Source organism: Hypanus sabinus, chromosome X2, assembly GCF_030144855.1.
Source record: "Hypanus sabinus isolate sHypSab1 chromosome X2, sHypSab1.hap1, whole genome shotgun sequence".
NCBI classification, from domain to species: Eukaryota; Metazoa; Chordata; class Chondrichthyes; order Myliobatiformes; family Dasyatidae; genus Hypanus; species Hypanus sabinus.
The window spans coordinates 40,381,555-40,453,643 of record NC_082739.1 but is presented as its reverse complement, the minus strand read 5'-3'; the positions used below and the strand labels follow the sequence as shown (position 1 = coordinate 40,453,643).

The 72,089-nt window shown below is 39.8% G+C and overlaps 1 protein-coding gene and 1 long non-coding RNA gene across 2 annotated transcripts; both read right to left on the bottom strand.

Annotated features, from left to right (window-relative positions):
- Positions 1 to 24,260: 24,260 nt before the first annotated feature.
- On the bottom strand, positions 24,261 to 50,639 carry LOC132385264 (uncharacterized). Its single transcript, XR_009509127.1, has 4 exons — positions 45,026 to 50,639; positions 43,531 to 43,579; positions 27,638 to 27,768; positions 24,261 to 25,956 (listed from the first exon to the last, which is right to left on the bottom strand). It is a non-coding gene; the product is annotated as an uncharacterized LOC132385264 (long non-coding RNA).
- On the bottom strand, positions 40,250 to 41,811 carry LOC132385314 (general transcription factor II-I repeat domain-containing protein 2-like). Its single transcript, XM_059957334.1, has 2 exons — positions 40,630 to 41,811; positions 40,250 to 40,544 (listed from the first exon to the last, which is right to left on the bottom strand). The coding sequence occupies exon 1, from the start codon at positions 41,234 to 41,236 to the stop codon at positions 40,634 to 40,636; it is 603 nt and encodes a 200-aa protein (XP_059813317.1). The 5' UTR covers positions 41,237 to 41,811; the 3' UTR covers positions 40,250 to 40,544; positions 40,630 to 40,633.
- Positions 50,640 to 72,089: the final 21,450 nt, after the last annotated feature.

Below are 72,089 nucleotides of genomic sequence, written 5' to 3'. Positions count from 1 at the left end.
TTCAGCTGAAAAACATAGGAGTAACATTATGCCCTTCCAGAGTTAAAACAAGTTCATTGATCCATACTTTCGTATGTGATAGGTTTACATACCTACTCTGCAGAGTGCCAATGGGTTACTGCCAATTCACATGCGACAACTAATTGGGGCTCCTCTGTGAGATTGGAACATTGAGACATAATTAACACAGATTGTGAGCCACAGGAATAAAAGGAAGTCTTGATACCAGGATCCTAGTCTGGCAGCACAGTTAAATGGGCCATTAATTGGGTGTGGTAACAAAGCTGAACAAAGGTTCATTTTATTCCTTGCAGCTGAAGAGTGCAAGGCAAAACTATGGTACAAGTCCTGTGAACTTCTGATGTTCAGAAGCCTTTAAATTGCTTTTTATTGCAGCTGTTTTAATAACGCGGAACACGCTTCATCCCTGCTCTCCACCCAGTTCTCACACTAACATGGTCCATTTCTGACTCTTCCCTTCTTTTTTTGTAGATTTCTCTGTTGATAACCGAAGTGATTCGTAGTGAAAAATGTGCTTTACAAGCCCACAGACTCTCAATGATGCCTTCAGCCATTATGCTATCTGTTTCTGACACTCCATACTATTCTCCCACCTCCTCCATCTCCATCATTCTGCACTAATAATGAGACTTTCCAAAAAAGTTTTCTTTTATCCTTATATGTAAAATTCCCCTCAATTTCACTCCCACTCCTTCCTCTCAGGCAAGGTTCCCTCTAGTCCTTACATCCACCTCATCATCCTTCACATTCAATAGGTCATCCTTCACGATATCTTCTGTCTTCAATTCTACCACCAGCCTTTCCTCCTCCACCGTCCGGCATTCTGAAGGGACCATTCCCTTCATGATTCCCTCACCCACTCTTCCATTTTCACTCTTTTACCTTTGTCAACACCTCCCTTTTCAAGCCACTTTCCCATGAAACTGCAAAAGATGCAATATTTCTTCTTTCATCTCACTCCCTCCTGCCATCAAAGCTGTCCTCCCAGTGAAGCAGTGATCCACTTTCCCTTCTTCCAGTCTAATTTATTGCATTTGGTGCTCACAGTGTGTTTTCCTACACACTGGAGAAACCAACCCAGATTGGATGATGGCATTGTGGAACATTTTCCTTCAGTACACTGGAGCATTGCTGCGCTTCTGGGTGTCTGTCACTTTGATTCTCTATTATGAGTCTGAATTATGAGTCCATCATATAAGCTTAGAGAACACCATCTGGGCATGCTGCACCCTTTGAGAATCAATTCTGAAACTAACAGTTTCAACTAACTCACTTTTCTATTGGTTGACTAGTAGCACTGAAAGGTTACATATCTTTAATATTAACTGAGTTTTTCTTGCCTTTGAAATGATTTAGACCTGTGGTCCTTGAGCTCTGGACTCACCAACCTCTGGGCTTCACCCACAACTTGTCAATCTGGCCTCAGGATCTGCTAACCAAACTCGAGTCCCCAATCTTGGAACTTGCTGACATTGGATCTCTAACCCCTGGATTCATTAACTTCGTGGATCACTGGTCTTCGTTCTTGGGGCCCTGCTGACCTCAGACCTCTGTCATTGATGATCACTGGCCTCTGACCTTGGAGAGCTCCAACCTGAATTCTGACTTCCAGTTCCTTAATTTACTGCCCCTGACCTCTCACTTCACTAATCCCTATACCTACTTCTAATCTGGCCCTTAACTTCTCCCTTAAAACCATTCCTATGAATCTATAAAATTAAATCTAAGCTACAAACCTGATGGACATCATAACTCAGTGCCATATTGAAATGTAGAATTGGTAGGTCTCACTCTCTCCTTTAAGAAATAGTTCTAAGGAAACTAAAAAGGATGAAGACTGATCAATCTCCAGAGCTTGGTCATCTACAACACAGAATACTAAAGGCACTGTACTTATAAATAGTGCATATGTTGGTGGTTATTTTCCAAAATTCCTTAATATCTTCAAGGTGGCAAGTGGACCTCCACTAAATAAAAGTGAGGAAATACAGGGAATCACAGACATGTTAATTCAACATCAGAGGTGGAGAAATGTGAGGATCTATAGAAAAAAAAGACCATAAGACAGAGGAGCAAATTAGGCCATTCAGCCCATTACATCTGCTACACCATTTCATCATGGTTTAGTTATTATCCCTCTCAAACTCATTCTCCTATGTTCTCTCTGTAACCTTTGACCCCCTTACTAATCAACTTCCACTTTAAAGATACCTAGTGACTCGGCTTTCACAGCCATTTGTGGTAATAAATTCCACAGATTCCCCACCCTCTAGGTTATTCTGAGCTGTACCCTCTGGTCCTGGACTCTCCCACTCTGCAGTAAGAGACAATTGGAAATTCTTAATAGATTCTTAATACATGGCTGAGAGGATGATGCAGGAGGGAGGGCTTCAGGTTTGTAGATAATTGGGCTTTGTTCCAGGGAAGGTGGGATCTGTTCCGAAGGGACGGTTTACACCTGAACTGGAGCGGTACTAACATTCTTGCAGGAAGTTTGCTAGTGCTTCTTGGGGGGGTTTAAACTAAATTTGCAGGGGGCGGGGATCCAGAATGTGAGGGAGGATAGCGAGAGGAAGAATAAAGGACAGGTGGGGACTACACGGTTCCGGAATATTAAGTGTGTAGTAGAGAAAGGTGAGGCGGAACAATTGATAAGGAGGACTCATGTACAGAGGGATGGTCTGACGGAACATGGAGTTAAATGTGTTGAAAGAATAAGTAAATTTAGGAAGGACAACAAAATTCTAGGGGCGTATAGCCCGATGGGAGTTCGGGGAGCTGGGCAATAGGCAGCGATTCAAACAGAGAGAGGAGAAATGGGCTAAAAATCCTATATCTGAATGCACGAAGTGTCAGAAATAAGGCGGATGAGCTTGAAGCCCAGGTGCGAATGGGTAACTATGATGTTGTTGGGATTATGGAGACATGGCTGCAGGGAGATCAGACCTGGGAAATGAATGTACAAGGGTATACGTGCTATCGTAGGGACAGAAATGTGGGCAGAGGGGGTGGGGTGGCCCTGTTGGTGAGGAATGAGATTCAGTCCTTTGCAAGGGGGGACATAGGGTCAGGAGAAGTAGAGTCTGTGTGAATAGAACTGAGGAACAGTAAGGGCAAAAGGACCCAAATGGGTATTGTCTACAGGCCACCAAACGGTAGCATGGATATTGGGTGCAAGTTGAATAGGGAGTTAACGTTGGCATGTGGCAAAGGTAATGTCGCAGGAGTTATGGGGGATTTCAACATGCAGGTGAACTGGGAGAATCAGGTTGGTGCTGGACCACAGGATAGGGAGCTTGTAGAGTGCCTACAGGATGCATTCTTGGAACAGCTTATACGAGAGCCGACCAGGGACAAGACTATTCTGGATTTAGTGTTATGTAATAAACCGGATTTGGTAAGCGATCTTGCAGTAAAGGAGCCATTTGGAGGTAGTGATCATAATATGATAAGTTTTTATCTTCAATTTGAGAAGGATAAGGGCAGCTTGGAGGTGTCAGTGTTGCAGTTGAACAGGGGAAACTATGGAGCCATGAGGGAGGAGCTGGCCAAAGTTGACTGGACGGATAGCCTAGCAGAAAAGACAGTGGAACAGCAATGGCAGATATTCTTGGGAATAATGCACAAAGTGCAAAATCAGTTCATCCCCCAGAGAAGGAAGGATTCAAAGGGGGGAAAGGGGACACAGTGGTTGACAAAGGAAGTCAGAGACTGCATAGCATTAAAAAAAAGGAAATATGACAGAGCTAAGGTGAGTGGGAGGACAGATGATTGGGAAGTTTTTAAAGAACAACAGAACTTAACTAAAAAGACAATACGGGGAGAAAAAATGAGGTACGAATGCAAGCTAGCCAGGAATATAAAGGAAGATAGCAAAAGCTTTTTTAGGTATGTGAAGAGAAAGAAGATATCTAAGAACAATGTTGGGCCCTTGAAGAATGAATTGGGTGAAATTGTTATGGGAAACAGAGAAATGGCAGAAGAATTTAATGAGTACTTTAGATCTGTTTTCACTAAGGAAGACACAAGCAATCTCCCAAGTGTATGGACGGGCCAAAGACATAGGGTAACAGAGGAAATGAAACAGATTGACATTAGGAAGGAAACGGCAATGAGAAGACTGATGGGACTGAAGGCTGACAAATCCCCAGGTCCAGATGGTCTGCATCCTAGGGTACTAAAGGAGGTGGCCCTGGAAATTGCGGATGCATTGGTAATCATTTTCCAATGTTCCTTAGATTCAGGATCAGTTCCTGAGGATTGGAGAATGGCTAATATTATCCCACTTTTTAAGAAAGGAGGGAGGGACAAAACAATCGACCTGTCAGCCTGACATTGGTGGTGGGGAAGATGCTGGAGTCCATTATTAAAGATGAAATAGTGGCACATCTAGATAGCAGTGATAGGATTAGGCCGAGCCAGCATGGATTTACCAAGGGTAAATCATGCTTGACTAATCTGTTGGAGTTTTTCGAGGATGTAAACAGGAAGTTAGATGGGGGAGATCCAGTGGATGTAGTGTACCTCGATTTTCAGAAGGCATTTGATAAGGTCCCACATAGGAGATTGGTGGGTAAAATCAAAGCTCAGGGCATCGGGGGGAAGACATTGACATGGATAGAAAACTGGTTGGCAGATAAAAAGCAAAGGGTAGCGGTGAATGGATGTTTCTCGGAATGGCATGTGGTGACTAGTGGGGTGCCAGAGGGCTCGGTATTGGGACCACAGCTGTTTACAATTTACGTCAACGATTTGGATGAAGGCATTGAGAATAACATCAGCAAATTTGCTGATGATACTAAGCTGGATGGCTGTGTGACATGTGATGAGGATGTTAGGAGAATTCAGGGTGACTTGGATAGGCTGGGTGAGTGGGCAGATACATGGCAGATGATGTTTAATGTGAATAAGTGTGAGGTTGTCCACTTTGGGAATAAGAACAGGAAGGCAGATTATTATCTGAACGGTGTAGAGTTAGGTAAGGGAGAAATACAAGAGATCTAGGAGTCCTTGTTCATCAGTCATTGAAGGTGAATGAGCAAGTGCAGCAGGCAGTGAAGAAGGCTAATGGAATGTTGGCCTTTATTACAAAGGGAATTGAGTACAAGAGCAAGGAAATCCTTTTGCATTTGTACAGGGCCCTGGTGAGACCACACCTGGAGTATTGTGTACAGTTTTAGTCTCCAGGGTTAAGGAAGGATATTCTGGCTGTAGAGGAAGTGCAGCGTAGATTCACGAGGTTAATTCCTGGGATGTCCGGACTGTCTTACGCAGAGAGGTTAGAGAGAATTAAGGAGATTGAGAGGGGATCTGATTGAAACATATAAGATTATTAAAGGATTGGACAAAGAGGCAGGAAATATGTTCCAGATGCTGGGAGAGTCCAGTACCAGAGGGCATGGTTTGAGAATAAGGGGTAGGTCATTTAGGATAGAGTTAAGGAAAAACTTCTTCTCCCAGATAGTTGTGGGGGTCCGGAATGCGCTGCCTGGGAAGGTAGTGGAGGCCAATTCTCTGGATGTTTTCAAGAAGGAACTAGATAGGTATCTTATGGATAAGGGCATCAAGGGACATGGAGACAAGGCAGGAACCAGGTATTGATAGTAGTTGATCAGCCATGATCTCAAAATGGCGGTGCAGGCTCGAAGGGCCGAATGGTCTACATCTGCACCTATTGTCTGTTGTCTATTAATAGATTAGTGTGGATTAAACAAAGAAATCTTTCACTGGACTTTTGATGAGTTTGAACTGAAGAAGTTATAGGGAAATGTTAAATTGGTGAGGATTTTGCCAAGTGGTTAAGGCATTGGTCTAGTGATCTGAAGGTTGCTAGTTTGAGCCTCAGCTAAGGCAGTGTGTTGTGTCCTTGAGTAAGGCACTTAACCACACATTGCTCTGCGACAACACCGGTGCCAATCTGTATCAGCCCTTGCCCTTCCCTTGGACAACATCGGTGGTGTGGAGAGGGGAGACTTGCAGCATGGGCAACTGCCAGTCTCCCATACAACCTGCCTGGAAACTTTCCAAGGCGTAAATCCATGGTCTCTTGAGATTAACGGATGCCTATATATATTGTCTGCTGGATCGTAGGAGAATGAGTTCAAACTTCAAAGAAAGTTTATCAACAAAGTACATATATGTCACCATATACTACCTGGAGATTCATTTATTGCAGGCATTCACAGTAAATACAAAGAAACAGAATAGAATCAATGAAAATCTGCGTATATGAAGAAAGATGGACAAACAATAACTGTGCAAAAGACAACAAATAGAGCATATATAAAAATGAAAATAAACAAAATAACAATAAATAAGTTATAAATATTCAGAACCTGAGTTGTAGAATCCTTGAAAGTGAGTCCACAGGTTCTGGAATCAGTTCAGTGTTAGGGTGAGTGATGTTATCCACTTTGGTTCAAGTTCCTGATAGTTGAGCAGTAACAGCTGTTTCTGAACCCGGCTGTGTGGGACCTAAGGCTCCTATAACTCCTTCCTGATGGTGGCAGCAAGAAGAAAGTATGTCACAAAGTATACTGCAGATGCTGTGGTCAAATCAAGACGTACAAACAAGCTGGATAAACTCATCAGGTCTGGCAGCATCCGTTGAAATGAGCAGTCAATGTTTCGGGCCAAGACCTTTTGTCAGGACCTGACAAAGGTTCTCGGCCCGAAACGTTGACTGCTCATTTCAACAGATGCTGCCCGACCTGCTGAGTTCATCCAGCTTGTTTGTATGTTTTGAGAAGAGAGTAAGGCTTGGATGGTGGGGTCTTGTAGATAGATGCTGCTTCCTGTGACAGCACTCCCTGTAGATGTGCTCAAAGTTTTGGAGAGCTTTACCTGTGATGGACTGGGCTGTATCCGCTACTTTTTTGTAGGATCTTCCATTCAAGGGCAGTGGTGTTCCACACCAGGCTGTGATGCAACCAGTCAGTATCCCCTCCATTGTACATCGATAGAAGTTTGTTAAAATTTTAGATGTCATGCCAAATCTTTGGAAACTTATAAGAAAGTGGAGGCACTGCCGTGCCTTTTTTGTAATGACACTTGTGTGTTAGACCCAGGGCAGATCCTCTGAAATGGTAATGCCGTGCAATTTATGGTTACTGACCCTCTCCACCTCTGCTCCCCTGATGAGGACTGGCTCATGGACCTCCATTTTCCTCCTCCTGTAGTTAGTAATCAGCTCTTTGGTTTTGCTGACATTAAGAGGTTGTTGTTATGGTACCACTCAGACAGGTTTTAAGTCCCCCTCTTATATGCTGATTTGTCTTCACCTTTGATTAGGCCAATGTCAATGGTGCCATCAGCAAACTTGATTATAGCATCAGAGCTGTGTTTAGCCTCAGTCATAAGCGTAAAATGAATAAAGCAGGGGCCTAAGCACACAGCCTTTTGGTGCACCTACCTATGCTAATAAAGATTGTGGAGGAGACGTTATTGCCAGTCCAAACTGAATAGGGTCTGCAAGTGAGGAAATTGAGGATCCAGTTGCACAAGGAGGTATTGAGGTCTCTATGCAGGTTAGTTGATTGAGGAAAATAAAATGATTAGTGATATAGATAGGGCAAATGCAAGCAGAGGTCTGGTGAGACTAGAACTAGAGGTCATAGGTTAAGGGTAAAAACTGAAATGTTTAATGTAAACATGAGAAGGAACTTCTTCATTCAGGGGTAGTGAAGAAGCTCCCAGCTCCCAGCAAAAATGGTGGATGAGAGTTTGATTTTAACCTTTAAGAGACATTTGGTTAAATACATGGTTAGGGAGGCTATGGTCCAGGTGTAGCTTGATGGGACTAGGCAGAATAATAGTTTGGCATAGATTAGATGGGCTGAAAGGCCTGTTTCTGTGCTGTAGTGCTTTAAAACTCTATGACTCTGTGAAGGTGTAAAATGAAAGTACTTAAGATTGGGGGTATATAGGACTGAAAACTCTTTGGTGATGAGGTAGAGAGTTGGTGACTAGTTGGAAGTAGTCCAGATTGATGTTTGGAGGGTACCAGCTATCACAACATATGCAGGGTATATCAATGATATGAATTGGGGGAGGGCAAAGTGTTTTATCTCTGAGTTTGCAGACAACACAAAGCTTGAAAGAGGATTGAGGAATGTGTGTTGTGAAGACAACGTTGGTGTTCCAATGTGACTTACTGGAGAAAAATTAAATGGGCAAATGCTTGGCAGATGAATTACAATTTGGATAAATGTGAGATTAACTATCTTGATTCTATGAATAACAAAGAAAGGTTATTATCTGAGTGGTGATGGAAAAGGAAATAAGTAGGTGCAATAAGAGCTGGGGTCCTCCACCAGTTATGAAAAGCAAGCACTTAGTTGCAGCATGAATGCAGTTAGGAAAGCTAATGATATGATTTCTGCTACTTAATCTATCTCTGTATCTCTTCCTTCGGTCTGATGGAGGATCTTCAACTGAAAATATTAACTCTGCTTTTCTTTCAACAGACCTGGAGGCACACAGACTGCAGGTGTTTGGATCTGGAGCGAAAATAAGATGCTGAAGGACTGAGAGAGTCAGGCTGTATCTGCGAAGGCTAAGGAAGAGTTGAGTTTACAGTCCTGATGCAGGGTCTTGACCCGAAAGGTTGATTATCCCTTTGCCTCCACAGATACTGCCTGACCCACTGAACTTCTCCAGCAGCTTTTTCTTTGACCTACTGACCTCCAGTCTATTTTGTTTTATTTTGCCTTTATTTCAGACTTTGAGTATCTACACTCCTATCTGGTTTTCTTATTTATTCTTCATTTATCTATTTATTTTATTTCTTATTTCGAGATACAGTGTGGAACAGGCCCTTCTGGTCCCATTGCGCTGCCCGGCAACCCATTTAACCCTAGACTAATCACAGGACAATTTACAATGACCAACTAACTTACTGACAGGTACATCTGTGGATTGTGGTAGGAAATCAGAGTAGTTTAGAAAGTAGAAAATCTGAGCCCCTCAATAACTTTTACACTAACAGTATCCCAGTTAATATTCAGGGGGTTGAAATGCTGGTACTTTTGTGCATGACAAAAATTTATCTACAAGTCTGGTTTTGTCTCTCTCGAAATCTATGGAGATCATACTTTTAACAATGTAATAACTTTTTTCTTAACCCATGTTGCCTTATTTTTCTCATCTTCTGTTGAATTTGAGGTGACTCAATGTTTGGAATTCTCTATTATCAAGGCAAACTGGAGGTCAGTCATAGAGTCATCGAGCAATGCAGCATGGAAACATAGCCTTCAGCCCTAGCAACCATGGTGCCCATCCACCTATCCTCAATTTCCTGTGTTTGGCCCATATCTCATCAAGAACTGCTTCTTCATGTACCTATCCATGTTCAAAGATTCAAAGGTTCATTTATTATCAAAGTATACAAATTCCAGACAGCCACGAAACCAAGAAAGAAAAAGAACGGCAGCATGATCATCAACCCCCAAATCTATCCACCTCGCGCAAAAAAAAACAAGCAAAAAGAGAACAGATGCATCAACCCCCAAAGTCCCCTCCCCTACAGACAAATAAAAAGAGAAAGATCAGGCAAAAAAAACACAGAAAACAAAAAAAACATAAGACTGAAAAAAGTCCACAGTCCAAGTTACCATCTGCCTTTTCTTTGCCTCCCATAATACTAAATATCTCCACAAGGTTGCCCCATGTTCCAGAGAATAACCCCCTGCTATAACTAATAACCTGACAACATCCTCATAAATCTTTCCAAGTTCATGTTCAAGTTTATTGTTATCTGGCTGTAAATGGAATGAATTTCCTCCAGACCACAGTGGACGCACAATACATATCACACACACACGCACGCACGCACGCACGCACACACACACACACACACACCGCATAAAACAAAGTATTACCACAAATACATTACTAAAATATATTTCAAAATGCATGTGAAGTACTCAGCACAGGTAAACAGTAAACAATAAATAATGCAGTAAACAGTAAACAGCTCGCTGTCCTGGTGATGAGACCTCAGTGCTGGCAGGGTAGTTATTAGTCTCACAGTCTGAGGGAAGAAGCTGTTACCCAGTCTGATAGTTCTAGTCCTGATGTTTCTGTACTTCCTTCGTGACAGTAGTGTGTTCAAGAGATTGTGGGATAGGTGATAAGGATCCTCAGCAAAGTTTTGGGCCCTTTGTATATAATGCTCCAGGTAAATGTCACAAATAGCAGGGGTAGGGTGGGGGACCATGGTGATCCTTTAAGTGGTTTTTACCATCCTCAGAAGGGTCTTGTGGTTTGATGCCTAGCAGCTTCCGTATGAGTCCTCCTCAGGGGAGACAGGTCTTTCCTTGAATTCACATCACTCATTGCGTCAAATCGTGCATAGTAGGCATTCAGCTTATCTGGAAGGGAGGCATCACTGTCATTGATGCACAGGGTGGGCTGGTAATCTGTTCTGGTTTGTATACCTTGCCTCGTGTGTCCCTGATGTCACAACGTGGCTGTGAATGTCCTGTGAGCACTTTTGCTTTTCATGCACTCTCTCCAGTTTAATTGCATCTTTACTTCGACAGGGTGACCAAAACTGTCCACAGCACCTGAAGTGCAGCCTCCACAACAATACCTGGATATTAATACAGATATCTGCATATCGGGGTGGCATAGCAGCACAGTGGGTAATGTAACACTATTACAGCACCAGCAACCAGGGTTCAATTCCCGCTGCTGTCTATAAGGAATTTGTATGTTCTCCCTGTGACTGCGTGGCTTTCCTCCAAGTGCTCCAGTTTCCTCCCACAGTTCAAAGACATTGGGGTTAGTAGTTTAATTGGTCAAATAGATGTAATTGGATGGCACAATCTCTTTGGGCTGGAAGGCCTGTATCTCTAAGATGAGATTTAGGAAATGAAGGTATTTGGAGACAGTGCAGGAAAATGGTACTGAGCTGGAGTACATTGGTACATTGGTACAAACAGTACTAGCTATGAACTTGATGATTGATAGAACAGGTTCTGAGTGTCACAGAGCCTCCTGCTGTTCCTATCCCTGATGCATTTTTGTTCTTATACTATCCCTTCTCAGAGATGTGTACACTTGATTAAACAATTCTGCCACAACTTTTATTCTCCCTGTTGTGGGCACACTCTTTAAACAGGAATGTTAAGCTCTTGATCCTCCTCTCAGAACTGCTTTACCTCATTGCTGAGTTTCATGTTCCAGAAGTTTTCCAGTGACATTGTATTATAAATACAAGAGAATCATTAACCCCCAATCCATTAAACAAAAAAAGCATTTAATAATATAGGCACTACAACTGGTGCTTAAAAGCCATCAGGCAAAATAAAAGCAAGTACTTAATTAATTTTACACTGTTGAACTATGTTCTTTGCTATTACTGTAAAGAGTACTCAATAGGCTCAGTCAATGTTTTGCTAAGTAAAAAGGAAGAATTTCAGTCATTTTTGATTCAGTCTAGCTAGACAGAAATTATTATTTAATGGCCTCAAGGCACCACCTAACAGGTTAAAGTCTTAGTTCATTTTTGGTGCTCCCCATCGGGATAGCTTAGAGTTTCACACATCCTTCTGCAGACACTCGATGCAATGTTACGCCAGCTGGTCGGTTAATGCTGCCAAGAAAATTAGCACAAATTTCTCCCTCAATATTGAAGGCAGCACTTGAGCAAATACCATGAGTACCATTAGTATAAATATATGTCAGCTGAGGCATTTATGCTGAGGTGCCAGATAATACCTGAATCTGAACAGGTTGCAATGGGAATATTCGAATTAATCCACTTCATCATTAGAATATTTTCATATTTGTCTCAAGGCCAAATGTAATTTAGGCTCAATTTTACTGTAAAAGAATGATCGGTGACATGATTGGCACAGATTTTATTTTTTCCCTGTTTTGCGAGTTTTCTTTCTTGGCAGACACATGATTGAACCTGACATTATATGATCAGCACATTCTGCATTGAATTATTTCACCAGGATGGACTATATTTAACTATGAATGCATCTGCTCTGAGAGGCTGGTCATGGCACGCATTAACTCCAGACTTCCAGACAACCTCCATCCACTACAATTCACCTACTGCCAAAACAGTAGCGTCTACAGTGGATGCCATCTCCCAACACTCATTTTTGAAGCATCTGGACAGTGAAAAGATCTCCATCAGATCTTTGACTTCTGAATCAACAGACGACAATGAGTAACGACAGGCAGCAACACCTACCATGATTATTCTAAGCACTCGTGATCCAAAAGGATGTGTCCTTAGCCCTCTACTCTACTCTCTAAACACTCCTGACTGTGTGGTCAGATTCTACTCTAACTGAATTTTCAACCTTGCAGATGATACCATGGTAGTGGGCCATATCTCAAATAATGATGAGTCAGTACAAGAAGGAGATAGAAAGTTGAGTAACATTGTATCATAACAGTAAATTTTCCCTCAATATCAGAAAAACAAAAGAGCTGGTTATTGATTTTAGAAAAGGGGCCAGTGCACATGCTCCTGACTACCCTAGTGGCGCAGAGATTGCGAGGGTTCACAGCTTCAAGTTCCTTGGAGTAAACATTACCTTTTGCCTGTACTGGTCCAAACACAAGCCAGCGTGGCAAATGAACCTCACCAGCACCTCTACTTTCTTAGGGAGCGATACAAATTTGGTGTGTTCCTGTCAACCCTTACCAATTTTTATCAATGCACCACAGAAAACATTCTGTCAGGATACATAACTTTGTAATATAGCATCTACTCTGCATGTGACTGCAAGAAACTGCAGAATTGTGGACACAGCTCAGAATATCATAGAAATCAGCCTCCCACCATGGATGAACAAGAGGAAATCTCTAGATGCTGGAAATCCAAACACCACACACACACAATTCAGGAGTAACTCAGCAGACCAGGCAGCATCTATGGAAAAAAGTACAGTTGATGATCCGGGCGAAGACCCTTCAGCATTTTGCTTGGATTTCCATAGACGCTGCCTGGTCTGTTGACTTCCTGCAGCATTTTGTGTGTGTTGCTCCCTCCACGGACTCTGTCTATAGTTTATGCAGTCTCAGTAAAGCGGCTTGCAAAATCAAAAGCTTCACCTAGCACAGGTCTTCTCTCTTCTGGTCCTTTCATTCGGTACAAGACATCTTGTACCACCAAGCTCAAGGCAGCTTCTTCTCTGCTCTAATATGTTATTAAATGGTTTTCTAGTATGATAAAATGGATTATTGACTCCACAATCAACCTTGTTATGATCTTGTGCCTTATTGTTTCCCTACACTGCACTTTTTCTGTAGTTGTTATACTTTATTCTGCATTTTTTGTTTTACCTTGTTCTACCTCAATACACTGTATTTGATCTGCATGTATGCAAGTGATCTTTTTCACTCTTTTTTCACATGACATTAACAAACCAACTCCAATCCTAATCTGGAATATTAACCCATTTTAGGCATAGCCAAGGCTAACTATATTGTTCTTTAGTTATGGCACAACAAATTGCAGAGGGCTGTTGACACAGATCAAAACATCACAGAAACAAGCCTCCGATCCATAGACTTCATCTACTCTCCTTGTTGCCTCAGTAACTCAGCATCAGACTGAGAATCAGGTGTATTATTACTACCTTAAATGGCATGAAATATGTTGTTTTGTGGCAGCAGTACAGGGCAGCAACAGCTCAATCAGAGACCTCCCCACCCCGGACATTCTCTCTTCTCCATCACCCAAAAGTCTAATCATTTGTACCATCTAACTTAAGAACCAACTTCTATCCTGCTGTTATAAGGCTATTGAATGGACATTGGCTTCTACCTAGTTGCTATAAGATAGTTGAACAGATATCTTGTACAAGGAGATGGATTTGTGACCTTGAATTCTATACTTTATGGCCTTGTACCTTATTGTCTGCCTGCACTGCATCTTATAAAAGAAATACTATATTCTGAATTCCATTATTTTTCCCTTGTACTACCTTGACATGCCATTGTGATTAAGTGATCTATATAGATAGGATATCAAACAAAATTTTGCACTGTCACTTGGTACAGCAACTTCTCCCTCTCTGCTACTCAAGAAAAAGACAAGTCAAAAAGTTTTCCATAATCCTGCTGGGTACACATACCATGGTAAAGGGACCAATAATTAATGGTAACAACATAATAAATTGTTCAGCACTGATAAAATTTCAGAGCTGATTTCATTTAAATTAATAAGGCCAGTAGTTTGAATTTGTAGAAGAATAAAACATTGTTTACAACAAGCATGCTGCTTCTGTACTGAGACTGCTGTCAGGCAAACAAGATCCAACCATTGATCTCTCCCCTTCAGGAGATGAAAGGCCAATTCAAATAATATCTGAAGAGAACCAGGATTTGGTTTCCTGTTGAGATGTTCTTCACGATCGCAATAGGGCATTAAGAGCTTAAAAGTTAATCAACAAGTAAAATTCTAACATGGTTCTTTACCTGGTGAAGTTTAAGTGATGATTCATTCAAATTCAGACTGCTTCTTCTTAAGTTGTAAAAAAAAACTATATAAAGGAAAAAAGCACACAATTTGAGATGCTGTCTCATGCTGCTTGGTGCATCACTTACTCATCCATCTTGTTTACTGGTTCACAATACTCAATGCTTCTTTTCTCAATGACGAGAGACATATTAAACATATTCCCTGCATATATAACGCTCCATGTGTTGGCGCATGGCCAAGTGGTTAAGGCATTCGTAGAGTTATCTGAAGGTCACTAGTTCAAGCCTTGGCTAAGGCTGTATGTGTGTCCTTGAGCAAGACACTTAACCACACATTGCTCTGCAACGACACCGATGCCAAGCTGTATGGGTCCTAATGCCTTTCCCTTGGACAACATTGGTGGTGTGGAGAGGAGAGACTTCCAGTTTGGGCAACTGCTAGTCTTCCATAAAAAAACAAACATTGCCCAGGCTTGCACCCTGGAAACTTTTCAAGGTGCAAATCCATGGTCTATTGAGACTAACAGAGGTCTTCCTACCTACCTAAAGCTCCATGCACTTCTGGAAAGTTGAATACAAAGTAAAATAATAAATTATAATGTCATCTATAAGACAGAATGTAAAAATTTCCAAATATTATGGATATTGTTTCACTTCCTTTGCTTAACAGTGAGTTCAAACCTTCCCTCATCAGACAACTGCTCATACTCATAGAATTGTAGAGTTATACAGCATGCAAAAAGGTCTTTCAGCCCAACTTGCCAAAGTCAACCAAAATGTATGTCCAAGCTAGTCCTATTTACATGTGTTTGGTTCATATCCCCTCCAGCACATAAGTCATGATGTGATTCAGGAAGAACCTTCCACTTATCTACACTGAGTGACTTATACCCATTATATTGTTAGTCATGGATGTCTTTCCTATAATGGTGAAGCTCAAGTTTATGTAGACTTAGTTGAATGCTTTATTTTGCATCAGCATTACTTGTTTAAGAAAAGTGTCATGAAGCAAAGTTTTGATTGAATTAGGTGCAAGATATCTGATCCCATTAGATGCTGATTCAGGAGCTAAGTGCACATATTTTTAAAAACATATGTCAAAAAAAAAACAAAAAGACAAGTGTTATATCTCTTACAGAAAATGCAATGATTGGGATTGGGAATTTATTATAGACGTGGCCTAAACAGGATAAATCAACAAAATTAGATAGAGATTTGAGAGAGATTAATTTACATATCTCTGGAGAAAGACTGGAGCAATGGGATTGATGGGGTTGCTGAAGTTTAGCTGTTGGATCCTGTTACTTTTATAATCTAGTGTTTGGAAGTCAACTATGAGGCATAAAACTTGTAGCTCTTATTAAGTGTTACAAGAACAAAAGCAAGAAATAATAGCAGAGAACAAAGAAATCATGTTGTCTTGTACAAAACAAAAACAACTCCAACTGAAAAGACAACATTCCAGTGATAACAATTAACTGATAAAATAGCCTCCATGCGGACAATCAACACTGGTGTTCCTCATTGATGCATGCTTAGCCCACTACTCTACTCTGTCTACACCCATGACTGTGTACTAGGCATAGCTCAAACACCTTCTACAAATTCACAGGTGGCATAACTGTTGCTGTCCAAATTGCAGATAGTGATGAGGAGGTGTACAGGAGTGAGGTAGATCAGCTAGTTGAGTGGTGTCGCAACAACAACCTTGCACTCAAAGTCAGTAAGACCAAATAATTGATTGTGGACTTCAGGAAAGGGAAGTCAATGGAACACACTCCTTATCGAGGGGTCAGCAGTAGAAAGGGTGAGGAGTTTCAAGCTCCTGGGTATCAGCACCTCTGATGATCTATCCTGGGCCTAACATATTAATGCAATTCTGAAGAGGGCATGGCAGCAGCTATACGTTACCAAAGACTCTTGCAAATTTCTACAGATGTATCGTGGAGAGCATTCTAACTGGTTGGATCACCGTCTGGTATGAAGGGGCCACTGAACAGGATCAGAAAAAGATGCAAAGAGTTATAAACTCAGGCACTCCATCACAGACACTAGTATCCCCACCAATGAGGACACCTTCAAAAGGCGATACTTCAATTCTCATTACTACCATCAAGGAGGAGGTGCAGGAACCTGAAGGCACACACACATCATTTTAGGAACAATTTCTTCAGCTCTGCCATCATATTTCTGAATAGGCTGAATCACTACCTCACTATTGTATATTTTATGTATTGCACTGTGCTAGTGCAGCAAAACAACAAATTTCATGACATATGTTAGTGAAAATAAACCTGATTCTGATTCTGAGCCAGATTCAAGTGACGTGACATCTGCTACAAAAAAAAAACTAAGATGCTTCTTAAAAAACACAGAATCAGCTGTACTACAATTACTGGAAAATTCACTGATATAGGTAATTATAGGGGTATATAGGTAATTGCATAAAAATAGAAGCAATCATCAGGAAGTTATACACAAGAAAAATAAGAATTCTACACTCTGATCCAACACAGCCATCTTAGACTTGGTAGCCATCGTAGACTGAATAACCTTTTCATGTGCTGCAATATATCATTGACTTCTAACTGGATCTACTTTGTCATTGGAACTAATGCTTTTGTAAATCATAAGCAGTCACTTCCACTATTGAAACAAGGACATCACATCCTCACCCATCAAGCTGCAATGCACAGAAGGTATTTGCATATACACAGCTTCAGAGGCTGAGATTCAAGTCCATCATTAACTTGTTCACTGAAGCTTTTGAGAGATTAAGGCTCATTATTACATTGCAGCCACAAGAAAGGCTGTCTGTCAATTTTTTATCAATCTATCTCTGCTGTACATCAAACACCAGCAAAGAAGACTCCTGCAGTATATGTCTACCATCATAATCTTGCTTGCAAAGTGCACGTCAATCTCAGCTGAGGTTGAGCTGTAAAGGTAGCTGGTAGCATGCAGGAGGACTAAGTGTAGAGAAGTTGTGAGGTGGATTGCAAAGGTATCAACAAAACAGAGCAACAAACACACGACAGGCTCATAGAGTGCAAACAGGAATGAGTGAGGAGTCTCAAACACAAAATACGTATGCAAGTTCTGTAATTCGACTCAGAATATATCATAAAATATATTGAGAATAGATAATTTAATCCAACAAATTTTCATAAACTATTTTTCCCCCTGGACGCATGATCAAAACTCTTCCAGATTTTAAAAGGAGTGTTTATTTAAACTCCACAGCCATCACTTTTTCATTCAAAATAGAAGAGCAAGGATGTGATGCTGAGGGTTTATAAGGCATTGGTCAGACCGCACTGGAGCATTGTGAGCAGTTTTAGGTCTTACCTAAACAAAGATATGCTGGCATTGGAAAGAGTCCAGAGGAAGTTCATAAGACTGATTCTGAGAATGAAAGGGTTAACATATGAGGAGCATTTGATAGCTCTAGGCCTGTACTCACTGGAGCTTAGGAGAATGAGGGGGGGATTTCATTGAAACCTATCAAATATTGAAAAACTTAGAGTGGATGTGGAGAGGATATTTCCTACAGCGACTGAGTCTTGGACCAGAGGGCACAGTCTCAGAATAGAGGTAAATCCATTTCAAATAGAGCTGAGAAGGAATTTTTTTAGCCAGAGGGTGGTGAACCTGTGGAATTGATTGTCACACATAGCTGTGGAGGCCAAGTCATTGAGTATATTTAAAGCAGAGATTCTTGGTTAGTCAGGACATCAAAGTTTACCAGGAGAATAAGGTTGAGAGGGATAATAAGTAAGTAATGATGGAATAGGAGCAGACTCAAAGGGTTGAGTGGCCTAATTTTGCTCCTATGTCTTATAATCAAAAGCATACAGCCGTCAGCCCCAACTGTTCACACATGCGTTTATGTTCCACAATATTTAAATATCAGCTTTTGACAATCCTCATAGCTATAATTCTCCATCCTTACAGTAAGCCTGATCAAACAGCATGTTGTGCTTTGAATTCAATATTCTCCTTATAACATGTTTGAAACTGCACATAATGGACTGGTTAATGTTTTCCACAAACTTTTATAAATGCATTTGCAAAATGAAAGTAAAAAAAGGCCATAATATGCAATAAAAATCGCAAACTCTGAGTTTGTATAGGTTGTATGGGGGGTGCGGGGGTGACTCTCTGGCTAATATGCAGAAGCTTGGTTGATCAGTTTAATGAACCATTCTAGTAGCCTGTTACAGAAAGGATATGGAAGAACTGGTGAGGGTGGAAAAGTACTGAGTATGACACTAAAAGTATCAGGAACTAAAAATTGTTTTCAGGCTTTTCTTCAGCAATTAACAAAAAGTTGAGTGCTGATGTAACATGGGACTATAGAACAATGAAGGGCATTCTTTTGGGAAATATTTCACTTCATTCAGGTTTGGCAAGGTAGATGTGAAGAAAATATTTTACATTTGCTGGGAGCCAATTGGTAGTGCGTCGTAAGTGTTAGAAAAAAATGTTTTTTTCCCCAATTTTCTTTGCTGAAATCCAAGTTCAGTTATTTATCAAACTTGTTTTTGAAAATTACTATTTAATTCTTTTCCATCTAAAATTTAAGCTGATGATCAGGGCACATGCTGCTTTACATAATTTCTGAAATTCCATAGAGTATGTCAAAACACAATTTGGAAATGGGTTTGCAAAGCATCAAAGAACCTGCCAGAGATAGTGTACAACTGAAGCACTGGATCCCCACATTAAGGGGCCACTCTATTTCCACCAACCATCTTTCAAGATATAAGAGAGTCTTCAAAAAGATGGCATTGATTGCCCAGCTCTTGATGCCAGGTGAATTTGTCAGTAACCTATCACAGACAGACAAACATACTTTATTGATCACGAGGGAAATTGGGTTGTGTTACAGTAGCACCAACCAAGAATAGTGAAGAAATATAGCAATATAAAACCATAAGTAATTAAATAATAATAAGTTAATCATGCCAAGTGGAAATAAGTCCAGGACCAGCCTATTGGCTCAGGGTGTCTGACACTCCGAGGGAGGAGTTGTAAAGTTTGATGGCCACAGGTAGGAATGACTTCCTATGACGCTCAGTGTTATATCTCGGTGGAATGAGTCTCTGGCTGAACGCACTCATGTGCCTAACCAGTACATTATGGAGTGGATGGGAGTCACCACCGTCAGAGAGTTCAGTTCCACCCCCACAACATCACTGGCCTTACTAATGAGTTTGTTGATTCTGTTGGTGTCTGCTACCCTCAGCCTGCTGCCCCAGCACACAACAGCAAACATGATAGCACTGGCCACCACAGACTCGTAGAACATCCTCAGCACTGTCCGGCAGATGTTAAAGGACCTTATTCTCCTCAGGAAATAGAGATGGCTCTGACCCTTCTTGTGTTGTGTTGTTCACCTTGTGTATTGTTCAAGTGATCAATGCCCTTGCATCATTTTAGTACAGGCATGGGCAAACTACGGCCCGCGGGCCATATGCGGCCCGTTAAGCTTTTTAATCCGGCCTGCAGAACTTGATGAAATTATATTAATAAACCTTGTTAACGTTTTTTCCCCGCAATTCTGGCGTTTTCCCAATAGATGACGCACTCTATATACATTTGTGGCGACCCATTTCCTGGCACATCCGAACCGGCTCACAATTAGCCAGTGTTCCGACGAAGGGAGATAGCCTGCGGGGATTTGCAAGCACAGAGCTTTGGAGCCTGTGCGCAGGGGGGCAGGTTGAGGGAGGCTTAAAAGTGAGGCTGGGGATTTCGAATAAAGTTTTTTTTCTTCGACTGCAGTTACCAATTCCGTGTCGTAATTTTAGCGCTGCATGTAGCACACCACTACACATTGACCTTTGTTGAGGTGCAGCGTATTACTCCACATTTGCGCTTTACTCTTTGTTCGGCTCGACCTATTTGTGTGAACAGGCGTTCAGCGTCATGAACATCAACAAAGCCAGCCACAGATCCAAGTTAACTGACCAACACCTCAGATCCATCCTGAGAATCGCCACAACAAAACTAAATCCAGACTTTGATGCGCTGGCTAAAAAGGGAGACCAACAACACTGTTCTCACTGAAATTAAAAATAAGTTTCTTCCTTGTGTTATGTAAAAAATGCATTAGAAAATATTTTTTTTCAATAAGCCTTACATGTTACATGTCATTTCTGTTAAGTGATGGACATGAGTAGTGCGCAGGTACACGTACGTTCTCAAAATAAAAAATGCGCTCCAAATCAAATAACGCGCTCCGCAAACTGGCGCGCTCTCACTGTTCTGTCATTGTGCGGGTCGTTGTTGAGTTTTGGCACAGGGGACAATTGAATAAGAAGGAGCAGGACAAGTAGACCTGCATCTCCTACCGTTTTTGAAATAAAGACAGTCAGGAGGAGAGTGATGATGATAATATATTGAAGGATAACAGAATTTTCAGTGCTTTAAAATAATAACTGTTACTATTTAAAAAAGCTGTATTTTATTCATTTAATTTTCAGTGTTTTAAAAGTCATTTCAATAAATAGCTAAATACCATGGGACTTCAAAGACAGATATTTTGTTGTAATGCGTTTGTTCATTTTCAATTGAAATTAAAGCACATGTTTTCTACATATCCCATGATATTTTATTTTCTCTTATGAGGTGTATTACCAAAACACTCCGTCCATCTGCTCCTGGTCCGGCCCCCCTGTCAAATTTTAGAACCCTTTGTGGCCCTCAAGTCAAAAAGTTTGCCCACCCCTGTTTTAGTACGTAGCAAATGCTAAGAGTTTCATCCATTAGTGATGATGGAATTGTAATATACTTGCAAGATAAGTTGGTGTACAATTGGTATTTGAAGGAAATTTGTGGTGATGGTGCTCTTATGCATCTGCTTTTTTTTAATGTAGAGGAGACATAGGCTTGGGAACGGTTGTGAAAGCCTCTTCTCATTTTAGCTTGTTCACGATGGACTGCTGGGAAAATATTCTGTATGTGCAAACCAAACAACTCTTTCACAGCAATCTGTACTTCATGAGATGCCTTCACCAGTCATTGTCACCAGTCAAGAGAGGAGCAGGAGACTCAAAAGTCCGCAGAAGTTGGAATCTGGAGCAACAAACAGTCTGCTAGAAGAACTCATTGGATCAAGCAGCATCTGTGGCCCTAATGCAAGGTTTTGTCCTGATTCATCAATATTTTCTTTCCTCCCATAGATGCTGCTTGACCTATTGAGTTCTTCAGGAGAGGGAGTATCCTGCTATTTACCTGAAATGTCTCGTTCCCTTCTTTAACCTTGGTGAATTGTTTTAATTGGTTAAGATACTTTTTCAAACATTTCTAAAAATGCCTTGGTGGCACATACATGGATATAGTGACAACTCTTTTATCTTTAGCCAAGACATTGTCTTCTATTCTTCTTCTTCAGCTACTTTCAGACACATGATTCAAGCTTCATAAAGACATCAGGGATTTGCTAAATTCTGCCGTCAGACACCTGCAGGCAAGTAGTTCACAACAATAAAGCTCATCTGTACTTCTTACTAGAAGTTAAGCATGCTGCATTTTGGAAAATAAGTGGTTTCCTGCCTTGGTGTAAAATAATACTGATCTAAAATAATCATTGTCAACAAAGCCTGGTCATGCAGGGTTCAACCACTGAGATTACTGAGTCTGGACTATAATCTCCTCTTCAAGGTTTTATGTGGAAACCTCTGTTCATGACAACAGCTGTCCATTTGAATATCTTGATGACGATATGAAGAAATTTGCAGGTATACTCTTCACCAGATCTCTCGCTCTGAGGAACTAATACTAGAGGTCTGAAAGAGCAAAGTAGACATACTCTCTGCAAAATGAACAAGAACTTATTTTTTCTGTTGGAAATTCTTACTAGCCACATTCCTTGCTCTCAATTTGGAACACTTTGAAAGTAGGGTTATTTAGAATCCTATATTGAATGGGATCATATGGAAATTTTGCTACAGTGCATGATAATCAGTTTGAATTTTCTCCCGGATCTTGTTTTTAATTTGGTCACCCAACTAATAATATAAAAGTCACAAAGTTGCATACTTTGGGATAGTATCATTCTGTAGACCCGTTGGCACAGAATTTTGCATTATGGATTGCTGCTGAGCTCCGCAGTAAACTCATGCTTGCCACATATTAATCTTTCAAGTCCAAATCTTTGGGACAGGGGTTCCCAACCTGTGACCCATTGACCCCTCGGTTAATGGTAGGTGTCTATGGCATAAGCAAAGTTTGGGAAACCCTGCTCTAGGATTGCTGAGCAGAACCCTTCAAGGTGAGGAAGAAAAAGCCTGACCCTGCAAAGACCATAGTGTATAATTTCATACCCAATGCCAGCTACTGACTGATAACAATTATAATAACGAGCTAAGAATATTATCCCATACGTGAATTGCAATATGACTTAGAAAGGATGATAGACCAGTTTTTCAGCTGTTTCCTGTGATTCCTCTATCGCTTTCTCACTGGCTCCAGATGTTAAGTATTATTTGCAGTCTACCAAGAGGATGATTTGTTTTTCTGACCACTATAAGAAATGACCATAAGACCATAAGGTATAGGAGCAGAATTAGGTCTTTTGACCCACCAAGTCTGCCCCAACATTTCATCATTGCTGATTCCCTTTCAGCCTCAATCTCCTGGCTTCTCCCTGTATCCTTTCATGCCCTGACTAATCAAGAACCTACCAAGCTCCATCTGAAACATACGTAAAGATTTGGTCTCCACAGCCACTTGTGGCAACAAATTCCACAGATCCACCACCTTCTGGCTAAAGAAATTCCTCCTCACCTCTGTTCTAAACTGTATCAGCAATATAAAATTTCTTCAGTTTGGTAGGTCCAATAAGATTGTAATTGTGATTATTTAGAACCTACTTTTCAGACTGTGCTAGAGAAGCCACCTGGATGAAATATTCTCCGGTGCACTTTACCAGCAGAAGCAGAATGGACTGAATGATACAAATTTTCTTCAGTTCTGAGAGCTTACTTGGAAACATTTCCCTTGGTATAACTGAAAAACAAGCCAAAGTGAAAATGGAAGAAGTCATTTAAGTACACATATCTGCATGCAAAAGATCCATGAACAAACACATGCATGGGCACATCCATATAGTCATTTGCAATTGCATGTATAAATCTCCAGACATACAAATAAATGTAACATATATGCAAACACACACACAAACCCAAGAAAATACAGCAGGAGTAGGCCACTAGCTCCCTCCCAGCCTATCCAACCAGTCAATATGATCATGGCTGACATGGCTGGTACATGCTGCCCTCAACTCCTCTACCTTGCAATTGTCCGTAACTCTCAATTCCTCAATCTTTCAAACATTTATCCATCTCCAACATAAAGGTGGATACACACACACACACACACACACACACACACACACACACACACACAATAAAACTGTCAACTTACAAATTAGGTTCCAGAAACGTGATGGAAAAGCTTCACAGTTGCTGGTAAATCATTGGTTGCAACACATAATGCAGTCCCTTTTACCTGGTCAGGTTTCAGTGTCAAGGCCAACATTCTTGCTGCCAATGTGCTTTTAGTTATTAATCAAAAGGCTGAAAAATAATTCATTGTAACAGGTGGAACAACTGTATTGTGATTGTATGACTGGTCACATCCAGCACTCAGTGTTCTTCATACAAGGGATAATATATTTGCAGTCCTGTAATTTACTGCTCAATTTATTGTATCATTCCTGTGCCTACTGCTTTTATGGGAGACTAGCTGGAATTTTCCACAAATTTAACAGCAAGACCATGATACACACTGTTATTAATGTATTGAAAATAAGAGCATTTTCCGGCAAGGGAGAGATACACTGCAAAATGTGAATAGGTACAAATTCCATTATCCTTGTAAATAATGGAGCTCTCTGTGACTTTCTCCATGAGTGTAATGAAATTTCTGCATATTGTTGCAATACCTACAGGGCTGGCAGGCTGTGTAGGTGCCTTCAGAGAGAGCACATATACTCCACAATTCCAGCTTTCCAGCTTACTTTGGGAGAGAGAGGGGAGAGTGGGGGGGGGGGGGGGGACAGAGAAGGTGGGGTATGGGAGAGAGAGTGAGAAAAATCTTGGTCAATATTCACAATACTGTCATAATATAGGCTCCAAATAGTCAAAAAAAATCTGAGCCAGAGTCAGCAGGGGAGAAAAATGACAACCTTACGAAGAGCACTTGAGATATGCAAACAAAACTGTAATAATTGAAGCTGTGTGTCTGAACAGGCAGCAGATGTTGGAAATTCTTAACATTTTTGTTCCCACCTTAACTGTACATCAACGTCAATGCATAATTCCATCAAAACAGCTTGAAATCAAATCCTATTGTGAAAAATAAATTCCATTGGCCATTTGGATTCTCATTCCACTGTTATGACATTGTGACACTCTGTTGACACAGACACCAGACAGGAAATGGTGGGGGGGTAGGGGGAGTGGGGCAAGGGCTGCACCAGTTTGTTCAAGTTGGGGGAAGTGGCTACTGGGTAGATGGGAAGTGCAAAACTATGTCATATCTAAAAGGCACCCGTTGCAATTATTATGACAGCACGGTTTTACCTTAAGGGTGAAAACTCTGTTTTAGTTTGTTGTTTGTGCTCTAACTTTTTTTTCCTCCTAAAAATGCACATAATTTATGTTTAATGGTTTTTTTCTGGTGAGTACAGCTTATCTGATGTTATGTGCTTGTGTCACTGCTGCAAGTGAACTGTTCATTGCACCCATGCACAACGCCTTACAACACAGGCGATCTGAGTTCAATTCCTGCTGCTACCTGTAAGGAGTTTGTACATTCTCCCCGTGATTGCGTGGATGTTTTCTGGGTGCTCCAGGTACTTGACATAGTCCAAAGACATACCAGTTGGTTGGTTAATTTCTCATTGTAAATTGTCCCATGATTAGGCTCAGATTAAATCAGGAGATTGTTGGTTGGTGTCACCTGGAAGGCCAGAACAGCCTATTCCACACTGTATCTCAATAACTAAATAACATTTATGCTCATATGGTAATAAGCTCAACTTCAACTTCTTAGCCATGAAAGTACTACAGTCAGAAAAAGGGACAATTAGTCATCAGTAGATATTGGCAGGTTGACCACTGAGATGAAGGCCACAGGTAGGGAAAGCTGACATTGGATCATCAACACATTGATCCCCAAGATGATCATGAGTAAACGGGGATAATCTCAAATGATAAAAAGCTTGAGAGAAAGTGAAGAGTATACCAGTATCAGACATTTCATTAACCTTGCTGTGATCTGGCAACTTCAAATAAAGATATTTCACACAATAAAAGAAACACTGCTTTGCTTTGCCATTTTCTAAATATCTCTAATTCAGACTCCTTCACAGTCAGTAATAATGCAATTACAGCCTCAGAAGAAACAGGTCATCTGGTTATTCACATTTTGAATGCTTTTCCATCTTGAAACTAGTTAGCAACAACTACTCAGTATCTGCAAAATAAAGCATAACAAAATGCAACTTAAAATGGTTAAGCTACTCCGTCAAGGAAAAAAAAGATTATCAATGAATGCAACTAAAATGTAGATCTGAAAGAAACAATATATTAAAAAAAACATAAACACAAGAGATTCTGCAGATGCTAGAAATCCAAAACAACACACACCAAATGCTGGAGGAACTCAGCAGGCCAGGCAGCATCGATGGAAATTAGTCAATGTTTCATGCTGAGACTCTTCTTCCGGACTGAGAAGGAAGGGAGAAGATGCCAGAATAAAAAGGTGGGTGAAGGGAAGGAGGCTAAGTAGAAGGTGATAGGTGAAGGTGAAAGGTCAAAGACTGGAGAAGAAAGAATCTGATAGGAGAGGAGAGTGGACCATAGGAGAACGAGGAGGAGGAGAGGAGCCAAGGGGAAGATAGGCAGATGAGAAGAAGCAAAAGGTCAGAGTGAGGGGGGGAAATTATATAAAAAAACAGCTTTTGGAAAGTGTGTTTACTCTCAGATGTTGCTAATCAAGAAAACATTGGCTGGTCACTGAATAGTAAATGTTTCCAACCGGGAAAAAAATGGAGTGCCTTCAAATACAATATGACAGGAAATGTTTTAAAATATATTGTTTTTGTGCATGGGTGGCAGCTGGCTTTGGTTCCTGAACATAATAAATAACAAAGCAGTCTGCAACTTGGGCTGCCAAACTCCAATATTGATGTGTTATACTCCATGTCACTTCATGATATATTTTGTGTACATAATCAGTTGCTGCAGCTGCCTCAGAGTTTATCCAACCATTTAAGTCCTTAACATCTACTGTCAATAGAATGATCTTTGGCCTTAGCCATTAAAAAGGATTGTTGATCTCACAGTCAAATTTGCACCATTATCAATTTCTAACTGAATTTTAATTGGAACAAGGTAAAATACTCATCCTAGAATATACTACAGGATACCCCACTCTGGCCCAATCTCCCATCCATTCCCTACATCCCACTCTGAGCTCAACATTGGAGTTGAGATGTTTGAGCTTCAAAAGGGGAGACAAGCCGCAGTGTGGTTCTTTACTGAGGTTCTCTGAGCAAAATATGGTCTTCGGGTAGTGAGTGGTAGTGTAATTACTTTACTTAAAGTTGACAGATGTAACGCTGTCAGAGTTCAAAGTAAATTTATTATCAAAGTATATATATGTAACCGTAAACAACCCTGAGACTCATTTTCTTGCAATCATATTCGTTAAGTCCATAATAGAATAACAACCATTATAGAATTAATGAAAGACTGCACTATGTTGGGTGTTCAACTGGTGTACAAAAGACAACAAACTGTAAATACAAAGAGAAAGAACTAATAGCAATAAATAAATAAGCAATAAATATTGAGAACATGAGATGAAGAATCCTTGAATGTGAGTCCATAGGTTGTGGGAACTTTTCAATGGGGCAACTGAAGCTGAGTGAAATTATCACCTTTGGTTCAACAGCCTGGTGGTTGAGGGATAACAACTGTTCCTAATCCTGGTGGTGTGAGTCCCGAGGCTCCTGAACTTTGGCCAGCTCCTCTCTCGTGCCTCTGTAATTCCCTTTACTCCACTGTAATACATCTGACTTTAGCTTCTCCCTCTCCAATTGCAGGGTGAATTCTGTCAAATTATGATCACTACCTTCTCAGGGCTCCTTTACCTTAAGCTCCGTAATCAAATCCAGTTCATTACACAGCATCCAATCCAGAATAGCTGATCCCCTGGTAGGCTCAATCACAAGCTGCCTCATAGGCATTCCACAAATTCTCTCTCTTGGGATCCAGCATCAACCTGGAAAAAAATGAAATATGAAAGTATGCAAGCCAATAATATCAAAGAGGATAAGTTTTTTCTCAGATATATAAAGAGTAAAAGAGCTCTGAGTAGATATTGGATTGCTGGAGAGAAAGTAATGAGGGACAAGAAAATGATGGACAAACTGAATAAATATTTTGTGTCAGTCTTCATTGTTGAAGATGCAAGCAGTATGAAGGAAGTTCAAGCGTGTCAGGAGTCAGAAGTGTGTGAAGTTGCCATTCCTAGGGAGAAGGATCTGGGGAAACTAAAAGGTCTGATAGTAGATAAGTCACCTGGATCAGATGGTATACACTCTAGTGTTCTGAAAAAGATGACTGAAAAGATTGTGGAGACATTAGTAATGATCTTTCAAGAATCAATAGATTCTTGTATGGTTCTGGAGGACTGGAAAATTGTAAATCTTACTGCACTATTCAAGAAGGGAGGAAGGCAGAAGAAAGGAAATTATAGGTCAGTTAGCCTAATCTCAGTAGTTGGGAAGATGTTGGAGTCTTTTGTTAAGGATCTGATTTCAGGTTACTAGGAAGCCATGATGAAATAGACCAAAGTCAGCAATGGGTTTTTTTTTTCTGGGAGTATATTGCCTGCAAAATCTGTTGGAATTCTTTGAAGAAATAACAAGCAAGACAGACAAAGGTAGAATTGGTGAATGTTGTGTACTTGCATTTTCAGAAGGACTTTAACAAGGTGCCGCACATGCGGCTACTGAACAAGTTAAGAACTCATGGTATTACAGAAAAGATATTAGCATAGATAGAGCATTGGCTGATTGGCAGGAGGCAAAGAGTGAGAATAAAGGGAGCCTTTTCTGATTGGCTGCAGGTGACTAGTCATGTTCCATAGGGGTTGGTGTTGGAACCACTTCTTTTTATGTAGTATACCAATGATTTTGATGGTGTAATTGATGGCTTTGTGGCCAAGTTTGTGGATGATATGAAAATAGGTGGAGGGGGAGGTATTGTTGAGTAAGGAATAAGACAGAGTGGAAGAGTGGGCAAAGAAGTGGCAGATGGAATGTAGTATTGGGAAGTGTATGGTCATGCAATTTGGTAGAAGATATAAAAGCACAGACTATTTTCTAAATGGGGAGAAAATTCAAAAATCTGGGGTACAAAGGGACTTGGGACGGGTTGATTCAGTGGTGAAAAAGGCAAATCCAAAGTTAGAATTCATTTTGAGAGGATTTGAATACAAAAGCAAGGATGTCATGCTGAGAATTTGTAAGGCATTGGTCAGACCACACTTGGAGTATCATGAGCAGTTTTGGGCCCCGTAAGAAAGAACGTGCTGACATTGGAGCGATTCAGAGGAGGTTCACAAGACTATTTCCGAGAATGAAAGGCTTATCATATGAAGAGCGATTGATTGATGGCTCTGGGCCTTTACTGGAATTTAGAAGAATGGGGGGGGGGGTGCGGGGATGGAACTCATTGAAACCTGTTGAATGTTGAAAGGCCTCAATAGAGTGGATTTGGAAAGAATTTTTAGAAAGGAAGTGGAGTCTAAAACCACAGCGCATGACCTCAGAATAGGGGGACATCCATTCACAATGGAGATGACAAGGAATTTTGTTAACTAGAGGGTGGTGAATCTTGTGGAATTCATTGCCACAAGCAATGTGAAGTCCAAGTCATTGTGTGCATTTAAGGCAGAGGTTGATAGGTTCTTGATTAGTCAGGGCATGAAAGTTTATGGGGAGAAGGCAAGAGAATTGGGTTGAGAAGGAAGTGCATCAACTATGATGAAATGTTGGAGCAGACTCGATAGGCCAATTGGCTTAATTCTGCTACTATGCCTTATTGTCTACAGTTTAGCCAGCTTGACTGCTGAATTTTGAAGTTTAACCACAATCTGGAAGCTCTGAGTGCACCCATATGGCAGAATTTTATGTGCAGAGCATGCTTTAAAATGCAATTATTCAGAGAAGGAATGGATGAGCACCAGGCAGAAGATGTGAGGCAGGTAGGTGTCAGGAAGCTTGAGTACTTCTCACTCAAAAACCTTGTCTCCATGTTAGAAAATAATGGGAGATGTTATCGTTGTGGAGTCCAACCACAGTAAAGATCACAGCACCGCGTGCCTCAGTTGTACAGGAGCAAGTGAAGCAGAATCCAAGGGAAATAGTGATAGGAGATTTAATAGTGAACGGAATGGACAGGTAATTCTGCAGTCTAAAGTTGATCCAGGACAGCCTGTTGCCTCCCTGGTTCCAAGATTAGTGGTGTCACAGAATGGCGGCAGGGCATTATAAAAGAGGAAGGCAAGCAACTAGAGGTGCGCCACATGGATGCTAACAACATTATAGAAAAAGAGGGATGAGGTCTTACAACATGAATTTAGGGTGTTGTGCAACAGATTTAAATGCATGACTGTAATCTCTGAATTACTTGTGGTGTGAGCGAATATAGGAATAGAAAGATGGGTCAGATGAATGCATGGCTAAAGTGGATGGTGCAGGACGATTTCTGGATCGTTGGGTCAGCGTCTGGGGAAAGTGGGTCCTCTACAAGCTAGTCATATTGCCTCCAGTGTTAGAACCTGGGACGAGTTGATGAGAATGAAGAATGGGATGAATAGATGTTTGACAATTGGTTTGGATCTAGTGGTCCAATGAGGGAACTGCATTCAAGAGCTGTGAGGTAATGTTACAGATCTCTAAAGCCCTCATTAGGCTACACATGCTGTATCTCTATTAAAAGGAAGGAGGCATTAGGTGTCTTAACAAGTTTAAAGCTGGATAAATCCTTGGTGAAATATCTCCCAGGCTGCCACAGGAAGCAAAGGAAGAACTAGCTGTGGTTGACAGATCTCTGAATCTTTGCTGGCAATCAGCAAATGTGCTACTTTTATTTAAGAAGGACAGCAAGGATTCACCAGGTAATTACAGACCTTGGAGTCAAATGTCAGTGACAGGCAAGTTATGGGAAAACTAAAACTGGAAAGATAGAATTTAACCAAAGGTAGTCAGCATGGCTTTTTTAGGGGGAGATCCTGTATAACCAAACTGACTGGATTTTTAAAAAGATGTATCGATGCAGTTCATGTAGTCAATTCAGGTGAGAGTGGATAGGCTTTGTTGTTTTACAGATGACATAATGGTCGGTGGAGTTGTAGATAGTACAGAAGGTTGTCATAGGTTACAGCGGAACATTGAGAGGGAGCAGACCTGGGCTGAGAAGTGGCAGATGGAGTTCAACCCAGAAAAGTGTCAAGTGATTCATTTTGGAAGGTTCAATTTAAAGGCAGAATACAGGCTATTGGACAGAATTCTTAGCACTATGGAAGAACAGGGGGATTTTGGAGTTCACGTCCATAAATCCCTCAAAGTTGCCACACGAGATGACAGAGTGGTTAAGAAGGCATATGAGGTGTGGGCCTTCATTAGTCAGGGAACTGGGTTCAAGAGCTGTGAGGTAATGTTGCAGATCTCTAAAGCCCTCATTCGGCCACTCTTGGAGTATTGGGTTCAGTTCTGGTCGATTCATTATGGGACAGTTGTGGAAGTTTTAGAGAGAGTGCAGAGGAGATTTACTAGGATGCTAGTTGGATTAGGGACCTCATAGCATGCCCTATGAGGATTGGTTCAGCGAGCTAGGGTTTTTGTCTTTGGATTAAAGCAGGGTGCGAGGTGACTTGATAGGGGTAGACAAGATGATAACAGGCACTGATCAAGTGGAGAGCCAGGAACATTTTCCCTGGGTGGAAATGGCTAATATGAAGGGGCATAATTTTAAGGTAATTGCAAGAAGGTTTAGGGGGAGAGTCAGAGGTAAGTTTTTTTTTAACATAGAGAGTGGTGGGTGCATGGAATGCCTTGCCAGGGGTGGTGGTAGAGGCAGATACATTGGGGGGGGGGCATTTAAAAGAAATCTCAGATCGCCACATGGATGATAGAAAAATGAAGGACCATGTAGGCCAGGTTAGAGTAATTCAAAGGTTTGGCAGCCTGTACTGTGCTGTAATGTCCTATATTCTATGTTCTATGGAGCAGAAGAGGAACTTGACAGAGATACACAAAATTATGAACAACAGACAGCATAAGTAGTTGGAATTGTTTTCTTCAAAACAAAGGCATCTACAGATAACAGTCATAGGGTTGAGAATCTGGAGATTTGGAGGCGTTCTGAGGCAAAATCTGGAACATACTGAGGGATGGTGGAGGCAGGCCCTCAAATTATAATCTCCAGTGATCTATTGGAGCTGCTGAAATGTCAATGCACAGAAAGCTCTGGACTGAGTGCATATAAATGGGATTAGGATAGTTGGCTACTTGGTAGTGGGCATAGACGTGATGGGCTGAAGAGCCTGTTTTTGTGCTGTTTGAACATATGGCTCCTCCTCTCACTTCACATTATTCATGAGATTCATCTCTTTTCAGGCAGCAACAAAAAAACACCCACTTAGGGGAAAAGAAGACCATTAGATACCCAAAATTCAGAGAGAAAAAAATTGCAAATAATAAAAGTAAGCAAATAGCATTCAGAACAAAAGTGAGTCCACAGACATGAAGCCAGGCATCACGGCAGCTGGAACAGGCCGCAGACTCAGTTCAGTGCAGAGCTGAGTAAACATTGCAGAGCAGTGAGCAGAACCGGCCAGACCCAGCATTTAACTCATCCAAGCAGGTTGTTCTTCACTCTTGGACCTGGGCCCTGTTGCTTTGACATACTCGGGGTTGGACACTGCCGCCATGTTTTGCCCGCACCGGACCTTTCCAAATCAACCTGGTGCTTAGATTGATCAATCCTCGTGTCATTCCTCACTCTGTTTTGGTTAACGGGCCTAGCCTCTGCTCACCTCTCCATTGTTTGCAGTGATAGCTTAGTTGTGTTCTTTGTTTTGTTTGAAATTGATAAGTAGTCACTGGGCTCAGTGCCATCTTAAACCCTTGATTCCTTGACTTCCTATTGCAAATTTTATTGAAGGATTAGTGTGAATGCTCAGCATGGACCCAGTGGGCCAAAGGGCCTGTTTCTATGCATAACGTCTTAGTTTTATTTCTGCCAAAGTGGACATCCTCTGTTCCTCACATGTCTCATAAGTATTGTTGTGTGACAGTTTTGAACAAACTGAAGCAGTTGAAATTAATGGGGCACTTAAGTGATTAGATTGCCTACTCCATTGCAATATTACATCTATAATTGTAATTCTACGACAAAACTCATTTTTAAAACATGGATCAGGGCAAAGGCAAATTTGCTTCCTATGCTTATATACTGTTCATTGTTCTCGTCAAGATGATTACTACACTAGCCATTTTAACATAGTAATCCTTGTAAGGTCCTGACGGGTCAAGAGTTAACCAAGCAATTTGTTCTTCATCATAACCATCAACAAATTCAATGAGCAAATAGTTAACAAGCCATTGGATCTGTCTTCAATCTCAAATTATGGCCAATTTGCAATGGATGAAGGGTTATATAGAACATGATTTAAAGTCAGCCCATATATACATAAAATGGTAAAATCACCTCGCTGAGTAAAGCTTTGGACATATTGCTATGTAAACTGCATTTGACAAGGGTAAAGGGAAATTCAGAGGGAGATCTCTAATCTTACACATCTGGGCAACTCATTTTAGTTCTTATTTATGATTCAAATTAGTGTTTTCGATTGATTCTTATTTTAAATTTTAAGTTTGACATTTAAAACAAAAGGCAGATTATAATGAATTAAAATAGAAATTACAAGCAGTAATGTGGTTTTCTCATATTGCCACCTAAGGTCCTTGTCAAACATATCTTTAATGTTATTTATCACTTTGCAATTCCATCGATATATACGGCAGTCTAAGTAATTAAATAGCTGTGCAGTGCTTTTGAACATGAAACGTGATATATAAACACCATTTCTTTCTTTCAAAACATTAAAAAGAACATTTGTGCAAATGTTTGGTGTTTGCTACTTCATCAGCTTGTGAATAGGTTGTAAGGTGATTGTGAAACATCAAAATGACCTTGGAGTGAAGCACACCCTTGAAGAACTAATGCCTCTTGATTTCAATGTCAGTTTGGTTCACTTGGGTAAGATTAAAAATGTCTCACATTCTACACAGCCTGAAACTGTGTTTGCCTGAGTGAGATTACAAGCCACAGGCACAGTATGGATAGGATATGCATGCTAAATAGAAGGCAAATACCTGAACAAGCAAAACTTATCCAGATGAGAAAAGAACATTCGACAAAATAAATGCAGTCTACATACTTTTGCAGTTGCTAGTTTTATACTGAAGGGAAAAATCATTTACTTTGAGGTTTGCAAACATTGCATTCATGAACTTGTAAATACTGTTCTACTGCCCTCATATTCCACTGTGTACAAAGCTAGGCATGGAGCACCTCAAAAATCACCCAGGCCGGAAGCTTTCTTCAGGATTTTTAATGAGGAAACTTTGTGAAACTGCAGAAAGTTAAGTAAAACAAGTATTAGATTCAATATAGAATCAACGTGCACTTGAATATACTAATATTATCAATCATTCTCACGGTCAGCATTAAATGAGGTAATACACATTTGCAACATTCTACAGCTATGCCGTGGACCGGAGTGAACACATTGCGCAACGATAGCGATGAATCATAATGTAACCTCAAGACCCGCAGATATTCTGTTTCAAGGGGGAATGAAGAGTGGATAGAGATGGATGTCTTTCCACCATGTGTGTTTCAAGTCAAAATCCAAATTAAATTGCACTGGAAATCACATAGTAAAAACTTACAAGCAGGAAGCGATGTTTGTACAAAATGAACTGCATACAAAACTAACAGCCGCTAGATGCAGAACAACTGGAGTCTTCCATACTTGAAAACATGCTTACATAAAGATTTAAACGGTGTTAAAATAAATAAATAGATTTTTTTTAAAACTATGAAGAACCATTTAATAACACCCATGCTTTGGAACTCAGTTTCTACCAAATTTTGCTTGTTGCATCTATAAAACAACATATTCTTCAACACACTGCACCACAGAATTTTAATATGCTGTGAATGGTGTCATATCATTTCTAGATCTGTATTTATTGCAAATTTGCTAAATCGTGTTGGTTGCTAAGCATCAGCATATTTTCAGTCTATACGTACAGTAAATGTCACAGCATTTTAAAATTTAGCCTCACTCTTTCAGTCTGTCTTCCTAGCCTTCCTCACAGTTCACTCAATTTTATGATTGGAAGATTGTACATTATAAGCAATGTTCCCTCCAAGGTGTGCGCGTGTGTGCACGCACATAACTTTTGCTACTAGCGCATAAAGGAATTTAAACGCACGAAAGGTTGTCACGCTCCACCTCGTTGTCTCATTGGTTCATTTTGGCAGGTCAAATTTGAAGATAGAATATAAAATTAATGGTAAGGCTCTTGGCAGTGTGGAGAATCTAAGAGACCTTGGGGTCCATGTCAATAGGGCACTTAAAGCTGCTGCGCAGGTTGACAGTGTTGTTAAGAAGGCGTATGGTCTGTTGGTATTCATCAACCGTGGGACTAAGCCGACTGGTGGAACAGTGGCATCAGTGCCGGACTTTGGAAGCAAATGCTTCCAAGTTTCAACCCAGACGGCTGCCCCCCGGGCATGCTTTCCATCCGTGCCAGATTGAACACGAAACAGGGGTTGAATCAGGAATGTTCATACCATGACTCAGTTAATCCAAAAGGAGACCAAGCCAGACAAGAATGGTTGACTGTCTGGTGTGACAAGCTATGAAATGAAACTATGGTACTGAGTTCAAGAGCCATGAGGTAATCAAACAGCTATAGAAGACCTTAAGTTAGACCCCACTTGGAGTACTGTGGTCAGTTCTGGTCACCTCACTACAGGAAGGATCTGGATACCATAGAGAGAGTGCAGGGAAGATTTACAAGGATGTTGCCTGGATTGGAGAGCATGCCTAATGAGAATAGCTTGAGAGAACTTGGCATTTTCACATTGGAGTGACAGAGGATGAGAGATGACCTGTTAGAGATGTACAAGATGATGTGAGGCATTGATTGTGTGGATAGCCAGAGGCTTTTTTCCAGGGCTGAAATGGCTAACATGAAGGGGCATAGTTTAAAGGTGCTTGGAAGTAGGTACAAGGAGGATGTCAGCAGTAAATTTTTCACAGTGAGAGTGGTGGGTGTGCGGAATGCACTGCCAGCAAAGGTGGTAGAGGCGGACACAATAGGGTCTTTTAAGAGACTGTTAGATAGGTACTTGGAGCTTAGAAAGATAGAGGTAGGGAAATTCTAGGCAGCTTCTAGAGTAGGTTATATGGTTGGCACAACATTGTGGGCTGAATGGCCTGCAATGTGCTGTAGATTTTCTATGTTTCTATTCTATGTTAAGTATATTTCACAGTCATACACATTCACATTTCCTTTTCCAGTTTCTGATGTGAATGGCGTTGATAATGTGAAGTTTGCAATGACCTACATGCAGATTTTAGAACTGGCTTTATATAGTTTTTATTGAAGAAGTAATTGATTCACTATATTGAATTTGAAAGAAGCAAAGGATGTGAAGCACAAAAGCACTGCTAGTTCATTTAAAGTGGAATGGCTTAAAGAAACAGTAGAAACTGCTACTCCAAAAGCTCATGAGGTCAGGAACGTTCAGCTACAAGAAATATTGACGTACAATACAGAAACTGGCATTCCCTGCGTGTATCGTCATGATGCAAAAGTTGCTGGAGAATTTACAAGTGGAAAGAAGTGGAGTAATATTTGGAAACTTGACTTTTTAAAGTGTTGTTTTGCAAGCAAATCACAAAGGGACAGTGTGCAAAAGCTCCAGTGGGAAAATCCTTCATTATCCGCTGTAGGCCTGCTACATATGTTTTGTGAGAGTGCAAATGAACAAGAGTGAAAAGGATCAAACCCAGAGGAGATCAAAGTTCTTATTGATAGTGTTTTGCTAGTTGCTAAAATGAATACCTCTATATATGAAATACAGTGTGCACATATTGCTGTCACTAGGCAAAAAAATTGCACACAAGTCATTACAAATTAGACAGAATATTGATTATATTGATTATAAGACCATAAGAAACCACATGTATCTACATGTCCTCACATGCATGTTGGTGTCTTTGTGAATTATGTCTTATGGTGAAAGGCTTAAATGTGAATTAATGATTGCACAAATTCAGTCAAAGCTTTTGATTATGCAAAACCTGGCATTCAAATTTCCACGTGAAAACACTATAGTTAAGTAAGTGCTGGATAACTTTTTCCACCATAAACAAATGGTGTAGCTGTGAGCTACAGTCATAAAGCCAAAGGAAGGTCCAATCACCTTTGTTGCCTATTTCAACCTTGGTTTCGTAGATCACCGGAAGTGAGCTCTCTTTGCGAACTGCAGCATTTTTATTTTCAAATATAATTTCACTTTCATAAAACCAAACACTGGCTCTGGCTAGTCCTGCTATTATTTCCTAAGTGCCCAATTGCCAGTTCCTTAATGATGGGTTTCAGTATTTTTCTGACACGTTATGTCAAGCTAAGGAGTCTGCAGTTCTTTGTTTTCTCTCTACTCTTTCTTAAACAGTAGAACTACCTGTTCACGGGTGATGTGAAGTGGATGTGTAGTGTCGCAAGCAGCAGCAAAAGTGCATGTGATGAATTCAAGTCAAGATCAGCAAGTGGTGCCCTCCTTGTTTAGTCCAATGCTATGTGAGAAGGGATGTTGATCGGGTCGACAGTACACATCCCAGGGCAGCACAATATGGAGAGCAAGCTGTTGCCCATGCAGCAGTTTTGGGCCCCTTTTCTAAGAAAAGATGTGCAGGTAATGGAGAAGGTCCAGAGGAGGTTCATGAGAATGATTCCTGAAATGAAAGGGGTAATGTCTGAGGGGCGTTTGATTGCTCTGTGTCTTACTCACTGGAATTTAGGAGAATGGGGGGGAGGGTCTCATTAAAACCTATTGAAAGGCCTATTTAGAGTGGACACGGAGAGGATGTTTTCGATAGTGGGTGAGTCTAGGACCAGAGGGCGCAGTCTCAGAATAGACGGATGTCCATTTAAAATCGAGGGTGGTGAATCTGTTCAATTCATTGCCATGGATGGCTATGGAGGCCAAGTTATTGAGTATATTTAAAGTGGAGGTTGATAGATTCTTGATGAGCGAGGGCGACAAAGGTTGCAGGGAGAAGGCAGTAGAATTAGTTTGAGAATTAATCACCCATGGTAGAATGTGGCACAGACTCGATGGGCCAGATAGCCTAATTCTGCTCCTGCGTCTTATGGTCTTTTCTGGCACTAGGCAGACTGCAGCTTGATTAATGCACGCAGATTCAGTCGGTTAAGATAGGACCCTGCTGGAGAATATGCAGAAAATATTTTGAGGAGGTTGCTGGGACTGGAGCCTTTTAGATTTAAAGAAAGATTGCATAACCTGCTATTCATTACTTGGATTAGAGGCCATTTGGAGGTGGAATTGACAAAGGGTCAAATAGAAGAATGGGGAGGAAGATTTCCCATAATAATGGGATCTAAAACAAAGCAGTATTGATTTAAGTTAATTCATACAGTGATTAGAGAGCAGATAAAGAAATTACTTTGCAGTTAGATGGTGATCAAGGTCTGGAACTTATCCCCTAAAGAGTAATAGGGGCAGAAACTATTGTCATACTCAAAAAGTGCTTGAGTGTGACTTGACCCAACAGGCTGTATGATGATATTAAAAATGGCTCTTTTAGGCTGGAACAAACATGATTAAACAAATAGCCTCCTACTGCATGGTCACTTTTCTATGATGCTGTAGCACACATAGGTATAAGGAGAACACCTTGTTCAAGCTTAAAGATATGTTACCTATCCACAGTATAAGTGTGTACTCTGCTGAATTGCTCACAACTGTCTTGTCTAGATTCCTTAGCTGAAATTATTGCATGGCTCATTTCTTCATTACAAAAAAAAAACCTGAATTATGAAGACTTCATTTCCCTTTTGGTTCTCTGTAACTGAAAAAATGTATCCATTTGGGTTCAGCTGTCCGATTTTCATTGACTAGATTTGGCTTTGATTCAGTTTTCAATAAAACCCACAGCATTGTTCTTGGCTACAGCTAGTTCTATCTTGTGTTCCTTATTAGTGTCCTTCTACGTATTGATAAATTAAAATTGCACTGATCAACTTATTTCAAAGAACACTATCATTAAACGGTCATAGATTTACAAGTCTTACTCCTCTTTAATCAGTATGACGAGTTAAAAATAAAGATTTTATTGTCTTAAATCACCTTGAGCTGAGTCTTCAGTCAAAACCAAAAATGAAGACAAAATTCCTGTATTCATTTTCACATTTGAGGTTGGGTTTCTTTGTTTAAGAGCATGGTAGTTTGTCAGAGATTTTCTGCTTCCCATTCCTGTCATGATTCAATAAGAAAGCAGTGAATCCTAATGAGTTCCCACTGAATCCAGCAGCACGATAGATTAAAGCCTGGGAAACTGTACAATATCTAATGTCATAAATACTGTCAGCATTACCTACGAGAACTCCTTTGGAGAGACTCTTTATCCCATTGTAGGAGTATTCAAATTAAGATGGTGTGGTTTTAACAGATAAGAATCTTAAGAGATGCAATGAATAATTTTTTCTATAGAGACCTGAAAGTTTAATTATACACAGATAACTGTATCACTGGACTGTACTAGGTTTTAATGAGACTACACCAAGAAGACTGAATGTCCTTACTTAAGAAGATGCCACTGATTTCAAGATAGTGCTAGAATGATGCCAGATAGAAAAAGAGTCATCAAATGAGGAACGTTTGAGCAGATTGGGTCTAAATGTTCTGCAGTTTAGTAGAATAGGATGTGAGCTGATTGAAATATGCATGAGTTGTTTGGAAGTGTGTGAGGGCTTTCCTTTCAGTGGGGATCAAGATCGAGGGAAATGTATTCAGAAAGGATTGCTTATTTAAAACAGAGATGAGGAGCAGTTTCTTTGAAATGGATTTTCCATCCCAGCAGGACATGAAGGCTGCTTGTTAAACATATTCAAAGTTGATACAAGTATGTTTTTAGACTTCATGGGTACCAATGGTTTGGCAGGAAACTGGAGGTGAAGCTAAGGATCAGACCTCCAGTGACTTTCAATGAAGGGGGAATCAAGTTCAAGGGATCATCTTGCCTACTATGGCTGCTATTTTTTATGTTCTTCTAAAGCAACCTCAACTAAAGTTTCAAGCATGAATATTGACTTTGTCTTACAAAGACTACAAACCTTTATTTTTTTTTCAAGCCTTTATCAACAAATGAGTTCTTTGGGCAATATGTACCCTTGAGGTTTATAACCCTCTTATTGGGTATTTCTGTATTTGGAAGTTGTAGCATTTGCTAGGTGTAACAGTGACAAACCAGCTCATCTTGGAATGTGTCAGCCTCTAGGGCAGGGGTCAGCAACCTTTACCACTGAAAGAGCCACTTGGACCCGTTTCCCACAGAAAAGAAAACACTGGGAGCCGCAAAACCCGTTTGACATTTAAAATGAAATAACACTGCATACAACGTTTTTTTTGCCTTTATGCTACGTATAAACAAACTATAATGTGTTGCATTTATGAAATTGATGAACTCCTGCAGAGAAAACGAAATTACTTTTCTGCATGCAACAAAAACATTTTGAACTCCGAAAAAAAGACGTTGGGTTGAAAGTTACTTTTAAGTAAAATATTCAATGTCTATTTGAGTCCTTCATGTATTTATGAAAAACGCCGAACTTAAATTTTCCGCCAGCAGCAAACCAAAAATAACGTCAGCCAGCTGTCATCCTGAAAAATGAAAGGACTATTTCACTGAACAATGAAAAAATATGAATATAAGTAAAATAATAGGCAATTAAAATATTTATCATACTTGGTTAATGGGATTTCTGCTCCTGGACCTCAGCGCACAGCGTCTGCACATCAGGGCTGTATGATGTCACCTTCATCTTTACACAGGATCGCAAGCTGTCATCTGTGAGGTTTTCAATATCACTCCATTTGTGTTTCTGAGCAAGAACGGCCTTCTGACGGGCAACATCTTCAAGGTCTGCTGTCAAGCGTCTAAACTTGGACACCCATATGTCTTTGTCGGCTATGTCGGCCAGTTCCATCTCAAGATCAGGTTGACTCACACCTGCCAATGCAGTCGTATTCAGTAGGGAAGGATCGATGCTTAAGGGAGTGACCGGGAAGGATAATGTGTTTTTTTCCTCTCTGAACTCACAGAAGCGTTTCCCAAACGATGTTTGCATTGCGATGATTGCAGAATGTAAATACTCCGAAATTATCATGTCGTGACCTTGTTTGAACTCTCTCAAATTGGGGAAGTGAGACAAAGTGCCTTTCTGTAAATCTCTGGCAAGCACTGTCAACTTGCGCTCGAATGCCAAAACATCCTCCAACATGTGCAGGGCTGTACGTCCTTTCCCCTGAAGAGCTGTGTTCAGCGTGTTCAGGTGCGCTGTCATGTCTACCATGAAGTGTAGCTTTTCCAGCCACTCTGGCTGTTCCAGCTCAGGAAAGGTGAGCCCTTTGCTGCCCAGGAAAGTTTTCACTTCTTCCAGACACGCGACAAAGCGTTTCAGCACCTTCCGTCTGGACAGCCAGCGATAAAAACACGTTGTAGCGGTGTCAGTAAACTGCAGTCAAAGATAGCTTTATTCGAACTAAACAGCCTTGCTTTTCAGCTTCCCTCAACCCAGCCCCCATGGACGCAGATGCTGCAAAAGACGCGTACTCACAACCCCCCGTAGGCTATCTCCCTTAGCCGGAATGCTGGCTAATTGTGAGCCGTTTCGGATGTGGCAGGAAATGTGTCGCTACACTTAGGTTGTACAAGATCACCATAATTACATTTCAAAAGCTAACAAACTAACATAAAATACATTTTAATTAAATACTGACCAATTATTTCCCAAAGCCACAGGGAGCCGCAGCACAGAGGTGAAAGAGCCACAAATGGCTCGGGAGCCGCAGGTTGCCGACCCCCGCTCTAGGGCATAATCTGTTTAGATCCCATAGTGCCTAATTTCCAATTTAAATTGCAGTTGAATTTTCACTGCAACACACTCAAAATGCTGGAAGAACTCAGCTGGTCAGGCAGCATCTATGGAAATGAAGAAACAGTCGATATTTCTTCAATTTTCTCTGGGTTCTCTAATGGATGTATTCGCTGAAAGTTGCCAACAGTCAAGCCATTTGTTAAGTACAAGTGGAAGGTAGCTTTAAAAATGTGTCTTGTGTAAGCTCAAGTCTTCAGCGTAATTTATAAACATCTAAAGCAACACACACAAAATGCTGGTGGAACTCAGCAGGTCAGGCAGCATCCATGGAAATGAATAAACAGTCGATGTTTCAGGCCAAGACCCTTCTTCAGGAGTCTGCTTCATAGAAAGTAAACAATATCTTTTAAGCTGCTGTACACAGTTACAGGTCACTCAATTAAAAGATGCATTTACAATAGTCCCTTCTAACAAGAGAGTTCTTCCCACAGAGCTGTTATAGGCTTTCAACTGCTGAATTATAGCACTGCATGTATCGACTGAAAACTCAAAGGATGAATGCCATACACACTGCCTGGGCAGCCAATGTAACATCTTGTTAATGGGGAAAATACTGCTAAGTGAAAAGTCATCACTGAGTCGCTGAATTATATCAACATTTCTCAATGTTACTGGATGTGCTAAGAGAATGAAATGCTATTCTTTGGAACACAATGTAATTTAGAAAAAAAGTTCAGAAACTGATTGAGTGCACAATAAATCTCTCATTTAATTCCAGTATAAATTGTTAATCCTATTCTTTCACAGAGTAATCAGTAGTAGCTTCCTATTTCTGTGTGACTGTGTGAGGAATTGAATACAAAAGAAATTAAGTACATATTATAGCATCACTTAAAGTATCCAAAATATACAGAGTATGAAATTAAAGGCTTTTCAATGATGCTAAATATTTTGGTTCACTTCAAAGAGAATCGTAAGCTCCACTCTGAATGATCTGAACAGCATCCACTCAGTATTGTGAACAGCTCTCCTCTCCATATCATAAACGTGACTGGAAGCACTGATACATTAAGGAGCCATGATGTCAAATCTACCTGGAAGGAATGAACAGCCTGGGTCTCTCATCATGTGAGGTTCCAAGAATGAGAGATGACATAATGGAGGTCTTTAAAATTGAGTGGCTTTGGTAAGAGTCAATACAAAAAGTGTTTCTAATTGTCGGAAACAATGAAAATAGAAGTCAGCAGTTCTTTATACAAAAAAAAACTATAGGGGGGGTGGACTCACGATGTTTAAGGGAAATAGTATTGATACATTTAGATGTCAACATGATGAAAAAATAAGGTAACAAAATGTGGGTTAAATGAAATTCATTAAGGAAATGTGAAAGGTTGGTTGTGTGGAGCATAAAATGGTCTATCATTCCAATAGAATAAACAACCATTTTCCCAAAATCTTCCTATTCATATGTTGCTTCCAGCTGCCACCTAGTGAAGCACCACCTGGTGGACAGGATTAGTAGCAAAAACCAAACTGCACTTACCACATACCATACACTTAGTACTATCTGCAGTACAAGGAAAATAGCAATATAATTTTATTCCAATTATATAATAAATTAGAAAACAGAGGTCTCCATCATTAGAAGAGTAAATTCTTATTGTTAGCTCACAGCAAGAACTATGTGTCAGCTGGAGTCATGTGGGAGATTTTAGACTATGGATTTGCAGTTGTGTCCCTCTTTGGTACTCAGGTCAAAATGTACTAACCTGGACTAGAGATTTTATTCCATCTTCAGTGTTCACCATCTGTGGGGATCTGCTTTGGAGTGAAACATCTGTCAGTCCGAACTCCAAAGACTCACATGAAATTTGCAAAGTAAATAGCATGTACGTATCAATAAAGACAATGTCAAACACAAAGCAGGAGGACAGTGCAAAGACTGTACATTGGTAATCTTCATTTTTATCATATTAACTTTGTCATTAAGAGGGATTCTTCTTGGTAATACAGAGTAGAAATCACCTTGAAGACATCATAGAGTTATCGAATCAGCCGGAATGGAAATCGGTCCTACAGCCCAAATCTTCCGTGCCAATTGATATACCAAAATCAGTAGTTGAAAGCTTCCCTGTCAATAATCAAACTCCCGAGCCACTATAGATTGACATAGTCTGGAAGCATTGTTTTCTAAGGTTACCCTTCAGTCTCATTCACTGCATGGGACAGTGCCAGCTTATCCAATCTCCTTTTATAACTTAATTCCTCCAGCTTAAGCAACATCCTTCCAGATCTTCTCTGCACCCTCTCTAGTTTAATCACAACTTTCCTGTAGTGCGGACACCAGAACAGTATACAATACATGAAGAGCCACCTAACCAACATTTTGTACAACTGCAACATGACACTGCAAGTCTTGTTCTTAATCCTACAGCTTACAAAGGTAAGCCTGCCTTACACCTTCTTCACCATCCTGTCTGTCTGTCTTGCCACTTTCAGCAAACTATGTACTTGTATCCCCTAGGTCTCTCTGTTAAACAACATTCCTCAGGGCCCTGCCATGCACTGTGTATATCCTAGTCTGATGTAAACTTCCCAAAACAGGTCACTTTGCACTTGCCTGAGTTAAATTCCACCTGCCATTCCTTTGTTTTCTTTAGCCAGTGATCAATAACCTAGTGCAACTTCAGACACTCTTTTTTCACCGTCCAGCACACCATTAGGTTTGCTGTCAACTGCAAGCTTACTGTGATGAGAGACCTAGGTGAGGACGGTTTGACCCAAGTATTAGTGTATCCAAGGCTGGAATCGAGACGTGATGCGAGACTAAAACAAGAACCGAGTACTAAACTAGATGATATTCCAAAGAGAGCTGATGATTAAGCACTGAACTGTCATTCAGGTACTCCTTAAATATTGAAATCCTGGTGCCAAAACCTGGCTTCCAATTAGTGGGATCGTCCAGAATCCTTAAAGGGGCTGTGCCAGATACCCATATCCCAGAGAGTTAGAGTGTTTGAACCTTGCAAGCTGGCACGGTTGGGTGTGTATCGTAAAACTTACTAATCACGCCACCTATTTTCACCTCAAAGTTAGTACTAATTGCTGCAGCACACCGCTGATCACAGAATGATGTACAGCTCTCACAACCACCCTTTGCCTTCTACCAATAATTTTGTATCCAGTTGGAGCTAACACTGAATCCCATGTGTGCTAAACATACCTAAATATTAAAGATATTTTAAAATCATTGGAAATTCTCACAGTTTTGATTGAACCCCCAGCTGGACCTTCTGTCAGGGGAATCCTGGAGGGCAGAGCTTTCTGCCCTATGTCACCTGACACCCAGTCGCTGCTAAGTTTCTGTTGTTAGACTTGATGGTGTGAGGGTCAATGAGTTCTTCTCTCCACGTCCAACCCAAAGTAAGTACAGGTAGGTGAGGACTGCAGGATGTGACACTGGGCAATGAGTCATGTCCAGCAACTTGTACTATGGGGAGAAGCAAACAAGAGCTGGTGGTGATAAACCAGAAATTTGTGTGCTCAGTTCAAATGTTCATCTGTTCTCATTCACTTACTTCAGTCCATTGCTTATGTGGACACTGTATGTTGATTCATTTTCATTTGAGTTTGCCTGTTGTGTTTGCAAGTCGGTTAAAACATCCACTATTAATTTGTTTCTTGCATCACCATGCTAAATACTTACAGTTGCCAGCTAATTGTTGCTTTGATGAATTTAATTAATTGATGAGTAGTTGGCCAGAGTGATAAATTTGTTGCAGCTAACCAAACAGCTTCTTAGGTTTCAGGAAGCTTCTTTGCTGCAGCTGAAATGAACAGCAGAAGTGCATCAAGGCAACTGACAAAGTTTCGAATGGCTCTCGCCTCTTGAAGTCAATAATGCAGTCACAATTTATCTAAGTTGAATTAAATAACATATGTCTTACCCACTCAATATATTACAACTTCAATCAACAAAGTTTTGTGGAGTGCAGACATAAAGATAATGAGGCTATCTAATATCATATGCCAAAAGTGTAAAAAAAATCTGACAGACTTAGGTACCACGCTTCAGAATTCCAAAAGAGAATAGCAGTCAGAAACAAAACCATTTCTGACTGGATTCATCTGGAACTGTGGCAACTCTTTAGATTCTTCAAAATAACCTCTTGACTATTAATTGTAGGTACCTTCAGGACTTAATCAGCAATAAGAGCTTCAGTGTTTGAAATTTTAGGCTAAGTTGACTTCAACTTAATGATTAGATGATGTCTTGTCCTGCATCAACAGTAATGCTTAAAAACCTCTGCGGTGGTGAACTTTGTGTTGACAGTACTAATGTACACTCAGATCCACAGGCAAAATAAGGAGATTGGAGCGAACAACACAGAACTGGTTGTTAAAACAGGATCTGTTTGATTCACTTTGGGACTTATGTCAAGGTCTCACTGCTTTATCATTCTGTACTGATCAGTAGGAAAAGCAGCAGATCCATAAGTCAATTTCCCCAAGACATCCTCAGAACATCTTCATAAATGGCTGCCATGGGAGTGAGGTGAAGTGAATGGGAAAGGAGATGTGGCCATCTCCAACTACCCTCCTCCATTGAATGGTGCCCTTTTTGATTGGGTCCCATGCCACTTTTGACCCCATTTTACTGTGAGCTGTGGGATGATCAAGGGAGAGCAGAGATCATAGTCCTAGTGTGATTTGTACAAGTAGGTCTGAACATAGATGTGCTTTCCATTGTATTGACCATGAAAAACAGAGACTGGAAGAATCTATGTAAAAGACATCAATATCACAGCTTTAGTCTTTTAAATAATGTTTTGTTTGAGCGCTGAGATTTTAATGTTGAATAACTGTCATAGATTATGCCAAGAACTCCAATTTATCCTGGCAGTGGAGGAAATGTGTGGGATGAGCCTCATCATGTGACTGGGTTAACGGCTGATATTAAATAATTGTCAGTTGTGCTAAACAACACACAAAAGTGTGCCAGACAGTCTCCACTGGCAGCAACACACACAAAATGATGGAGGAACTCAGCAGGTCAGGCAGCAATTATATAGAGGAATAAATAGTTGATATTTTGGGGTGAGACACTGTTTCTTCCCTGTTTATTTTAGGCTGAGACCCTGTTTATAGATGCTGCCTGATCTGCTGAGTTCCTCCAGCATTTTGTACATGTTACTCTGGATTTCCAGCATCTGCAGAATCTCTTTGTGTTTATACTCTCCATTTTGGGTCAAGTTTTATTTATTTATCACATGTACATTGAAACATACAATGGAATGCATTGCTTGCGTTAACACCCAACACAACCTAAGGACGTGCAGGGGGCACCCCGCAAGTGTCACCATACATTCTGGGACCAACATAGCATGTCTACAATGTTCAGCAGAACAACACCAAACACAAGAAAACAGAATATACCAAGCAACAACAACAAAACAAGTCCTGTTCCTCTCAACCATTCATTCACCCACACACATGTATAGTCCTCTAATATCAGGACACGCTGTCTTTGGCCTCCAGCCTCCGTGGACACCTGGATTTGCAGACACTTGGCCTTCAACTTCCCCAGCAGACTGACAGAAATTTGCACACTCAGGGTCTGGCCATAGTGTCTCAACTTCTGGACTTCCGATTACCTTTGGGCTTTGGTCTTCAGTATCTACTGACAAAGATGAATGAGGACTCAGGGTGAAGGACCGAACTACAGGCCACTGATGATGGGACCTCGAACACTAGGCCACGAGCTCTGGTCTTGCTGAGTTGCATATCTAGGGGGCCCCCCATTCTCACTGCTTTACCAGCCCGACATTTGACCTCATCTATGTTGTTGACCTTTGAGCACGTATTGGAGGCTTAATCTCCGGCCTGCCTGCTAATTCCCCCACATCCCTATCCTTAAGCCCTAACTTGACCCCTAATTCCCCTGTCTGCCTCCAAAATCATCCATATAAACAAAAAAAACTAAAACAAAAGAACTGAGTTTCAACCTCGCCAGAGACTGCAGCTCAGCGCCATCTGGACTGAACATTCATAAATGTTGACAACAACCCAGCTTTAAGCAACCTTTCCAGCAACAGCTCTCTAGGTCCTCCTCAGATCTCGTCTAAATCAGAATCAGACTCAGACTTATTATCTCTAACACGTTTTGATATGTGTTGTTATTTTGGCAACAGTACAGTGCAAGACTAAAAATTACTATAAATAAATAGAGCAAAAGATGAATAATGAGCTGGTGTTCATGTGTTTATGGACAACACAGAAATCTGATTGCAGAGAGGAAGAAGCTGTCCTCGAATGGTGAATGTAGGTCTTCAGGCTCCCATACCTCTTCCCCCTCACTCTAAATCTATGTTCTCACTTTTTACCTTTCTTTAATATAGGAAAAAGATTCCCGCAGTCTTCCCTATATATACCCCTCATGTTTTTATCTACCACAGTCATGACACCACCCCTCCGAATCAAGGAGAACGAACCTAGTTTTTTAAGTCTCTTTTCATAACCGAACTGCTTCGTCCCAGATAACACCTGGTGAATCTAAAGATAGATTAAATATTAGATTTATTTGCCACAATGAAACAATGGAACGTAGAGTGAAATATGTTGTTTACACCAAGGACCAATACAGTCTGAGATGTGCTGAGGGCAGCTCACAAGTATCTGTGCTTCTGGCACTAAAGTAACATGCTCAAAGCTTACTAGCCCTAACCCGTATATCTTTGGAATATGGGAGGAAACCCACAGCCACTGGGACAACATACAAGCTACCGTACAGGCAGTGGTGGGAATTGAACCCCCATATTACAGCTGGTGTTGTAAATCATTACGCTAGCCACTACTGCACTGCCCCACATGCCATAGCGAGTATCACACTCTCTCATTGGTGCTATATTTAGATAATTAGATTATATTTAGATTAAAATCTGTGAACTGGAAGCAGGAACTGCAGTCAAAATTAGCCACATTCAACATTTTTTTAATCACTACTCTATCTCTGCTCTTAAAGGACTTTAATGAAGGTCTTATAATTAAATTTTATTTTAGTTACAAGACTACTATTGAAGTATATAAATTTTTTTTCAATTTGAATGAAAAAGACTAAGTAGTATCAGTGAAACTAATAAATGTTTCTTTTACCAATGATAGTCTTTCAGTGACTGAAATTCAAATTATTTACAGTGTATGGGTTAATGCCCTTGTATTAACAAATGCTCATACTGTTCCTATAAACCCACTTTAAACTGTATTAATAAAGGTGATCTAAATTGCCTGAATACATCAGGGATATTCTTTAATGCAAGTGAAAAGAATATCATGCTGCTTAATTGTACCAATTAATGGAGGATTTTATGTTTAATGACAAGCAATTGAATTTCAGTGAAACATTGAGTAAATTTTTCAGTGCCAAAATAAGCTTCTGTGTTGTTCTGTCCCTTGCAGCTTTAATCCATGGTCTGATTGTAGACAATTGCTCCTTTGGCTCATTTTTTAAAAACAGAATCAAGGTTACAAATATATCTCCAGATTGTGATACCAAATAATGATTTTCAATGCTCGGCTGTTCCAGCTCCTCATTTCTCCACCCTCCTCATCTCTTAGCAAGTATGCATCTCCTCCATCTCCCATCTTCTTTCATTCCTACCCTTCTCTTCTCCTTTACCTCAGATAATTATTTTTCTTCAGAGCCACTTCATTTTGCAAGGATGCTTGAAAATCCTTTTGTTCATGTATCCTGTAAAAATGGAATTTATATTCATTAACGGAGGTGTTTTGAGTCTCCACAATGCTGAGCAGTCTCCTGTCTATTAAACTAAAGCTTGGATAATATGCTTTTTCTTCACTCAGTTCTTCAGGCCATGAATTTCAATGTTCTTCAATTACTGAAATCAGTGGTGTGAATGTTGTGTTCTTTCTATTAATTTCACTGAAGTCAATATAAAGCCCTAAATTTCCATCTCTCTTCCTTCAGTGTGGTGATGTGTAAGTGGATTTCGATTTTGTTATTCCAACCACAGTAATGAAGTTTTTCAAGATATTGTTTCTCTTGATTATACACAGGATCTGCTGCAATGGTGTCTGTTTACTGAATAATCTTGTCCTCTCCTAATTTAAATCTGTCAATACTTGAGGTACTGGACTTATTCTCACATGCTTAGTTATGTGGAGCATGTTGGGGTTGGGCACCTGAGAAAAGAACTAGTTAAGGGTAATATTATTTAGCATCAGCAAACGCTTTCAGGTGTTGGAGTATCGAGGGACAGACAGAGAGACATAGTAAACAGGGATAATCTGTGTGAGATGACACAAGGATGGATTTCTATTCACTGATCCAACACCCAATAGCAAAATATCACAGATTAAGTTGATTGCCAAAAGAAAGGCAACTTGATAAGGTCCCACATAGGAGATTGGTGGGTAAAATCAAAGCTCAGGGCATCGGGGGGAAGACATTGACATGGATAGAAAACTGGTTGGCAGATAGAAAGCAAAGGGTAGCGGTGAATGGGTGTTTCTCGGAATGGCAGGTGGTGACTAGTGGGGTGCCACAGGGCTCGGTATTGGGACCACAGCTGTTTACAATTTACATCAACGATTTGGATGAAGGCATTGAAAATAACATCAGCAAATTTGCTGATGATACTAAGCTGGGTGGCAGTGTGACATGTGATGAGGATGTTAGGAGAATTCAGGGTGACTTGGATAGGCTGGGTGAGTGGGCAGATACTTGGCAGATGACGTTTAATGTGAATAAGTGTGAGGTTATCCACTTTGGGATTAAGAACAGGAAGGCAGATTGTTATCTGAATGGTGTAGAGTTAGGTAAGGGAGAAATACAAAGAGATCTAGGAGTCCTTGTTCATCAGTCACTGAAGGTGAATGAGCAAGTACAGCAGGCAGTGAAGAAGGCTAATGGAATGTTGGCCTTTATTACAAAGGGAATTGAGTACAAGAGCAAGGAAATCCTCTTGCATTTGTACAGGGCCCTGGTGAGACCACACCTGGAGTATTGTGTACAGTTTTGGTCTCCAGGGTTAAAGAAGGACATCCTGGCTGTAGAGGAAGTGCAGCGTAGATTCACAAGTTTAATTCCTGGGATGTCTGGACTGTCTTACGCAGAGAGGTTAGAGAGACTGGGCTTGTACACACTGGAATTAAGGAAATTGAGAGGGGATCTGATTGAAACATATAAGATTATTAAGGGATTGGACAAGATAGAGGCAGGAAATATGTTCTAGATGCTGGGAGAGTCCAGTACCAGAGGGCATGGTTTGAGAATAATGGGTAGGTCATTTAGGACAGAGTTAAGGAAAAACTTCATCTCCCAGAGAGTGTGGGGGTCTGGAATGCACTGCCTCGGAAGGTAGTGGAGGCCAATTCTCTGGATGCTTTCAAGAAGGAGCTAGATAGGTATCTTATGGTTAGGGGAATCAAGGGATATGGGGACAAGGCAGGAACCGGGTATTGATAGTAGTTGATCAGCCATGATCTGAAAATGGCGGTGCAGGCTCGAAGGGCCGAATGGTTTACTTCTGCACCTATTGTCTATTGTCTATAAAATGATGGGAGCAATTTGATTATAACATGTACCAGTGTCCTTTGAGTGTTAACACAGCACACTGATAGCAAAAGACATGTGCATATACCTATTGCACTATGTATCATTAATAAACTCAGTCATTCATTGTGGCCCTGGGAGAGTCTATCATGGAGTATCAGTATTCCCTTCCAGTTTGAGTTCTTAATATGATTCTTCCACTCAAGCACTCTCCATGCTGCTCAATAAATTTCCTTTAATTCCACAAGATATATTATTAGTTCTAATATACAGCCTTATTGAATATGTTCTGGATGCTTTCACAAACTCTATCCTCAAGCATTATCTTGTTGCCTGCTTTGGTTATTCAAACTGATCTTGTTTCATACATGGACTGCTCATATACGTCACCCTATTTACCTGAAATATCTCCAAGTGTTCAAGCCTTCCATATAGATGCCAATAACTTCTCTACACCAGATGTTAGTTTAATAGTTCACCATTTTCTGATTTCTCTCTCACACACATTTCTTAAATAATAAATAGGTTTGCAACCTTAAGGGAGAGTGTCTAAATTGAGGGAACGCTGGAAGATCTGATGAAGGGTTTCAGCCTGAAACAATGACTGTTCATTCATCTCCATTGATGCTGACTAACTAGCTGAGTTCCTCCAGCATCTTGTTTGAGTTTTTTTTTTCTTTAGCTCCATCAAGAATAAAATCAGGGCCTGGGGATGTGTTAGGATTTAATCCCAAAATAAAATTCTAGTCCTGCTAGTGTCCATATCCAGTCCTTGATTCTTTTATTAGTTTCTCTAGAATGTCACATATAATCTTCTTCCACCAACTGTGGACTTTGACACAAAGTTCCAGTTACTTATATTCATTTGCAAAGTCTACTGCATTTGTCTTTAAAGGCCACACAACACCCTCAGGCTACTTGCATGCAGAATCATAGAATCAGACGATAGTTACAGCACCATTTAGCCTGTGAAGTCCACACTAGCTTCATAATAGTCATGCATCTGGATCCCTTGCACCACCCATTATTCACTGCCTCATGATTCAACAATTCAAACAAAGTAGAAAAGGCGATTAGAATATAAACACAATCTCTCACACAGCTGCAGTTTATAGCATACTGGGAGAATCAAGACAGAAATTAAAAGCTGTAATCAATTGCATAAGTGCCTGGAACATAAGGCCATAAGACATAGGAGCAGATTAAGGCCATTCAGCCCATTAACTCTACAATGCCACTCCATCATGGCTGATTTATTATCACTCTCAATCCCATTCTCCTGCTTTCTCCCCACATCATTTGATGCTCTCATAATCAAGAACCTATCAACCTCCATTTTAAATGTACCCAATCACTGGGGATCCATAGTTGTCTGTGGCAATCAATTCCACAGATTCACCACCATTTGGATAAAGAACATCCTCCTCATTTCTGTTCTAAATGGATGCCCCTTTACTCTGAGGTTGTAACCTCTGGTCCTAGACTTACCCATAATAAGAAACATCCTCTCCACATTGACTCTATCTAGATATTTCAATATTCATTAGATTTTAAAGCGGCCTCCCCTCATTCTTCAAAACTCAAGTGAGTAGAAGCACAGAGCCATCAAATGCCCCTCATATGTTATCCCTTTCATTCACAGAATCATTCTTGTGAACCTCCTCTGGACCCTCTCCAATGCCAGCACATCTTTTCTTACATAAGGCACCCAAAATTCCTTACAATACATCAAGTGCAGTCTGACCAATGCTTGATAAACCCTGAGCATTACATCCTTTCTCTTATATATTTGTCCTCCTGAAATGAATGCTAATATTGCATTTGTCTTCCTTACCACTGACTCAACCTACACATTTTTGCACAGTAGGGGAATTAAGGGTTATGGGGAAAAGGCAGGTAGGTGGAGATGAGTCTATGGTCAGATCAGCAATGATCTTATTGAATGGTGGAGCAGGCTTGATGGGCCTGATGGCTGACTCCTGTTCCTGTTTTTTATGTTGCTATGTTCTTATTAACATTTAGGGAATTCTGAACTAGGACTCCCAAGTACCTTTGCACCTCTGGTTACTGAATCTTCTCCCCATTTAGAAAATGACTATGCCTTTATTCTTTCTACCAAAGTGCATGACCATACACTTCCCTACACTGTATTTTATCTGCCACTTCTTTGCCTCATTCTCCTGATCTGTCTGAGTCTTTCTGCAGTCTCCCCATTTCATCTACACACTCCACTTCTCCAGCTTTCTTTCAAAATCTGCAAACTTGGCCACAAAGCCATCAATTCCATCATCCAAATCGTTAACATATAACATGAAAAGAAATGGTCCCAACACTGACCATAGCCAAACACCATTAGTCACCGGTAGCCAACCAGAAAATTTACTTTTTGTTCCAGAAGACCATGGAGTGGGCAGCCAAATGCAACATCAGCTCCAACATCTCATGGGCAGGCATCCAACTCTATAACATGTGCATCTTCTTCATCCTGCTCAATGTGGTTCATAATGTCATAAAGTTTAGCAGTAAGTTGGATTCATTTGGACATTGGTGTGTGTGATAAATACTTCTGATCCACGTCAAGAATCAAAGGTTCAGAGGTTCAAAGGTTTGTTCATTATCAAAGTATATAACTCTAAAATTCTGCTAGCCACAAAATCAAGAAAGAAAAGAATGGCAGCATCAACCCCCAAATCCCCTCCTCCCCACACAAAAAAATGAACAAAAAAACAGACCAGGCACATCAACCCCCAAATCCCCCTCTTGCTCTCCTCTCCAGTAGCAGAACGATCCCACCAGTGATTAAAAGGCAGTCTCCCCTCTCTGGTAGCAGAGCGATCAAGCAACATGTCTGAAAAAGAATAAGAAGTTTCAGCATCAGGAAGCTTTACCTGCTTGGAAACATGGTGCCAGAGCTTTCACTATGATCAACAATCATTGTAGCTGGATTCAGGGCTTCCTGACCTTAGATATCACTACCTTGTATTGTTCTTGGTATGAAGGCATTCTACAATCATGCCAGTGTGACATGATAAACTTAACAGAGCAGCCTGATCGAGGTAGAAACATTATCTAATTTATCCTTGATTACTCTGTCACTTTCTTGTTTTTCTAAGACTTGTTTCTGTTAATCTAAATGTTTACTTGGTATTCATTGTTCTCTATTTTATCTACTGCTGCTGTTTTCTGAATTTAATGTTCTCTATCCACTTCTTTACGTTAGTTTAGACTTTGCAGAGCAACGTTGATATTAACATGCAGATCCCAGGTTTGTAGTCAACGGTTCAAAGGCTGTTCTCCTGAATGCATTTCAATGCAGATCCAAAGTTGAAATAATTGAACAACTTACACGAGGGAATCTGAATGTTAATTCCACAACAGGCTGGGCCTAAACCTCCAGTATTTTCAAAGGAAGGGAACTAAGGTAATTTGAGATTTCTTTTTGTTGTTCTAATACACTTAAATGTTTATGTCCTTTAAGTGCTTTCTACTTATCTTTATTGTTTTGATAGACTTTGTTAGATTCTGAACACATCTGAATATTTTCTTCAAAGATCAAAATGCTCAGGAACATTCATTTTTAATGAGAACAAAAGAATGGTATGCAGTCATTGGAAATGTGAAATTAAAAAAACATAAAGCAAAGGAATACCAGGAAGACCAGAGAGTATCTGTGGAGAGATGAAAGGTGATTGACCACTGGGGTTGAGCTGCACTCATAGCAGATGCTACTTGGTCTGCTGGGTATTTCTAGCTTTCTCTATTTTTAATCTCCATTTCAATGGTTCAATGGTTCAATTTAATATCAGAGAATGTGTACAGTATATAACCTGAAATTCTTACTCGTCAGACATCCATGAAACAGAGGAAACACCAAAGAATGAATGACAGAAAAATGCTAGAACCCAAACGTCTCCCCTACCCCTCCTCTGCACAAGCAGCAGCAAAAAAGCATGAGCCTCCTCCGTCTCCCTCTCCCCACTTGTCTAGCAGGAAGCATCAACCACCCCCCCACCTACAGTACAAAGCCCCTAAGGAAACCATGATCTAGAGTTCATCAAAAAAACACCAACCCAGCACTTCTACATGTTCTCTCTCTCTCAATTGTTGTCATCTTTAACAGCTGTGGGCAAGGGGTTGACCAGACCAGTGTCAAAGTTCATTTCAGTATTTCTTTGTGATTAGGATTTTTTTACCTGACCAGTCGTCAAATGTTCCTGAAAAAGGCCCTGTAGACATGCAAAGCCTCATTGTACAGCATCAAAACTGATTTGAACTCAATATCACAGTTGGAAGAGCAGCTCTAGTTAATTTTGGACCATAGTGCCTAAGAATAATGTGGGCTGCCTTAATGACTATTGCCCAGTAGCACTCACATCAACAGTGATGAAATGCTTTGAGAGGTTGGTCATGACTAGGTTGAACTCCTGCCTCAGCAAGGACCTGGACCCATTGTAATTTGTCTATTACCACAATAGCCCAACAGCAGACACAATCTCAATGTCTCTCCACATGGCCTTAGATCACCTGGACAACACAAACACCTATGCCAGGATGCTGTTCATCGACTATAGCTCAGTATTTAATACTATCATTCCCACAATCCTGATTGAGAAGTTGCAGAACTTGGGCCTCTGTACCTCCCTCTAAAACTGGATCCTAGACTTCCTAACCGGAAGACCACAATCAGTGCAGAATGATGATAGCATATCATCCTCGCTGACGATCAGCACTGGCGCACCTCAGGAATGTGTGCTTAGCCCACTTCTCTACTCTATATACCCATGACTGTGTGACTAGGCATAGTTTAAATACCATCTATAAATTTGCTGACAATACAACCATTGTTGGTAAAATCTCAGGTGGTGACGAGAGGGCATACAGGAGTGAGATATTCCAACTAGTGGAATGGTGCAACAGCAACAACCTGGCACTCAACATCAGTAAGATGAAAGCGCTGATTGCGGACTTCAGGAAGGGTAAGACGAAGGAACACATACTAAGCTCCTTAGAGGGATCAGGCATGGAGAGACTGAGCAGCTTCAAGTTCCTGGGTGTCAAGATCTTTGAGGATCTAACCTAGTTCCAACGTATTGATGTAGTTATAAAGAAGGCAAGACAGTGGCTATACTTCATTAGGAGTTTGAAGAGATTTGGCATGTCAACAAAAACACTCAAAAACTTCTATAGTTGTATTGTGGAGAGCATTCTGACAGGCTGCATCGCTGACTAGTATGGGGGAACTACAGCACAGGACCAAAAGGAGCTGCAGAGGGTTGTAAATCTAGTCAGTTCCATCTTGGGTACTAGCCTACAAAGTACCCAGGACATCTTCAGGAAGCGGTGTCTCAGAAAGGCAGCGTCTATTATTAAGGACCTCCAGTACCCAGGGCATGCCCTTTTCTCACTGTTACTATCAGGTAGGAGGTACAGAAGCCTGAAGGCACACACTCAGCGATTCAGGAACAGCTTCTTCCCCTCTGCCATCCAATTCCTGATTGCACTTTGAAGCTTTGGACAGTACCTCACTTTTTAAAATATACAGTATTTCTGTTTTTACACATTTTTTTAATATATGTATACCGTAATCGATTTATTTATTTATTTATTTATTATTATTTTTTTATTTATTATAATTATTTTTTCCCTTTGCTAGATTATGTATTGCATTGAACTGCTGCTGCTAAGTTAACAAATTTCACATCACATGCTGGTGATAATAAACCTGATTCTGATAGTGGTCAACAGTGTACTTGGTGTGGCTCTCCATTAACCACAATTACTGCACTGATATCTACCATTGACCAAAGCTGTTCTGAATGGTAAGTGAACCACTTTCTTCTTGAGACTATCATTTAGCTACAATCTTTCCTGGTTACCAAGTACTTGCAGGCTTTTGATTCAGTTCAGTGTGCCCATCTGTACCTTCAAAATTATATTGACCTAATTCTGGAATGTTGGCAACTAATAAATATGTATTTTTCAAATTCAAAGTTGGGTTCAGTCATATTTTCATCACAGTGATCTTTACTTAGTTAGCTGTATCCGGCTGTTTTAATAACTCACCTTTTATTAGTTCAGGAAGATAGTATTGCTAACTTTAACAAAAAAACTTCTTGAGACTTACTAATTTGACCCAGTCTGCTCCTCCCAATATAAATGAAAAATATAAAGTCTCCTGTTAAAACAATGTTGATTTGCTGCAGCCTTCTTTAATCTCTGAAATAATACATTCTGCCACTTGAGGCTGCTATCAATAGGCCCTGATGATAATTTATATTACTTTTAAGTACTTCCTCATTCAAGGATCTAATTATGCTCCCTCATGTTATTAATTTATTCACAGGGCTATCTCATTTCCCCAGCCAGCTTCCTTATTTTGTTTTCTGGAAACCTTATCCAAAATATTGATAGGTGTCTGGAAGTTTGGAAGTGTGAATAGAAGTCAACGAGGTGTGGCAATGAATGCTTAATTGTTGGTTGCATTGCACAGAAGAGTCAGATGCTGGCATGCTATAGATTGGACCTTGTTCGCTCTGTGCAATGACAGGTTTGCTTTGGCATGTCCTGAAATGACAGAGGGTTCAAAGGAAAAGAGGTAGGCTGCAGTTCAGGGTTATGGGTCACAACAGGAGGTCAAAGGGAAAGGACAGGATGATGAAGTTAGGGTGATGAGAACTGGTTCCCCAAAGAGACAATTCAAGGTGATATCTAGGGGTCACTGACTGGCCATTGGGAAAATAGCATGCATACAATTAGGTGCAAAGCTCAGGTTCTTGATCTTGAAAGATAAGGGCCTTGACATAAGACCCAACAAATAGCTTTCTCTTGGGTAAACTATATTAACAGTACAGACCTCATAAATAACTTCAGAGCTGAAATTCATGACCCAGGACAATGCTTCCATTGTTATACTGAAACAGGCCAGACAATATGAAAGCCTATTTCTGCATAAGCAGGCCACTATCATCCATCCTCCTTCTTGAAATGGATTACTGCATCAGATGCACAAAGAACCAGAGGAACAAAATGTGGTCTCTGCACAGAATGCAAAAAACTGTGTTTCTCTGATAATGTTATGAAAACTAATATGCACTGTTGCCAAATGTTTAGACTTCTTCAGTCTCAACCACATAACTCACAATTATGAGTAGCCCACAACAATAAATGTGCCAAAAACATGTTAAATTAAATGTCATTAACTTGAAACATTAATTCTGTTCTTCTCATATTGCCTAACTTGCTCAGTATTTCCAACATTTTCTTTGCTTTTTCAGTATTTCAGAATTCTAGACCTTGTGAAAATTTACTTATTGACTTCCCTTTATGCATTTGACTGTTTCTATCTCACACTTCAACTCAAGGAATTTGAGATGGAACATCAAAGGGTGGTGATATTTCCTGCAGATGGAACATCTGGAACAGATGTTCTCAACAAGCTCCCACATATCACAGTCCCAACACACACTCTACACCGCTATATTTAATTTTATTTATTTATTTGCATATTAGTTTAATTTAATTTTAGATTTAATAAATGTACTGAGCTAGATAATATTTATGAGATGAATTTGCCATGATTTCTTGTTAATTTATAACTAATTTGCTTTAACATTTGTTTAATTATCTCAGTATTCTCTTAATTCTTATTAATTAATCATTTATGCCAAATTGTTACATAAAATATTTTGAAGCCCTTTAAGTTGGCATCACTACTTAATTTATTTATATCCCTTGAGATTAAAGTTAATTACTAAATCAGCGCATTTTCATATTTCTCATTGTATTATGTTATTAAACATTTCCTTTGCTCTTTGCACTGAACTCCCACTTTCAACATATCTTTTAACTCATAAGCAATTCCCACCACTGTCTGTAAGCCATTTGTACATTCTCCCCATCACCACGAGTTTGCCCTAGGTGTTCCAGTTTCCTCCCACATTCCAAAAATGTATGGATTGGGGTTCGTAAGTTGTGAGCAAGTTATGTTGACACTGGAAACCAAGTGAGTCTTGTGGGCTACACCCAGAACATCCTCAGACTGTGTTGGTCATTGAATCAAGCAACATATTTTACTATATATTTCAATGTAATATATGTTTAAAGCGAATCTCTTTAATCTTCTTCCTTTCCTAATAACTCTTCTATCTAGCCACCCTAATCTTACTCTCTGCTTCTTTCCATTCACATTGTTGCTTTCATTTGGGACCATCAGATAAGCATTTCATGGATGATCCCTAGCCCAGATGTGAAAGGAGGAGTGTTGGGTATGGGGCTAGCAACCCCATCCTCTTAAAAACCCAGAGCTACAGAAACATTGACAGAAGTTCCAAAGACCTCATCCCTGGAAGAGGGAATATCTTCACCTGGAAGACATATAGATAGGCTACATCTGGACTTGAAAGACTGGCCCAGGACGGAGAACTCTAGCAAGCAGCTGTTGGTGGCCAATGCACCAGTAGGTGTGACAAATAAGAAGAAGAGCATCTTGCATTTCTCTTCTACTTGCCCTTGACTTTCCTAGTCCTCTATGATATGTCTGATTGTTTAGTTGTGTAATACTTTTCTTTCTTAGTGCAAACCTCTCCTTACTGTTTCACTTTTAATTTCACATCATCATCTATCTCTTCGTCCCTTAGCAGTTGACATTCTTCCATCTCTCTTCTGTGGTTCTACACTTTCAATGGCCTAAAAGGCTAAATCTGTTTCTCTCTCCTCAGATGCTGAAAGAACTGTTGAGTATTTCAGCTCTTTCTGCTTTTATTTTGGATTTTCAGCACCTTTATTATTTTTGCCTTCAAAATTTCTGATCTGAATCTTCAGTCTTCTCTGAATCTTCCTCCTCTGAATCGTCAAGGTATTATGTAATAAGTTGCATAATATTTTTGTTCCCTCACAGTTTAAACATTGGTCCTATATTGATTGCACTCAAGAAAACACATAATTGCTGTAATAAATAAATAGTTTTTACACTGTTCCGAGCATGTGTGATGAGTAATTTCTATCCATAAGGTATGTGATACCTCTTGTGACATTTTAACCAACTAAATGAAAAGTTTCCAAGTAGCAAAGATCTGCTGAAGAGATCCACCCCTCTGTGAATGGAGATGGAATTGTGGCAAAGGTATAAACAAAACCCTAATCGTTGGGGGAAGACAAATCCAGCTGCCCATCTCTAATGATGCTGTGATGAGGCCCCAACCACTGCATTTTCAGGGATTGCGATTTGTACTCTGACAACAGTGATTGTAGAACCACAGGGTAAATATTGCTGGAAAGCAAACACTTCTGATTGATGCATAATACTATTATTGTTCGATTCGGTATGCAGGAAAGCATAGATAAAATATCTCATGCATTGCACAATGCTACAAGTATCTTTCTTGCTTCTACTGTTCCATACAAAAGTGGCTTCACACAACAGCACATGATAGTTAAACTCATTTGCAAAGTTGCACTTTGCTTATTAATTGGCTATTAAACATGCCAAAGAAAGTTAACCTTGGTAATTATAGTTAAACTGTGTGTTTCACTACTTGATAATTATTACTGGTTGTCAGTTTCCAAAGGTTTCCCTGATGTTAACTTGGTCATTTCTTTCTTGATTAATCAAGTATATCTCTTTATGTCAGCTTCTGCACTTTATTTGATATTGATTTGACCAATTTTAATTCACCATCTGGCTTTTAAACTCTATTATAGGCGAGATCCATGATCGTTTTCACTCACAATGTATTATTACCATTTTGTACTTTGTGAAAATAGGTCTTTACTGTTTAAGTATTGCTAGCTAATAAACAACTCTGGCAAAATTTGGCTCATTAAATCTATGTGGTAGTCAGTCATGTCCAAGGGGAAGCCAATTTGTGCACTTTTGACCTGGGTTTAATTCTGACCTTCAATGCTGTCTTAATGGAGTATGCATTTTCTTCCCGTGACTTTGTGATTTTCCTTCAGTGTGTGGCATTCTTCTGCATCACAAAGGCATGCTCATAGCTGAATTGATTTCTATAAATTGTCAGTACTGTAGGTAAGTGATAAAATAATCAAGGGGGTGGGGGAATCAATGGCCACGTGTGATAGAATTTGTTGCAGGGTTACAGGGAAATAAAAGGGGAATGAGATTGATAGGATTACTTTGATGGGAAACAGCATGGACATGATGTGTTCAATAGACTTCTTCTGCATTACAATAACCTAATTAACACACTCCCTGTCTTTTACAGACTCTGTAAACAGGCCCTCTATACTGAGCTTAGAGTAAGTTTGAAGCAAGGAGAATAGAGGAAATAATTCAAGAATATTCCCAAAAGCTTCTTGGAAAAATGTAGCATTTCTTCATTTATTTTTGGGAATCTCTGACACATGACCAAACACAATAGCAAAGAAGCATCCAAGATGGCAGTGGTAACCTTAAATGTCTTCATGTGCAAATACAAAAGCCCAGTAAAAATGATGAATGGAGATCACCATGTCACATACTACCTATACAGTCTCTCAGAGAGCAACGAGGTCCTCCTGGTTGCCTGTTGCAAAGTCTGCACTTCTCATGCCAACCACCAGAGAGCTCATACAAATAGAGTTGAAGGATATCACCGTCAATCTCTGAGTGACTATTTAAAAAGAAGAAAACTAATTATATGTGAGAGAACAAGGCCTAATGTTTAAAACCTTCAGAGTTAAACAGGTAAATAGAGTACTGCAATAAATCAACAGTCAACTTCATGACACAGTGCCGCAATTTTTTAATTAGAAAAGAATCACATGTTACAGAAGCTACCCTCTTCTCCTGCCATACCCAATATAAATCACTAGTGTCAATCCATTTCTACATGAAATGCAATGAATCAATTTTTCATTTGAGGAGTCCAACAATGAACTTACTGAAGATTATTTTAAACTATAGTACCTCACACAAACTACTGTCTTAACTTCCTTAGGGTTTCAAGCATGGCCTCCAATTTTATATTAATGTTGGCTTTACTCATCAAGTTGTCCTTTAATGTTAGGGCTGAATATAATCTGCAGGTTCTCCTCCACTTCCAATCTTTGTTTGTGTTAAGTTAAAATCAAAGGCAGCATATATTGCAATAGCCGCACATTGAAAGTTAGTTTATGAGGACACTTTCTAACTTGTAGCTATAATTTTTCACTTCCAAACAAAGGTTAATGCATAGCATACAGATAATTCAGTAAAAATATGGAGGAATTTCCTGCTGACCATTAGTTGTAAGTGTTTTATAATTCAGGAATACAAGTCTCATTTGAGATTTGTTTTTGGCTCCGAAATATTTGTGTCACATTTCCTCTGGTGAAAAGAAGTTTACATTTCATTGTTGCTCCATGATGCATTTTGAAGCCCTAATAAGTGACTTATAGCAACATTCTATTTGTGTACCAATTCCATTTGTAGCAGATTGAATTCTGAACTCTTTGAAATGAAAACTGAGGCACAGTCTGCAAGTGTAATATTGTTAAGTAAAAATTTCCATTTTTCAAGTGCCAAGAAGGGCCCTTTATGAATATATTAATGTAAAGCATACAAGACAGACCCACAGGACAAGGGAGCAGGATATAGTTCACAATGCTGCAGAAATGGCAACTTGTGCAATGTAACAGGTTGCCAATATCTGTATGATTTAGGGACATTGTGAAAAATTGATGGAAAAGGATGCAAGGGATATGAGTTTTTTTTTCATATGAGTTTTTAGTGAAAAAGCTGAATAAATATAACATGTGACAAGCAGTATTTTCCCCCTGCTATATTTGAACATACATCGGTTAATGGGATCTCTTGCAGAGGTTTTGATCATCTGATGAGAAGAATGGGAAGGTTGAGGTAGTGTGATTGTAATTTGTCTCTATTTCCTGCCAAAGTTCTGGATTTCTTTCTTTGTGTTTTGCAGGAGATTAAAAGATTGTTGGTAGGGTCAGAAGGTGTACCTTTATGTCATGGATATGGGGCATGGTTTGTGGAAATAAGTTCAAGTTGAGAAAACTTAATGCCTGCTGCTTTAGTCCAGTCCTTCCCACCATCGAGGTCCACAAAATTTTTCTTTCCCAGGAATCTACATTTATTTGAATTTCTTTTGAGTTCAGTCCACCATAAACACAACTCCAGCTGTTGTTTGGGCACCATCTGAGCCAGCTTGTTTCTGTCATTGCACCCAGTATGTGGATGTACGTTACAGCAAGGGAAAGTCAATAGCTCAAGAGAAACTTTCATATGAAGTTATAGAGTCATTGATCACTATAGCACAAAAAAAGGAACTTTGGCCCATCTAGTCTATGCCAGCCTAGTCTTCTGCCTACTTGAACCATCTACTTGAACCCAGATTATAACACTCCCAATTCTCTCATTTGTGTGCCTATCCAAACTTCTCAAATTTTACAAGTAAACCTGCAACTACCTTTTCTGCTGGCAGGTTGTTCCACTATCACACCACCGTCTGAGTGAAGAAGATCCCCCTCAATTTCCACTCAACTACTTTACCTTTCACCCTAAACATATTACCTCCAGTTCTATTCTCACCCAACCTGAGGGGAAAAGGGCTGCATCTATTTACCCTATCCATACCATCAATACTTGAGAAAATGTAGCGTGGGAAGATTCTGATGTGAATCAGAGGGAAAAGTGGTCATAACACGATGAGATTTTGTATGAAGTTTGGAAATGATTCAGTTCAATTTGAAAACAAGGCCTTAAGTCTAAATAAAGCAAGCCATAAAGCTTGAGGTGGCTATGACAGACTGGGTTAACACTAAAAACAACAACAATAATAATAATAATAATAATAATAATAATAATAATAATAATACCCTCACCTCAGGTTTTACCAGCTTGAGTTGAGTAAAAAATGAGGTTTTATATGATGATGATGATGATGATGATAATAATAATAATAATAATAATAATAATAATAATAATAATAATAATAATAATAATAATAATAATAATAATAATAATAATAATAATAATAATAATAATAATAATAATAATAATCCAATACATTACAGGATCTTGCAGCAGTTTAACCCAATCCGATTACTTATATAGGCACAACCAGGGGACAAATATTATTCATCAAAATCTTGTTTTAAAATACAAATTCATAAAGGAAATCATACGTTGCTATAAATACAAGCTTTATCCAGTCCTGCAAGCTATATTACAACTAATCCACTATTACAGATAGCACAATCCATAATAATTGGTTGGATATAATAATACAGGATAAACAAGCAAGAACAATTTACTTGATAGATATAGCCATTCCAAATACACATAACATACAGAAATCAATAATTGAAAAACACCAGAAATAAATTAAAAGAGGAAATTGAAAGACTATGGAACATGAAATGGATATACCTTGTCCCAATGGTAATATCTAGAATTGGTCTCATCCCAAAGGCACTACACAATAGCACTAAACAATTAGGGCTACACAGCAATATCTATGTAAATCTCCAAAAAGCCCCAACCCTAAATGCCCCTAGAATAGAGAAATGAGTGTGCTTGGCTATGCCCTTACCTCAGGTTTTACCAGTTTGAACTGTGAAACAAATATTCCATGTATATAAAACATATAAGTATCTATTCATAATAATAATAGATACTTATGTGTTCAATATTTAATACAACCAATGGATGAATATAATGACAGTAGCAAAAAAAGATCATTGTGTGATAAAGGGAGAGCTTTTGACAGAAATTACTTCATGGCTTAAGAAAATCTGACAAACAGATGTCAGTATTAAATATATAACAATGGCAATGTACACTTTTGCTTTACCTATATTGACATATTCTTTTGGGATAATATCCTGGTACGAAATTGATCTGGAAAATTTGCAAAGAAAAGTAAGAACTGAAATGACAAATTTTAGGAAACACTTAAACACACTTAGATTAACACTACCAAGGACAGAAGGAGGAAGAGGAATAACAGACATAAAAACAGTCAGATAAAACTTCTAAGGATATACTACATTTTCATCAACGAAAACAGGATTCAGCACTCCACGTGAGTACATACAATTCTGATAAGAAATACACACCACCAAATTTAAATGAAAGCTCAACCCGGAAAAATGAAGAAATTATCAATACAGAAGAAAAAGTTAACCAATGGAAGAGCATAACACTCCACAAAAGATGTCCCCACAATCTTAGCAATCTGGATGTCGACAAGGAAGCTTCAAAAGCCTAGCTGAGAGTTGGAGACGTCTTCCTTGAAACAGATGGATTCCTTTTCACAATATAGGGCCAGGTGGTTAACACAAAAAAATATATAAAACACATAATAAAAGACTTAAAAACTTTAAGACGATAAATGCAGAAAATGCCAAGAGCAACCAGAAATAATCCAACACATTGTAGGATCCTGCAGCAGTTTAACTCAATCTGATTACTTACACAGGTACATTCAAATGCCAAAAATCAATCACTAAAATCTTGCTTTAAAATACAAACGGATGAAAGACACCATACCTTACCGTAAATGCAAACCTGATCCAGTTTTAGAGTCAGTGTCCTACAAATTATATTACGACCAATCCATTATTACAGATAGAACAATACATAATAACCATCAGGATATAATATTGCAGGATAAACAAGCAAGAACAACTTACTTATAGATATAGTCATTCCAATCACACACAACATACAGAAATCAATAATTAAAAAACACCAGAAATATACTGAGTTAAAAGAGGAAACTGAAAGACTATGGAACATGAACAGGGTATACATTGATCCAATAGTAATATTTACAGCTGGCATCATCCCAAAGGCACTACACAATAACATAAACAATTATGGTTACACAGTAATATCTATGTAGATCTCTAAAGAGCCCCATTACTAAACACCACTAGAATAGGCCGGAAGTTCCTAGCCATTGAAGTATGAGTGTACTTGGCTGTGCTGTACCTCAGGTTTTACAAGCTTGAACTGAAAATAAAATATAATAATTATATACATTGACAAGTATTAAACTATTAATGTATTGTATAAAAATATAAATCCATATAATATTTTAAAAAGCTGCAAGAGATGCAGTCCAGCTGCTGCTAACAAGAGAGTTTAAGGTAAGTCAGGCAGCATCTGTGGTATTTGAGAATCATGACTTGGATGAGAGGACCAAGCATGCTATATCCAGGTCTTCTTATGAAATGTTGATGGGTGCATACATGAGTTGGGAGGAGCAGACAATGAAATTTCAATGGGACATAGACTTGGGTGAAGATACGGAAGATGGAATATAACATGGCAATACCTCAGGTCATCCATTTTGATAGGAAAAAAGTGAAAAGCAGATTATTATTAAATGGTAGAAGGTTGAAAAGTTTTAATGTTCAAAGGAACATGGTTGTCCCTGAAACACTGGAAGTTCAAATCTCGGTACAGGAAAATAATAAGCATGGCAAATATCAAGTTAGCTGTTACTGCAAGAAGAGCTGAATACAAGTGTATTGACATCTTGGTGGACTTATACAAAGACCAGGTCTTCTGTCTACTGCCTCAGAAAGAATAATCTATGACTGAGAGAGTGCAGCAAATGTTCACCAGCTTAATTACTGGGGTTCTTTTTCCACTAGAAGGTAGAATAAACAGACTCAAGTTTAGAAAAATGATGTGATATAATTGAAACATTGTTATGGGGCTTTGATATGGTTGATGCAAGCAAAATGTTTCACTGGCATGTTGTCTCACATCAAAGGTCACCATCTCGAATCAAGATATGGACAATTCAGACTGAGACGAGATGAGCTTCCTTGCCACTGAAAGTTTAGAACTCGCCATCAAAGATGGCTGTGGTGGCTGAGTCATGAGTCATGCATACTCATGAGACAATTCTAGAAAATTCTGGAATTGAGAGCTAAGGGAAGCTGTCACAAAAGAAGAGTTAAGGCCAGTATAGATCAGCTATATTGGTGGAGATGAAGATGCTGTAGCTTCTTCCGCTCCATCACCAGATTTCTGAATGGACAATGAATCCATGAACCACTGAACTACCTCAGTCTTCTTGTTCTCCTTATGCACTACTTATTTATTTATTATGTATATATTTCTTGCTAAAATTCATCATTTATCTTATGTATTACACTGTAACTGTACTGCTGCTGCAAAATAACAATTGTCTGTGATAATAAACCAGATTCTGATTCTGATCACAATGAATAGTGAGGTAGCCTTGAGGTGTTACTCCTCCTATTTGCTTGTGTTCATATTCAATTCAAGTTAAATCATCATTCAACCATACATGAATGCCCATGAGTACAGCCAAACGAGACAGCGTTACTCCAAGGCCAAGGTGCAAAACACAGTACCAACAGTCAAACAGCACAAAGCACACATATCACATACAAGATAGTGAGCACATAAAGAAATCAGTAAGATACAGCCAGACCTGAGCCATGAAAGCCGCAGAAATCTTCAGCTGACCACAATACAGCTTGCCTTCTGGCGAGTAAACACTGGGGGGCAGCACTGACTCCAGCCTGGACGCTGCACCTCACCGCCCCCAGTGGAGCGCATTGGCTCTGACGCCCCTCTCCTGGTGGCTGTAAACAGGCGACATCATGGCTGTTATGATAGTATACTGGCGATGCATTGGCTAAGAGTATGGGGTTAATTCAGGAAAGCTTAACCATGACAGAACAGGCATGTGGTGCTGAATGTATCTATTTCTTATGTTCTTGGTACTGGTTAAACAGTTATTTGCCGAAGTGTTTTTCACTTTTGAGCAAACAGCTGTTATCTGAATCATTAACTTTTTGTCTACCTTTGATTGCCACATGACTTGCTGTGAGATTGCAGCATGTCCCATTTCTTTTTAATTTGAATATCAAGGTAGCCATGTTCATCTTAAAACACTCTACAATAATTTATTTCAAAAGCACTCTATGAACATCTGCACTACTTCTAAGGATGCCTCTTAAGGATAATTATGTGTATCATTACATCCAAACCTGAGGTCATTTATGTGAAATGTAAGATTCTGTCACATGTTGGCCAGAAAAGAGCAGATTGCTAAACCACAACTGTAGCAATCAACTTTCAAAGGACAGAGTAGATCTTTTGAATTAAAATACTGTGGACCACAGAAGCTAGTGTTTTGATTCTGATTGAAATAGTGAGCAGCACATTTATCCTAATGTGACCATGTTCTTTAATATTGTCATGTCACTGTTTTAAAATCATTGTCAAAAGCACGCAAGTTTGATTAAAGGACAAAAAGTGTATATATGTGCTACTTGTTAAGGTTATATCATCTTAGCAAACAACACATCCTTATAGGGCACAGTCACATATTTATTCAAAGGTTCAAAGGTCGAATTTAATGTCAGAGAAATGTATACAATATAAATCCTGAATAGATTTTTCTTCACAGACATCCACAAAAACAGAGAAATGCCCCAAAGAATGAATGACAGTTAAACAAGAGAACCCCAAAGTCCCTCCCAGCTCCCCGCTCCCACGTGTAAGGTGTCCCGCATTTTTACAGAGAGCAGGAGACATAACAACAACCCAACTGGTTTACAATGTTAGAAGTCCGTTTCATCAGTTTTTTTGAGCTCTGTGTCTGGAGATTGCAAAGACCACGGGTCTTCGGGCCCACAGCGAAAGATTTTCCGGCCTCCCTAACAACACAAGCATCCTGCCGCGACCCTCGATCTGCCCATCTCCAGAGTCCTGAGATCTGAGGCTTCCGAACACAATGGAAACTCTCAAGCCAAACCTTTGGCATGTCGAATAACGGCCAGTCGTGGAACCCCAAGAACGGGTCCCATTCCTGCAAAGAACCGAAGCCTGCATGTAACTCCAGGTCAGGGTCTTCAAAAGAACCCTGAAAGGGAAAAATAGAGATATTAAAGGTGGAAATAGAGCTGTTTCTGAAGATGAAAGCAAAGGAGTTACCGTGAGGTGTCATCAGTTGATTTTGCTTTACAAAATCTTTAATTTATGAACCTTATTCTGATCTATGGTGATATTCATTATTCCTGTGACTGTAACATTATGCACGCACATTCAAAACATTACCTTTCAGTTCCTTTGTTTGATGATTATAAATTTTGTGATGGATATTCACTGTCCAGGGCCATAGGCCTTTTTTTTTTGCCAAACTCAGCTTTCTAACAGCAGATGACATTTCTAAAAGTTAAAGGGTTGTTTATGAGAAAGTTAAATTCTGAACCAATATTCTTTGTTCAGCTTCTTGACATAAATGGGAGCCAGTTGTCAGTTTTTAATGTAAGTGGCAAGCAATAATCTGTCTGTAGTTAAAAGATTAACTTTGCAAACAAACAGCACTGTCTAAAGAGTACAGGATGGTGGCCTACAGCACGGGCTAACTGCTCAAGAGAGGCAGTATAAGGCAATGGTGTTATGTTAATTGGCTTGTATCAAACCAAACAGCACTGGCCAAATTATTTAGTTCAAGGAAGCTTGCGACCAGATTGATACTATCACTTAGCATATCAACTTGCTAATCTATCAAAGGCTACAATATTCAAGAGAGTCAGCATTTACAGCATTAATGGTGGGTGTTTAGGAACTCTGTCCTCAGAAGCTTTTAGACAATTGAAGTGAAAAGGTATCTGCAAAAATATCACACGTGTCCGAAGTTACCCAAGTACCAAAAAAATGTAAGAGAGCATTTAGGCTTGTTATGAATGGTCAAGGAACATCAAGAAGAGTGACAGAAAGATGGGGTGAACTAAAATCTTTTCTTGTGTCTTTTTTTCTGTGATGAATGACTTTGTTTCTTTGTAACTCTTTTAGCTTATAGGAATTGCATCTGTGTTTTGGAAATCCTTTGCATTTTAGAAAAAGCTTGTAAATTGGAAATTATTTATAAGATAGAAATCCTCCATTAGTTTTAAATGTGTTTTAAAAATTTTACGTAAATTTAAACCTGTATCACGAAAAATAAATGCACTATGTTTAAACTACTTTGTTAACTGCAGGTATCTCCTCTTTGTTGGGGTGGGGCAGAACCCACCACTTAAATAGTTGTATTGGCAGCTAAACTTGCCATGAAGGATAAACAAGGAAGCAATCTAGCCTTTGAAGACTAGCTGTTTAAGTATAACCTCCCTTTAGTGAGGGTACCTGTGGCTATTCATATCAGATAGGGTCCAAGATCTTCATGTGAGTTTGGAATTACGCAGTCAGCAAACCCAGTTGTCATTAGTTTTTCCAAGAAGTGAATAGATTTGGATCTTACACTTACTTCTGATGACATAATAAGCACTTCAGTCTTTGTTGTCCCTTCATCACCACTGATTTACTCTCTGGAATTTACTTTCAAAAGAACTGTTTGGGTACTATTGCCAGTAGCCTTTTGCAGCTCAATTTATTGCCTCTTTGCTACTATTCCCTGGGAACCCATGGATGAACAATGACTGTTGTGCATGTGGGCAATGATCACATTCTTTAAGCAATTGTAAACAAATTGCAGGAGAAATAATTGGATATTTATGCCAGGTAAGACACCTTGCTAGTGAGAAATTTGGCTTTGCTTGTATTGGCTGAGTGATCAATGTTGTCTGAGATATCAGGAAATCACATTTGTCATTTTTGAAAGTGCTACTGGATCACTTATGTCCATTTGAGCGGACAGACTGGGTCATGCTTTAGATACCGCAGATGAGTGACTAAAGAAGTATTTATGGCCTTGGAACACAAATCCTGAGGAATGAAGTGCTTTAGCAATGGTTTTGTATGAATTCTGTGAGGGTTACTTTGAAAATGCCTATTTGATTATTACTAAAATTATCAGTAAACATGCTGCATTGTTCACCAATCTCTGCAACAGGATCTTTCAATGAACTATTATTTTCCTCACCCTGGAAGCAAAATAGTAGAGTGATTGCTTTTCAGAGTCTGAAAATGATTTTCAGTACACCCTGTGGCTTCACAGTAGAATTGTCCAGCACTTCATATGGTCCTTTATTTTAACTCTTGACATGTTTTGTGATTTTTTTTAAAACAAATGTAATAGTAAACATTCTTTTATCAGTGAAAACCATGCCTTTTGTATGCCACATGATATTGCTTCCACACTGAACAACCACCACAAACTGATCCAATTCAGTTAACGATGGCTACCACGTCCACAGTCCCATTCATGCTGCTGAACACAGACAGTAAAATGGATGCAACCACACAGAGTCAGAGATCCACAGTCTTTAATCATCCAACCTGTTTCTCTGGGGAACACTGAACCCCAAATTTCGTACATCACCTCATTTGTAGCTGCCCTGTTATGTTTACAAGCAACTTGTGAAGATCAATGACAAGGTTCTGTTTATTTTCGTTTGTCCTTAATCATTGCTGAACTGAGGAGGCATTTGTTAGTCACTTACGTTGTTGAGTCCAGAGTCATATACAGTTTGAGCTGGGTAAGGATGACAGATTTCCTTCCCTGAGGACATTAGTGAATCAGTTGACTTCTTATGCCAATCCAATAATTTCATGGTCACCATGGAGACAGGTTTTTAATTCCAAAGTTATTGATTTACTTGAATTACATTCTCCAGTTGTTATGGTAGGATTTGAACTCATGACTCGGGATTAATGGTCCTGAACTCTGACTGCTAGTTCAGAAAACTTAAGTATAACATTGCACTACCAGCTCAATAAATCTGTGCAGCAGGTTTCTGGAACCTTGTGTCCCACTGCCCTCCATTGGTCACCTGTACTATTCAATGTGTATCAGAAAAGCTGTGAGCAGCAAAATCCTATGT

What these genes read in the sequence shown, in the direction of transcription:
- LOC132385314 (XM_059957334.1), bottom strand. Translation starts at nt 41,236, where the DNA reads ATGGTAGACATGACAGCGCACCTGAACACGCTGAACACAGCTCTTCAG.